The sequence below is a fragment of the Nicotiana tabacum genome, chromosome 17, assembly GCF_000715075.1.
Source record: "Nicotiana tabacum cultivar K326 chromosome 17, ASM71507v2, whole genome shotgun sequence".
In the NCBI taxonomy this organism is placed as follows: Eukaryota; Viridiplantae; Streptophyta; class Magnoliopsida; order Solanales; family Solanaceae; genus Nicotiana; species Nicotiana tabacum.
Genome location: NC_134096.1, coordinates 76,574,998 through 76,646,680, shown reverse-complemented (window position 1 = coordinate 76,646,680; position 71,683 = coordinate 76,574,998). Strand labels below are relative to the sequence as shown.

Sequence of the window (71,683 nt, the reverse complement as noted above, 5' to 3'; positions counted from 1 at the left end):
CTTTTGTCTTGTTTTGCCCTCACTTGCAGGTTTTTGATTGTAGATTACATGGATGTTCACAGGATCTGATTTTTGCAGTACGTGAATGGTCATTTAACCAATTGCTTTCATAGCTTAGAACTTTGTGCAGTAGACATGGATGCTTACAGTGTCTTTTACTCCTTAATTCATTAGGCCGAAAAACAATTACCATGGTACTCTCTCGACATGGATATGGAGCCCTGTGGCCCAAATTGCTGTCATCTGGTATCTGGATCTTCTTTTATATAATTTCTGACATCAATTTTTGGCCTGACGTGAATTTTTTGTTTATGAACAAGTATCATTTCTTAATGTGGTCTGTGCTTGTTTCTGATCCTGATGTGGCAACAGTACCTACTAACCTTGTGAGCTCTTTTATTCATCTCAGGCCATGAAGAAGGAAAGAAAAGCTGGATTTACCTCCTCTCAGCTTGCCAATCATGGAGAAAACCCTGTCCGATCATCTGAAGTTGCTAATATTCATGTGCCAGGTAGAAAGCATCTGTCAAGGAGATCAAAGTTTTGCCAAAGCGAAAGTGCTTCATCGAATGCAAAGAACATCTCTGAAAGCAGTGATTCAGAGATTAAGCCGTTAAGTAACATCTCTTCTGTTCAGCATTCTGCTTCTCCATCTAACAAAAAATCTGATATGAAAGTGGGGAGCAACAAAAGGAACAACAAGAGAATAGCTGAACATGGTGTAGTTGCCATTAAGAAGCGACAGAAGAAAATGATAGCTGCGGAGTCTGGCTCTGTAGCTTCTGGAAGTCTAGCGTCTAAAGACTTGAATCCCAGCTCTAATTCAGGTAAGGATGTCGAAGATGTTAGTTTATCTTCACAAAAAGCACCATCTCATAGTGATAGAAGGTCTAGGAGTAAAGACTCTCCAGTATTGGGTAGTAAAGATTCTTTGCAAGGTGAGGGTTTCAGTTGCCAATATAAAGACGCTACCAGTGAAGAACGTGGGATGAATTGTGACGACACATTGAGGAAAAATGAGTTTGTGGATGAGAATAACTGCAAACAAGAAATAGATGGTGACATATCTTGGAGACCACTTGAAAAGACTCTCTTTGAGAAAGGTGTGGAAATGTTTGGCAGGAGCAGGTCAGTTAACTTCAAGTTACTCTTCGCAATCATGTCTACTCTTGCTCTTGTTAGTTCTTTGGCTTGCATATACTTAGTTTCTCAACATTGTCTCTTGTGTAATATCTTCTTAAATTATTCTCTTGAATACTGCCTAACTTTTGTCTATAAAGATCTTGTGCTAGCTTTTTAATCAAATGCCTTCATGCTAAGCAAACTAGAACCTGCATAATGAAAATATCAAGCGGACTTTTCTCATTTGATCTGGTCGTGTGCTTTCAATTCTTGTTTCACTTGTCAATACTCCTCCTAGTGGAGTGAATATGCTAGACTTTTGTTTGCTTAATGCGATAGATTGGTTCTTCGATGGTTAATACAAAAACCATTTGCACTCTGCGTTCACTGTTCATCATGCAAGTTCACCCGGTCTACTTGATTTCTTGTCAATTCATTATCTTGACCATTTTGTGGGTGCCTAAGTCTAGTTGTTTATTAAGATATTGAATCACTGCAGATAAAGTTATTGCCTTACTATAGTATTTTTCAAGCCTCAAATGAAGAAATGAGTACACATTCTAGAGTTGGATCTGTGCAGGAAAGAAGACGTCTCTGCTAGGATACTATTGAAAAAGTCATTATTCCTGCTCTAACGTCACCTCACTTACAACTAGCATTTTGCTTTTTATCTTGGATTTGTATTCATAATGACCCATAAAGTGGCAACTTCACTAGCTGAAAGTTAACCCTAGTTTAAGCTGATTGGTCTAGTTTTCATGACATGAGTTGAGTCAAATATAAGAGCATTGGGGACTAGGAGAAGCCACTCTAAGTTGTTCATCTAACGCAGCAACCTACTATATGAACCCCTCTTCCTTCTTAGTCTTTTAATTTGTAATGTCTATTGCATATTGAAAGTTCTTTCTCCTTTTTCTCCCTTCACTTTAGTGATTCTTAACATGACTTGAGCATGTTATTTGTCATACAGCTGTATGATTGCTCGAAATATGATGAATGGTTTGAAAACTTGTTGGGAGGTGTTCCAGTACATGAACAATTCCGAGAATAAGCTATCAGGATTAGGTGATGGGATGAATGGAATTCTTGAAGGCTCTTCCAAGGGTGATGGCCATACAATCATGGTCAGTATATTTGACATTGTTCATCAGCATGTTGCTTTGTGTTCTTGTTGAATAGTAGTAATATTATTATCTCCACTTTGGTTGATCCTATTCCGAATTCAACTTCAGGGTAATCAAGCACGGAGAAGATCCAGATTTTTACGTAGAAGAGGTAAAGTTCGTCGCTCAAAATACACGTGGAAGTCAGCTGGATATCATGCAACTAGGAAATGGATCTCTGAGAGGAAAGATAAGCCTTGTCGGCAGTATAATCCATGTAATTGTCAAGCACCGTGTGGAAAGGAGTGCCCCTGCATCGTAAATGGAACCTGCTGTGAAAAATACTGTGGGTAAGCCAGCATTCTTCTCTACAAACTTCAGTGAGAGAATACTTTAGGACCTGGACTATAAATGTCCTTTTACAGTGCACAATGCTTTACCAATTTTATTGCCTTCTGTGGTTTGTCTGCTATTTTCTTTTGCTGTCTCTTAAACATTTTTTTGATCACAGATTTTGTGCCTATTAATTAGTTCTGTTTTGACACTTTGTCAATCTTATGTTCTAGATGCCAAAAGAGTTGCAAGAATAAATTCCGTGGTTGTCATTGTGCCAAAAGTCAGTGTAGAAGCAGGCAATGCCCTTGCTTTGCTGCAGACAGGGAATGTGATCCTGATGTTTGTCGAAATTGTTGGATCAGGTGAGCTCCTGGTAGTGCTATGGAATTATTTTCTGTTTTTCTCTAGTTTTACAGAAGTATTTCTAGTGCCCACTGCCCATGTTATTGTTGTATCTCGTGTTACTGGAAGTTGCAATTTCCACACATGTAGTGTTTTTAAGTTCTCGTATCGTCCCTCCAAATTCTCAATCATCTTTATCCAAAGCCTAATCTTAGTTTTTCAGTTTGCATGTGTCAACTTAAGCACTTAGAGTGTTTTTTTGGTTCACAGACTAGTTATGCAGAGATTATAATATATGGATTATTATGTGGTGAATCATTATGAAGGGCTTGATATGTGGTGCATAATTATGAAGGGACTGTTATGCTGTGAATAGCAATATGGATTATTGTTAGCTTGTTATGCAAGATTATCTATTTTAAGGGTATTTTATCAATAGATATTCTTATTAATGTGCAGTTAATATATGTGGTCTTATTCTAAATTCTTTAGAAGTACAACTATGCCTCTATCCAAGCAGTTGGATTTGGCAATATGAATCCTCGCTTACCATACTGCTCCATTTAAGCTCATCTTAGACTATTGTAAAGTCTATCCTGATATAAAATAATACGTGGATTCTTGGAGAATTTAATACCTTAAACCAGAGGCTGCATTGGTTATGCAGCATTTTATACCAGAAAACAATTTATATTAAATTTCAGAGATTACATTAGTAATCCTACTTTTGTGTTGCAAATCAAACATTGTATTAGTCATGCAAAATTTTATGCCAGGATTATTTTCCATTGTGCGACCAACCAACTGACCCCTAAAAGTTTAAGCTATTACTACAAAATCACTGTGTTATCTTCATTATTCTACCATACTTATAACCTGTTCGGCCAAGTTTTTTTTTGGGCCAAAAGTGCTTTTGGCCAAAAATTGAGGTGTTTGGCCAAGCTTTTAGAAGGAAAAAAAATGCTTTTGAGGAGAAGCAGAAGCAGATTTTGAGAAGCAGAAAAATGTAGCTTCTTTCCAAAAGCACTTTTCTGAGAAGCACTTTTGAGAAAAATACACTTAGAAACAGTTTTCAAAAGTTTGGCCAAATACTAATTACTGCTCAAAAGTGCTTTTCAAATTAATTAGCCAAACACAAACCGATTCTCACCAAAAGTACTTTTTTGAAAAGCACTTCTCAAAATAAGCAGATTTTAGAAGCTTGGCCAAACATGCTATTAACCAAACCGTCTTTGTAACAATTGTGTAGCTTTTTCTCTCCCTAAATTGGACAATGTTTTTTTTTTGACAAGGTAAATGAACAACCTTATTGATAATTATTAATTGCTGAGCAAGTGACAACTGACTAACAGCCCTTCCAGGCTTGAATGAACATCAGCTTCAATTTATCTTTCATAATGAGCTAATTTATTCATTTTAATATCCTTCATCTTCTGTTGCAAAAAAATCATATGCCATGTTATTTGGCTCTTGCAGTTGTGGTGATGGGTCTCTAGGTATTCCTTCACAAAGAGGTGACAATTATGAATGCAAGAACATGAAGCTTCTTCTCAAACAACAACAAAGGGTAATTATCTCTATTTATTTATACATTTAATTATTTGTGAGGATAATTGTTAGTTCTCGTTGAAGTTGGTGGTTGCCACGAAGCCAAGTGATTGTTATTTGTTCCTCCTTTCTCTGTTCTCCAAGTTTAATTAGAGGGAGAAATTTTGAATTTGGCATTACCAATTCTAGATTTTGGGCATTGACCAATCTTTTCAGTAGATACCTTTACTTCATGTCACAGATTATGTTTAACTCTAATGTGTTCTTAAATTATACGAAAATTGTCTCGCTATTTTTTGTTTTCATCATTCTTTTGGTTAGATTGTTGAGTCATGTCTTCTTTGTAGGATACTTACTGTCTCGTTCTTAGTTCATATGCCACTTTTTACTTGTTCTCGTAGTACCTTTCTATAATGTTCAATTCTATTGAAATTTGGTAATTTGCTGAATTCGCCCCCTTGTTTACTATAGTCTATCTTATCCTGCTGATACTTTACAGCTGTCAATGTGATCACAAATTTCATGTAATGTTTAAGAAGATCAGTGAAGAAAATGGACCTTAGAACTAATTCAACCCCAAAAGTTAGTTCATGAACTCACCCAGTGTAAGCCATTGCTTCGTCGCATAAAGTGATAAAGAGATGCGATGCAAGAGGTTAGCGCATCATGGATGGAGCCATGCGTTTCAAAGAAGTGTGTCTTCAAACAATGACATGCTAAGTGATCCCACAAGCATTTGATTCTTTGAATTTCAACTTTGAAGAGCTGGATTGATATCGGCATTATTGTGTATAAGATGTTGAATTAGTTAATTTAATTGCAATTTGATTATTATTGTCATATCCTGGTCTAGACATTTGGAGCATGGACAACATAATATGATAGCCGAACATTAGGTAAACCAAGAATATGGATGAGTTTGGCTCAGATACCATGCGAAGAAAATGAACCTTTGAACCTTACTCAATGTCAAAAGTTAGCTCATGAGGTGAAGATTGTCTAACACCATAAAATGAGACCACCTATACCCTTAATCACTGTAGGACATTTTAGCAAAGAGAAAGATGGAGATATGCTGAGATCACTTTTATGGATCAAACTTAATGTGAAGATTTGCTTATAAGTTTAGTACATTTTTCATGCTTCTGGGCAGTATCTTAATTGTGGATTTCATTGTGAGACATTGTAATGAATAAAGTTGAAAAAGATCTAACTGAGGGTCTTGTGAGGTTTAAAAAAGGTGCTCCATTTTTCTTTTTTCACCCTTTCCGTGCATGTATCTGCTTTAGAACTGCTCTAGTGTAAGAATGAAGGTCGTCAAATTCCAGCTGTTGGCTAATCCTAAAACCTTACATTAATCTGCAGGTTCTTCTTGGAAGATCTGATGTGTCTGGCTGGGGAGCTTTCTTGAAGGTAATGTCTAAGAACAGTGTTATGCTTTTTCTCTGTATATCTGCAGATCCTTGTTATTTTTGTGCTCATGTTTAGCATTAACAGAATAGTGTTGGAAAGCACGAATACCTTGGGGAGTATACTGGTGAAATAATCTCACACCATGAAGCTGATAAGCGTGGAAAGATCTATGATCGTGAAAATTCTTCGTTTCTCTTCAATTTGAATAATCAGGCATGCGAAATGACTTGCCCTCCGTACTCGTTAAGTTATTCCTTAGAGTTAGGGCCTCAACTGTGGTCTTACGTGAATCACTTGTCTTGTTCATATGCAGTTTGTGCTTGATGCTCATCGGAAAGGCGATAAGTTGAAGTTTGCTAACCATTCTCCTGATCCAAATTGCTATGCCAAGGTAATTGCTGAAATTTGCATAGGCATTTCCAGGACAGGTTTGCCTATGGTAAACGCAATAATGCTCAGATAACTCTTTGACAGGTCATTATGGTGGCTGGAGATCACAGAGTTGGTATATTTGCCAAAGAAAGAATGTCTGCAGGAGAGGAACTCTTCTATGATTATCATTATGCGCCTGATAGAGCACCTGCCTGGGCAAGAAAGCCCGAGGCATCTGGTTCTAAGAAAGAGTATGCTGCTCCTTCAAGCGGCCGTGCTAAGAAGCATACATAATGAGTTTTGATTTACTGATTGATTGGTTCATTCTTTTTGCAACATAATATCATCTACATTGACCATCTGATTGACTTGTGATCATTTCGTTGGCGTAGACTGGAGAGACGCATTGCCATCTCCAGGATTATTGATCAGATTCTGTTTTTTTCTTTGGCTAGGCTGCTTTCAGCGCCAAGTGTAATCTTTGAGCGGGAATATAATTACAGTCTTACTGATCTCAACTTAATGGTTTTCATGTAAAATAGCACAAAGTTGTAGACATGTGGAACTCATTTCTGGGAGCAAATAGAGGTCATGACATGAATTTCTTGCTGATATTTCTGCTGCCATAGCATTTTACTCGCATTTCTTGGTTTTGGTCAAACTCATGTAAACTTTGTTGAAGTCGATGCTGGCCTACTAAAATTGTTACATTTGTTATGAAAATAATTATATTGTGGATTTTCATTTATTATTCCGCTATAGATAATCTTTCTGAAGAAGGTTATCCATTTAGTACTCTGTTGAAATTTATCTACAAGCAGCTGATGCAGTCAGGTTGCAAGCAGCTCAATGAAATGATTTGCAACAGCTTTTTATTAAACATGCAGGTTGCAAGCAGCTCATGCAGACATCTTACAAGCAACTAAAGAAAAGCCTTGCAGCTGCTTCCTTTATTCTATAAATAGAGGAGTTTTCAGTTCATTATGTACATAAGTTTGAAGTTTGAATAATATATCAGTTTCTCTCTATACTTGTCTTTACTTTACTGTCTTTATTTTATAACACGTTATCAACACGAGACTCTGCCATCTCGAGAAAATACTTTGAAAGTATCATAGGTACGAACTTTCTTTTTCTAAATAATGTCAAATCTTTCTAAACTTGAGTTTGTAGCCCTGGATATATCGGGCAAAAGCTACATGTCTTGGGTGCTTGATGCTGAAATTCATCTTGATGCTATGGGTCTGGCAGACACCATCAAAGATAAAAATCAGGCATCAAACCAAGACCGTGCCAAAGCAATGATATTCCTACGCCATCACCTTGATGAGGGCCTGAAAATGGAATATCTTACTGTTAAAGATCCAGTTATACTGTGGAATAATTTGAAAGATAGATATGACCACCTGAAAATGGTCGTTCTTCCACAGGCACGTTATGATTGGACTCATCTAAGGTTACAAGATTTTAAATCTATCAGTGAGTATAATTCTGCTATGTTCAGAATTATTTTTCAATTGAAACTATGTGGTGACAATATTACTGATCATGATATGTTGGAGAAAACTTTTACCACTTTTCATGCCTCGAATATGCTCCTGCAGCAGCAATATCGAGAGATGGGATTCAAAAAGTATTCTGAACTTATCTCACATCTTCTTGTAGCCGAGCAACATAATGGGCTATTAATGAAAAACCATGAAAGCCGACCTACTGGTTCTTGTCCATTCCCTGAAGTGAATGAGACGAACTTCCACCAAGCTAAGCGTAGAAGAGGACGTGGCCCCAGTCGTGGTCATGGCCGTTGTCGGGGAGGAAACTCTAATCGTGGTAATAACAATGCACCAAAGAACCCTCATCACCACCAGCAGTGGAAAAGGAAGGAGCAAAAGCATGAAGCGGTGCAAACAACAAAGCTAGAAAATACATGCTATAGATGTGGAGGAAAAGGGCATTGGTCAGGTACATGTCGTACGCCAAAGCACCTGGTTGAGCTGTATCAAGCCTCCCTGAAGAAGACGGAGAAAAATGCTGAAGCAAATTTTATTTCTGAAGATAATTTAGACTTCATGCATTTGGATGTAGCTGATTATTTTACACTCCCGGAAAGAGAAACAAGTCATGTGATCGGTAGTGAATCTGTAGAAATGTAAATATTTTAATTTTTATTGTTTGTAGTAGATAGTATGGTTATGTAATTGTTGTACATAAATAAAAGTTATGCTTTGAAAATAATGTTTACTATCATATTTATTTTGTTTATGTCATTTTGAAGAATATGGATCATCCTCAAATTATGTTTGGATCAAAGACCAATCACGAAGATATTTGTGTAATTGATAGTGGAACAACTCATGCCATATTCAAAGATCAGAAATACTTTTCTTATTTGCATAAGGAAAAAGCAAATATTTCAACAATTTCTGGTAATATAAGTTTGATTGAAGGCTCCGGAAGAGCTACTGTATTTCTGTCTAAGGGAACAAAACCTATTATCGATAATGCATTGTTCTCCTCCAAGTCCCGAAGAAACTTGTTAAGTTTTATAGATATCCGCCGAAATGTGTATCATGCTGAGACAATAGATGAAATGAACGTGGAATATCTTTGTATTACAAAGAATATTTCTAGCCAGAAATGCATTGTAGAAAATTTACCAACTTTATCTTCTGGCTTATACTATTCAAAGATTAGTACAGTTGAAGCACATTCTATCGTAAACCAGAAGTTTACTGATTCAAATACTTTTGTGCTTTGGCATGGCCGTTTGGGCTATCCTGGATCAATAATGATGAGACGAATTACTGAAAATTCGAGTGAGCATCCATTAAAGAACCTGAAGATTCTTACAAATGATGAATTTTCATGTGATACTTGTTATCAAGGCAAAATGATCACTAGACCATCACCAATGAAGGTTGGCATTGAGTCCCCTGCCTTTTTAGAACATATACATGGGGATATATGTGGACCTATTCACCCACCAAGTAGGCTGTTTAGATATTTTATGGTCCTAATAGATGCATCTTCAAGATGGTCTCATGTGTGCCTACTATCATCTCGCAACCTGGCGTTTGCAAAGTTATTAGCCCAAATAATTCGATTAAGGGCACAATTCCCAGATTATCCTATAAAGGCTATTTGCCTCGATAATGCTGGAGAATTCTCATCTCAAGCTTTTGATGATTACTGTCTATCAGTTGGGATAAAAGTTGAATATCCTGTAGCTTATGTTCATACTCAAAATGGCCTTGCAGAGTCATTTATTAAACGATTGCAATTGATAGCAAGACCACTACTTATGAAAATAAAATTGCCCACTACTATTTGGGGTCATGCTATCTTGCACGCAACATCACTTATCCGTCTCAGACCAACACATTATAATAAATATTCTCCGTCACAATTTGTTTTTGGTCATGAACCAAATATTGCCCATCTACGAATTTTTGGATGTGCTGTATTTGTGCCAGTAGCACCACCACAACGTAGTCAGATGGGCCCCCAAAGAAGGTTAGGAATATATATTGGGTTTGAATCACCCTCTATTATTCGCTATCTTGAACCATTGACGGGAGATTTATTTACTACTCGATTTGCAGATTGTCGATTTGATGAAATAAATTTTTCACAATTAGGGGGAGAGAAAAAGGAAATCAAAAGAGAAATTGTGTGAAAAGTTTCATCATTATCTCACTTTGATCCACGTACCCCTATATGTAATCAGGAGGTCCAGAAGATCATCCATTTACAGAATATAGCAAATCAAATGCCAGACGCATTTACTGATTTGAAAAGGATAACTAAGTCGCATATCCCTGCAGAGAATGTGCCTATCCGAATTGATGTCCCAGCAGGACCATCTACCAGCATGAGAGTTAGTGAACCTAAAGCACGCCTAAAGAGTGGTAGACCTTTGGGTTCTAAGGATTGAAATCCTAAAAAAAGAAAATCGATAAATGATCAAAATGATATTATAAAGGGATCTCCTGAAGAGACCCAAGATCTGATTAGTTCTGAGATTCCTGAAGAAATCAATGAACCCGATACTCAAGTGAGTGAGTAACTTTTAATAAGTTCTAATGGTGATGTGATTAATTTAAATCGATCTAAAATAGTGGTGGATAATATTTTTGCATATAATGTTGCACTTAACATTATGCAAGATAGTGAGAATCTTGAACCCCGATCTGTCGAAGAATGTCGACAAAGATCTGATTGGCCAAAATGGCAAGAGTCAATTCAATCGGAATTGAAGTTACTTGCTAAAAGAGAGGTCTTTGGACCAGTAGTCCAAACACCTGCTGGTATAAAACCAGTTGGTCATAAATGGGTTTTTGTGCGAAAAAGGAATGATAAAAATGAAGTTAAAAGATACAAGGCCCGCCTTGTTGCACAAAGATTCTCACAACGACCTGGAGTCGATTATGAAGAAACATATTCACCAGTTATGGATGCCATAACATTTCGATATCTCATCAGTTTAGCCTTACGTGAAAGGCTTGAAATACATCTAATGGATGTGGTTACAGCTTATCTGTACGAGTTACTTGATAATGAAATTTACATGAAAATCCCTGAAGGATTTAAAATTTCTGAAGCATATTCAAAATCTCGGAAAATGTAATGATGTTATTTGTCCATGCATTTTTATAAAGAAAATGGCTTCAGAATTTGTTATACTTGCTGTTTATGTTGATGACATAAATCTTGTTGGAACTTCAGAAGAGCTCCAAAAGGCAATTGAATATCTTAAAAAAGAATTTGAGATGAAAGATCTTGGAAAGACAAAACTTTGTCTTGGTCTGTAAATTGAACATTTAGCAGACGGGATCTTTATCCATCAATCTGCCTATACAGAAAGGGTCTTAAAACGCTTTTACATGGACAAAGCGCACCCATTGAGTACACCAATGGTTGTTCGATCAATTGAAGTGAATAAAGATTTGTTCCGACCTCCAGAAGAGGATGAGGAACTCCTTGGCCCCGAAGTACCCTATCTCAGTGCAATTGGTGCACTAATGTATCTTGCTAATGCTACAAGGCCTGACATAGCATTTTCTGTTAATTTACTAACAAGATATAGTTCTTCTCCTACACAGAGACATTGGAACGAGATTAAGCATATATTGCGATATTTAAAGGGAACTCTTGATATGGGTTTATTTTATGCTAACAAAGATAGTGCAGATCTTGTTGGTTATGCAGATGCAGGTTATTTATCTGATCCACATAAAGCTAGATCTCAAACCGGGTACGTGTTTACATGTGGAGGTACTATCATATCATGACGCTCCATAAAATAATCTATTATTGCTACTTCTTCAAATCATGTTGAAATAATAGCTATTCATGAAGCAAGTAGGGAATGCGTATGGTTGAGATCAATAATTCATTTTATTCGAGAAAAATGTGATTTGGAATGTGAGAAAAGACCCACAATTTTATATGAAGACAATGCTGCATGCATAGCCCAATTGAAGGGAGGATTTATAAAAGGAGATAGAACGAAGCACATTTCACCAAAATTATTCTACACACACGATCTTCAAAAAAATGGTGACATTGATGTGTAACAAATCCGTTCAAGTAATAATCCGACAGATTTATTCACTAAATTTTTACCAACTTTAACTTTTGAGAAGATGGTATACAAGATTGGAATGCGGAGACTCAAATATTTGAAACAATATTTTCATCAGGAGGAGTAAAATAAGCGATGTACTCTTTTTTCCTTACTAAGATTTTTTTCCGCACATGATTTTCCTTATAAGGTTTTTAATGAGCATGCTAGCAATGCATATTACTAAATATGTGTACTTTTTTTCCTTCACTAGGATTTTTTTCCACAGGATTTTTTCCTAGGAAGGTTTTAACGAGGCACAATAACTTTTAATGAACATCCAATGGGGAGTGTTATGAAAATAATTATATTGTGGATGTCCATTTATTACTCCACTATAGATAATCTTCCTGAAGAAGATTATCCATTTAGTACTCTGTTGAAGTTTATCTACAAGCAGCTGATGCAGACAGGTTGCAAGCAGCTCAATCAAATAATTTGGAGCAATTTCTTATTAAACAGACAGGTTGTAAGCAGTTCATGCAGACAACTTACAAGCAGCTAAAGAAAAGCCTCGCAGCTGCTTCCTTTATTCTATAAATAGAGGAGTTTTCAATTAATTATGTATATAAGTTTAAAATTTGAATAATATATTAATTTCTCTCTATACTTATCTTTACTTTACTGTCTTTATTTTATAACAACATTTTCTTTTTAGTAAAAATTATTACACAGGGATAGGGGATATGGACCCTTATTAATAAAGAAAAAGTTTGTATAATCAACCGACTGAACTATTAGGATTCCGCAAAATTATAACATCTTGATGCCGAAAAAATCACCACCCAGTCTCCGGACAGCGAGAAAAAAAAGAAGAAAGATAAAGCAAGAGAACGAAAACTATGAACCGAAGGATTAGAGGTTTTATGCAACAAAATAAGAAATTGGTAATCAGGTCCGCTCATTTTATAACTGCTGATGATAGTTACAACTTGCAACTATTTTCCAAACGTGCGTTATAAGGAAAAAAGAAAAAAGGAAGAAGGAAATTTGCCTTACGCGTAGATTTGACAGATTTTATCAGTTTTTAAATACAGGAATTGTAATTTATAGATTTTGATACTTTTAATTTATATTATAAGTAAAACAATCAATTTTAGCATCCCATAGGCTTTAGCTAATTGCCCTTGCCTCAAGTAAAACAATAACTTACAGTATACTAAAGTTGGGTTTAGCACTCTGCAGACAGTGATAGATAGAGATGCACAAAAATTGGCATCTTCCTTGTCGTCTCTATAATAGACTTTTTTGGCCTTACTCTTCTTTTTCTTCTTCTTCTTTCCCCTTTTCTACATGCGACTGTTTTTTGTTTAATCAAAGACTACTTGCTTCTTTCTCTTCAACAACTCCCATGCTGTCTGAGGAGCACAGTATGTGGAGAAGAAGACACAGCAGAGGCTCCAATGGTTACCTTATTTTGTTACTCTGTCATTTAGCTGTCCACTGTGCCAATTCCCAGGTTTCCCTTCTCTTTCTTGCTTTTATTATTCCTTATCTTACAAGAAAGTATTAAAATGGACATTAACAAACAGCTCTTTTTAGTACTTTTGCGGTTTGTATTGTATGAATTCGTGAACCCCATCCGCAGATCCGTGCATTTTTTTTGTTCAATTTTCTTTTCTGGGTTTCAGCTGAAATTTGATGAATATTACAGCTTCAGAATTCATGTGCTTCGGCTACGGACTGTGGAGCTGGTTTATACTGTGGTAACTGCCCTGAATTGGGAAAGAATCAGCCTTTTTGCATCAGAGGACAAGCTACTGAACCCACTTCTGTTGTAAGCTACTTGCTTGTTCTTACTTTGTTTCTTTCAATGTGCTCTGAAATTTCTGTATTTTGAATGAGAGTGATGTGTTTATGCTTTTGGACTTGGCAATTGGCAGATCAGTGGATTGCCCTTCAACAAATACTCGTGGCTGGTGACCCACAATGCCTTTTCAATTGTAAATGCACCCTTATTAACAGGCCCCCAGAGAATTACATTCTATAATCAAGAAGACACCGTCACTAACCAATTGAGAGTATGTGGTTCCCTATTCTTGTCCAACTATATTTTTCAGCATTTATAGACATGTTCCTTGTATGTTGTTTGTAGTTCTTATGTTTATTTCATGTATCTTTTTAGAATGGAGTGAGGGGATTGATGCTGGATATGTACGATTTCGAGAACGATATATGGCTCTGTCACTCGTTTCGTGGCCAATGTTACAACTTCACTGCCTTTGTAATGCTATACAATTCCCTCTCTTCTTTTGCAGTGAGATCGGCTTTGAGTAGCTCTTCCGATGTTAATACATAAAATGTGCTTTCTTTAGGAACCTGCAATCAACACTTTGAAAGAGGTGGAAGCATTTTTGAGTGCAAATCCTACAGAAATAGTCACCATCATAATTGAGGATTATGTGCATACCCCAAAGGGTTTAACAAGGGTATTTACTGATGCTGGATTGGACAAGTATCGTTTTCCTGTTTCAAAAATGCCCAAAAAGGGTGACGATTGGCCCACCGTGAATGATATGGTTAAAAAGAATCATCGTTTGTTGGTTTTTACTTCTGATTCTTCAAAGGAAGCTGCTGAAGGAATTGCTTATCAGTGGAGATACATGGTCGAAAATGAGCGTAAGTACTAAATCAATGTGCGCTTCTGTGGTAATTCTGGTTTGTGGGTTGGTTCTTTAGTAATCATATATGATAAATGTTTCAGCTGGAGACCCTGGAGTGGTGCCTGGCTCATGCTCCAGCCGCAAGGAATCAAAGCCACTTAATTCCAGAAGTGCCTCTCTGTTTCTAATGAATTACTTTCCCACAGTTGCCGTACAAAACGGGGCCTGCAAGGAGCATTCAACTCAACTAGTTGATACGGTTGGTGCCTGTTTCAAAGCATCAGGCAACCTGATGCCAAATTATGTGGCAGTAAACTTTTACATGGTATTAAAATATTTACTGGTTAATGATGCTAATGCAGATTACTAGTATAAATTTTCAACATTGACTGATGAAAAAAGAATATTCCTGCAGAGAAGTGATGGAGGAGGAGTTTTTGATGTTTTAGATCGAATGAATGGTCAGACACTATGTGGTTGCCCGACGGTCACGGCATGCCAGGTTTATCCATATTTTGTCAAATATTGATATTTGGATTTTAGAACTGTAAACACATGTCTATGTAGCAAAGGCTCACTTTATGAAGAGAGTTAGGGGGAAGAACCATGATTGAACTTCTCTTTATTAGCAGATCCTGAGTTTGAATTATGTGGCCTGTAAGTGATACATATCTTCAATTCGACAGTAGAGAAAGTGATCTACTTCTCTGTCTAAGAAAAACAAAAGTTGAGAGGTCCACAATAAGAAATAGCTTTTGAAGAAAGCTTCAAGACGAGAAATAGCATTACCACTTAAGTGATTAAAATCAGATAACAGGAGCTTGAAACATCAATTGCAACTTCTCTTCTTGTGAATCTAAACAAATTTGGCATATTATTCACTGTATGGGCAAAAGTTACTCAATGGACAAGTAGTTGGTGTAGCCCATGACACTTTGTCATTCCACTTGTATCAACAAATTTCTTTTTTTACAATTAGTAGGATAGTTAAGTAACACCGTTTTAGCTCTATATGGCCAAAAGCTCTTTTTATGGATGTTGTCTTCCTCGTCTCTTTAACCTGTCTCTCAAACTAAAAATTTGCAAGCATTTATGAGAATACAACTCATGACCTTAAACATGAGTTGATTAGTGGTGTGATCAGTTGATACTTATATTGATAAAATTTCAAAAGATTTTATTTGCATGAACCAAGAAAATCTCTAACATTGACCTGGTTACATTGCTTCTAAATAATTATTATGATAAAAGAGCTTTTGCCCTCATGGATATTGCAGACATCCCGAGGGATCTATTAGATATAGATTTAAGCTTATAGAGTTTTGTTGGTTAAATAATTCTTCAAAAGTATAGGGTCATCACTGAGATTCTCGGCAGCAGTAAGGACATATCTCAATATAAAAACCCAACATCTACTTGGCAGTTTCTTCTCAAATGACATATCTGAGAAAGTATCATTACCACGCTGTTGGTTCCAAATGAAATGTCTTTGCTTGGTTTTACTTGTTTTATTAAGAGAAGTTGAAACAGTCACTGTTTATGATTTATTGGAGGCATACATGAGAGCATAGGTTTACTTTTGAACTTATGCTTAAATGGACTTTCTTTTTGCAGGCGGGAGAACGTTTTGGAGTTTGTAGGAATATTACTGCAGCGAATGCAGCTCCAACAGCAACCAACGCTGCGGGAAGTTTTTCTGGGTCTGTGCAATTAACAGGCCATGCTTCAGCAATCCATTTTTCCAGTATCATATACCTATTTTTATGGTCTTCTGTAATGATCTTGTATCTATTTTGAGAAGAAGAAAAGAGTTTCAGGCAGACGTTTCCATCAGTTTTATCCATGGATGCTCGATTTCTACTATATTTTCCTGTGTAGATTTTTGGAGTCGGAATAGGTACAGTATACACTAGAGTCCCACTTCGGCATGTTAGAACAAAGAACATTCAGCTTGAAGTTTGTTCTCCTAGTAAAAAAGAACTTGTAATTTTATGGAGGAGTTTGACGTAGAAGTAGGCAATGGGTTGCAGAAGAATATTCAACATGTACCAGGTAATTTTTATCACTTTCCAGGGCATTTTCTAACTGCCAGTTCTTTTTCTTTGATATGTTTACAATGGTGGTCTTATTTTTCAAGTGGATTTTGGTTAGTTTCCAGTATGAAAATGTGACTTTCTCCAGTCACATTAGTAAGTCACTTTGTGAGTTGTGAATTTCTATGCTTCCGCTCTGAGTTTCTTGAATTAGTCTGATTATTGAAGATGCTTGATTAGGAGGAGGTGATAACTGAAAATTCTTAGGCAATTCAGCTATTTTCATTTGATTTTCAGTTGGGGTGGTTACTGCTTTTAGAAATGCGGCAGTGATCTTGTTACCAGACCAAGCCTGGAGTGGTTCCAACGTTTTTGCCTAGTTTCAATATGTTTTTTTCCTTGGGGAGAATTTCATTTTTTGGGATTGACACTGGCTCTATGGAAAGTTTTTGAAGAGATACGATTTCTAAATTATCATCTAGCTTATGTTTAGATATAAAAGATTGCTGGTATGTAATAGTAGAGGAGGATAGCATGAATCATATAGAATGGTATTTAGTGATGGTTAGCAGAAAATAAAATAAAGGCTAGTTTCTAGTATAAATTCTGTGGAGCAGGAGTGAGAGTAATGCGAGTAAAAAGTGATTTACATACTTAAATGATGTGAGGAGTTTTCCTTATTTGTTCTCAGATCTTTCTTCTTTAAAAAGTATCTTCAACACAGTTTGAGAATGTTCAGACTAACGTATTATTTCGCGATTGATGGTATATTCAAATCACTTTCTGGTTAAGTATCTAACACAAAAGTGGAGCTTACAAATTGCTATGGTGCTTCTTTGGTGGACTAGTTTGTACTTCTCAAGGAGTATCATGTTGCTCATTTTTGCTACCTAAACTGTTAACACACTTGAACTTTTATACTGTCAGTGAATATACGTTAAACTTTTTATTTATGTGTGAACTTTTCTCTGATGCCCTATTTCTTTCCTGTCTTTTCAGGTTATTATTCAGGGCAGTTCAGGTGTAGAAACTAGCGGAATGTATTAGTTGTGTTCAATTAATGATAGTGTCAATCATGCAATCTTTTTCTTTCTCTTCGGAGTTTCTGCCTGCGGTGTAATCACTATCACAATTATGCAGTAGAGCCACTTTCCAGCTTTGAGAATTTAGTCACAATTATGCAGTAGAGCCACTTTCCAGCTTTGAGAATTTAGTCACAATTATGCAGTAGAGCCACTTTCCAGCTTTGAGAATTTAGTCACAATTATGCAGTAGAGCCACTTTCCAGCTTTGAGAATTTAGTCACAATTATGCAGTAGAGCCACTTTCCAGCTTTGAGAATTTAGTCACAATTATGACCACTATAATACTACAATAAGGTTACTCTCATGTGACACTACTAGGTAGTATGTCCCATTAGTGGAATCATTGTTTGTTTAAAGCATTATACAAATCGTAAATGTCACCAACTCACCATTGTTGAAGACGTCAGATGAATTTCCGCGCGTTATACTAATAAGAGAAGCATGCAGATTTGTTGTGTTGGCCTCTCCGGGCCTGCGAGTTAATAAGAGTTTTAAGTTCTATGGACAGACAGTGTAAAAAGTACTCTTGAATGAACACAGTCAGCTAAATTGTAAGTAAATATTAGCTTAAATCTAAATCTCACCCCCTTCCCCAAAATTCCAACAAATGGGTTCTTGGGGAAATTGAGTGTTTTGACTGCCGAGGAATGATTTCTTTCACTTATAAGAACATGGATTTATAATTAGTGAAGAATTAATACTTCGGTGCGGGACTAGAGAACCAGACTTTGAAACGAACACTGCAGAAATTCTAAGTAATTCTAGACTCCAGAATGAATCATCTGACAAGCAGAAATATGGCCTTTAAAATGTTGTTACTAGCAGAAAGGATCTTTTCAGAAGCCTTGCTGCAGGCGATCGTCCAAATTAATACAAAGGAGAAGCACAGAAAACAATCTGTACAAAGCATTATTGTTCATCCAACAATTGGCAAGCTGTACATAAGATATAGTTGCAATCAAATTCTAGGTAGATGGACCGGACCCTTAAAAGAAAGGTCACATAGGAACTTAAAAGGCTCCTCAGAAAACAGCAATATTAGGCAGCATTCCTTTAGGTTGTATCTGTAGAGCTGGGCTAATAGTGAGTAGGCCAATAAAGCAGTCCACAGTAACCCTCATGCCCCATGCATTAATAGACTCGAGTTTGCGGCATTCATTTACCAAAGCTAGAAGTCCATTCTCAGTTACATGACGGCAGCCCCACAGCACAATAGTCTGCAAAAGAGATGCACAAGTATCACTAGTATTCTTAAAAATCTTACAGTGGAAAAGGCAAAAGAAGAGCTAAGAAACTTACCTTCAACTGTGGGCAGCTACCAGCAATAGCAAACAAGGATATGTCTGTTATAAATGTACCGCCAATATTCAGATGCTGTAGAGAAGAAGCTCTGGAGATCTAACCAAACAACCAAAACTAAATGAGACAACTTTTCATAGGCAGCTAATTTCACCAAAAGTATAGGGCAGGAAAAACCTCATTGTTACAAATTGCAATGTATCGTGCTTCATAAAAAATGGGTAATGGCAACAAGACTGAACTTTCAAGTGCAATTTTTAAAAAGATATATGTAATAGAAAGATGTCCATTATATATGAGTTTGGGACTCCAATAAGATCCACAAATGAAGTGCACCCGAGGATAACATACCAGCTGAACAACACCTGTATCTGTGATCCCAGTAGTGCCCCATAAAGATAGTGATGACAGATTGCTAATACATCTAGCAGTGGACAATTGGTACAGTCCACGATCCGTTATTTGACAACCCCAACGGCTCCTTGAGCTGAAGAAAGCAAACAAGTCAGTAACAGTACAACAAAGAAGTCATGTCTTCCCCTATTCATCATGGTAAATTTTCGAATCACTAGCCACATTCATGTCATGTCCAAAGTTGAAACAACCAAAAAGCACCAAATAGGTAGCAGACATTTGTGCACTGACAATTACTCGGCATACTTTACCTTGTCATTTGTTACTACATACTAGTATCTTACATGGATTCCAAAATGCAAAAATACCTCCAAGTTTGAGTAGATGCCCTATGCTTCAGGCTGGTTAATAAAGAACGGGGTTCATATATAGATATGTAAAGACTAATAAAAATAACCATAACTCAATTAGGTCTTTTGCAGAAAATAGGATCTCATACTGAGCTCCAAATATATGATGTCGGGCCGAGATGGCTTTGTCTTTAATACCAGCCACTCAAGCTGCATGATTAAATGGTTTCATCAGCCTAGTGGCTGTTGTATCACTGATCAAAGAGCGAGCAGCTGCAGGTATAATGATTTGGTGGATCTATTAATGCCACATTTAGTCGAGACCTATGTTGCGCGACTCTCCAAAATGATGCCGCACCCGTGTCGGATCCTCCAAAAATACACTATTTTTGGAGGATCCGACATGCACCCGGCAACATTTTCGGCGAGTCTAAGCAGCATATGTCGAGACTAGCCAGATTTTCAAATATTGAAGAGCACGGCTTTATGGTTTTGCTCTATCCTACTTGACATAGATAGAAAGAGAAAATGATTGCTCTGACCGCTGAAGTTGAGAAGAACACAATGATTGGTCTAAGCGTCGATACAGAAAATTCAACTAGCAAGAAAGTGATCACTAGTTCGTCAGACAACTTTTGTCACTAATATAAGCATTCTCATTTCTGATATATCAAAAACCTTTTGAATCAATCATTTAAAGAGAGTGATCATATAAAGACCTCTGACTCCTAATGTAGATGACAGGGCCTGTGTTTTATCATAAATTGACAAATGTATCATAATTGATCAAGGTTTTATCTAAAAGAGTATGATATCATCGGACGAAATAAATTTACTTAGAGTACAAAATTAGAAACTTAAAAAGTCATACATATCGAGTTCCTTGAGTCTGTAAGCAAGAAGAACGAGGCGAGTAGTAGAATCATCATTCACTTTCCAGCCAGAAAAACTCAAACTTTCTCTTCTAGCTAAGGATTCTTTCACCCCCTCTCTCCATTTCCTGCTCACAGCGCTCGTCCTACAAACAAGTAGCAAAAAAAGGACAACAAATAAACACAAGACGAAACAGAAACAAAGGGGTAAATAGAGGGAATTAAGAAAAAAAAAGTAGAGGAAAAAGAATTAGGTAAATTAACTGAGCCAAATCCTTGAAACAAGTAAGAAGAGCAAAAATATGAGCCAAGAGGTCAAAGGGGAGTCTATCAATCGGCGTTTCTTGATCATCTACTTCTTCAACCCCCTTTCGCTTCATGGAACCAAATTAAAAGAAAATCACAGAAATAACAAAGGGCTTCAAAATTCAACACACACACAGAAAATTCAAGAAGAAGAAAGAAGGAGTCGAAGTTATGTAAGCTGTTTAACAGAGAATAATAAAAATCTAACAAGTAGGAGAGAGAAAGAAGAAGATGAAAATAAAGTGTGGTCATCTTTTCGTCATGTCATTCGCCTTTTAACGTTAGTATGCTATGTTCTTTTCCTTCTAGATGCAGTACCTTTTAGAATCTTCATAAATAATTCCTGCTGTAACTGAATCAGATAGTTGAATTTAATAAACTAGCTCGTCATTTTAGCCCAAATATGAGAACATTTTTAACGATAGATCATAGTGAGATTAAAAAATATAAAAGTTTTACCCCACTTACTGTTGGTCCAAGTGAAGTTTTGTTTTGAAAATTGACAAATGAATCTCATGCATGAATCAGATTCATCCCCTGTGTATACAGACATGGACAGATTTGAGCATGAGGAATGCACGTGAAGGAGATAAGCTTAACTTATTATATGTGATATCTCCTGATTGAAAATGTTGCATATTTGATAAGAAGAAGGACTCCTTACTCAAAGAGAACACTATCCAAGATAAAAGAGTAGTTAGAAGTTGAGGATAACTAAAACTCTTCCACCAAGGAAGATTAGCATTAGAACTCTAGTTGTTTCTTATTCTACTAACTCTATATATTGCAGAATGTTCTCATTCTACAGGTACGCGCAAAAATAGAAGTTAAACGTGAGTTGAGAGCAAAATAGCAAGGCATTTTGCAAGCAATTCTTGTGTGATTCAAGTGTGTGAACCTGAAGCTACATGAACCAGATAGAAGAACCAGTTCCAAGTGTCTGTCTTTTATTCTAGTTCAATTGTAGTAGGTGGTTTTCAAGTTGTACCTTTCAGCTTTATCTAGAAGTAATTGTAATAGGTACTCTAGGTATTCAAGTTAGAGTTAACTTGAAGTTGTCGCAACAGTTAGAGACTGGTTGCCACAACGGGATTAGAGGTTTACAAAAAGTCTTTGTAAATGCTGTTTTGGCTCAGTGATTTAGTGAAGTGTTGGGAAAAATTCTACTGAGTAGTAGGTCGTGGTTTTTTCACTTTTTGAGCCGGGTGTTTTTCACGTAAAAATACTTGTGTTCTTTACTTTTCGCATTTACTATTTCAGCAACAGTAGGTTAAGGAACATTTAGAAGAACAAGGTCCTTCTATAATCAGTGCACATGAAAATTGGACATCACACAAATCACCTCTCTCTTGTGTGGCAGTAACATATAAAATATCAATTGATATTAGAGCAGGTTACCCTTGAAGAGGCTAACACCTTAGGAGAAGATCAAGATGAGTGCACCACCTGGAAATTGGGAAGGGCAATCCACTGCTAGGCCACCACTATTCAACAGCCAGTACTACTCCTGGTGGAAAAACATGATGAGAGATCACATCATAGGAGGAGACTATGAGCTATGGAACATTGCCACAGATGGCCCACTAGCTACCATGAAGATAAATGCTGGAGGAGTAGAAGTACCAATGACAAGAGCAGATTGCACAGCTGAGGACTTGAAAAAATAGGAGAAGAATGCCAAAGTCAAGAAGTGGCTTATTTGTGGACTTAGTCCAAATGAGTATAGCAGAATCCAAAGCTGTACCACTGCCAAGGAAACCTGGGACACTCTGTAAGTGGCTCACGAAGGAACACCTCAGGTGAAAAGGTCCAGAGAAACTCTACTGTATTCTCAATATGAGAACTTTACTATGAAGGAAGGAGAAACCATTCAACAAATGTACATAAGGTTCACTACATTGACAAATGAACTAAAGTCTCTTGGAAGAATTATTTCTGAAGAAGATAGAGTCGAGAAAATATTGACAAGGGTTCTGCCTGTTACTTGAGAGAGTAAAATTACTACCATTCAGGAATCAAAGAACATTGCCACCCTCCCACAAGATGAATTAATTGAAAATCTCACTGCTTATGAACTTAGGAGACACACCATGAAAATGGATGGACCAAAGAAGGAAAGAAGCGTGACACTTAGAATCACTGAAGGTTCTGATCTTGAAGATGATGAAAAAACTATGATCACTAAGGATTTCAAGAAATACTTGAGGAGAGGAAATGGTCCTTCAAGAAGTGGAAGGTATAGCAAATCAAAAGTTCCTGAGAAGCAAACCAATGATGGATGCTACAAATGTGAAAAGACTGATCACCACATCAAAAACTGTCTCTAATGGGAAATTGAATGGAAGAAGGAAAGAGCTAAATAAAGAAACATGAATAAGGAATAGGTTCAACCCAAGAAAAGCAAAGTATCAACCAAGGCTATGGTCGCTGCTTGGTGAGAAAGCTCAGATGATGATGATGGGGATGAACAAGCACTTATGGCCATTGGAGAATCTGATGAGGAAACTGAGATAAGTGTAATTCATCTCAAAACCAAGATTAAATTGTTGTCTAAAGAAAGGTTATCTGAGTTACTTCTAGAACTAGTTGATGAATCTAAGGATGTAAACAATGAAAAAGAACAATTGTCTAAAGAAAGGTTATATGAGTTACTTATAGAACTAGTTGATGAATCTGGAGATGTAAATAATGAAAAGGAATAGTTGTCTAAAGAATGTGTGATTTTAAAGGCTAAGTGCAAAAATCTGGAACTTAGGGTTAGTGAAATTGTAAGTAAAAATATTGTTTTGAAGAACCAGGTTCATACACTTGACTCAACTGTTCTAGAGCTTAGATCTGAAAATCTAAAACTGAAATTAGGAACAGGTAAAAAGACAAATGATCACACACAACTCACTCTAGAAGAAAATATAGGAAAAATAAAAGATGAGTTGTATAAAAGGGATGAGTAGGTAAGAATCCTAAAGAAGGATTTAAGCAAGGTCAAGCATGAGCTTAACAAAACTTGTAAATGGAACAGGTCCTCCGATGCACTTTTATGGCTACAGGAACATCATAGTAGCAACAAAAGAGGACTTGGCTTTGGGAACCTGGTACCTAAATGGGATCCTAAAAGCAAGTACCTCACACTTCCTGAGAACAAGATTTGCACACATTGTGGTAAAACAGGTCACTATAAAAGTGAATGCACTGCAAAAGAAAAGGCAAGTCCAAAGAACAAAGAATTTGTTCAAGGGAAAAATAGGCTACCAAGTTGGGCTAAAAAGAATTTAATTCATCCTTTTGCCTATAGAATGGAAATCAAACTAGTTTGGGTTCCTAAGACTAACCCCTAATTTCTTTCTGCAGGTCCAAGTGAAGGAGAGCAGTCAAATATGGTACATGAATAGTGGCTGCTCAAAGCAAATGACAGGAAACAAGAACCAGTTCCTTTCACTTGAGGACCTTAAAAAAGGTAATGTCTCCTTTGGAAATGGGAAGAAAGGTGAGATCATTGGGGTTGGAAAGGTAGGCAAGAATGATTCTCATTCTATTGAGAATGTCTACTTGATAGATGGACTAAAGTACAGTCTAATAAGTGTATCACAATTGTGCGATCGAGGTAACATAGTAGCATTCACATCTTCCAAATGCTTTTTGATTAATCTTACCACTGACAAGATAGTTTTGCAGGGAAAAAGAGTGAATAACATATATGTTGTAGATCTGTCCACACTTTCAGAAAATAAATTCACTTGCTTAAGTGTGTTGGATAATGATCCCCTCATTTGGCATAAGAGACTTGGACATGCCAGTCTAAGTCAACTCAACAAACTTGTCGCCAAGGACTTGGTGATAGGACCGCCTAACATTAAGTTCAAGGAAGATAAGGTTTGTGAGGCATGTGCAAGGGGAAGCAGGTAAGATCCTCTTTTAAAAGCAAGAAAGTGGTAAGCACCACCAGGACGATGGAACTGGTCCAAATGGATCTTTGTGGACCAATGAGAACATTAAGCAGATGTGGTAAGAGATATGCGATGGTGTTTGTTGATGATTACTCTAGGTTTACTTGGACATTGTTTTAACCATCTAAAAATGAAGCATTTGGCATGTTCACTTCGTTTGTTAGAAAACTCAGAAACAACTAGGTAATCAACTTACATCAATTATGTCTGATCATGCTACTGAATTTGAGAATGCTAAATTTGCTGATTTTTGTGATGAACATGGCATAAATCATAACTTTTCTTCTCTTAGGACTCTACAACAAAATGGAGTAGTTGAAAAAAAGAATAGGACACTCGATGATATGGCTAGGACTATGTTTCTTTCTAGTAAACTGCCCCATAGTTTCTGGGCAGAAGCTGTGAACACTGCATGTTACATCATAAATATGTGCATGACTAGACCGCTTGTTGAGAAGACTCCCTATGAGTTACTTAAAGGGAGAAAGCCAAACATATCCCATTTTAGGGCATTTGGATGCAAGTTCTTTGTGCACAATAATAGTAAAAACTCCCTAGGTAAGTTTGATCCCAGAAGTGATGAGGGAGTATTCCTGGAATATTCTTCACATAGTAAAGCTTATAAGATTTATAACAAAAGAACTATGTGTGTAGAAAAAAATGTACATGTAGTTTTTGATGAAACTAACATTCTTTATAAGAGACAGGAACATGAAGATGAAGCAATTGCACTGGTTAGAAACTCAAATAAAACCACAGCCCAGACTGAAGCTGCACCAAAGGAAGGAACATGTGATGGAACAGGTCCTTCTACCCAGGGCAACTGACATGGAGAGCTGAAAAAAGAAGAACCGATCCTCAAACCCTGAGGGAACCTATCCATAAGACTGTTCCTCAACAACAAAACACTGAAGGAACATCTAAGGGAAACCAGCTGGTTGTGAAACCTTATAAATACCAAAGTTCTCATCCCATTGTGAACATAATTACTGATCCAACCTCTGAAATCAAAACCAGATTTTCTTTAAAAATTCTTTGTACTTTTGATGCTTTTCTATCTCTTATTGAACCTAAAAATATTGTTGAGGCTTTATAGGATGTAGATTGGGTGAATGCAATGCAAGATGAACTCAACCAATTTGAGAAAAGTCAAGTTTAGCATCTGGTACCAAGACCCAAGGAAAAATCAGTAATTGGTACTAAATGGGTCTTCAGAAACAAACTTGATGAAGATGGAACAGTTACAAGGAACAAGGCAAGATTGGTGGTTCAAGGATATAGTCAAGAGGAGGGCATAGACTATGATGAGACTTTTGCCCAAGTTACAAGATTGGAAGCAATTAGACTCCTTATAGCCTTTGCTGCTTACATGGAATTCACTCTCCATTAGATGAATGTCAAAAGTACCTTTCTCAATGGCTATCTAAAGGAAGAAGTGTTTGTCAAGCAACCTCCGGGCTTTGAAAGTAAGGAATATCCTGATCATGTGTACAAGCTTGACAAGGCATTTTATGGACTTAAGCAGGCTCCAAGAGCATGGTATGAAAGATTATCAAAATTTTTACTTGAGCATGGCTACAAGAGAGGTAAAATTGACAATACTTTATTCTTAGAAGAAAAAGGTAAAGATCTCTTGGTAGTTCAGATATATATATTAATGATATAATCTTTGGAGCAACCACTGATAAGTTAAGTAAAGAATTTGCTAAACTAATGGAGAGTGAATTTGAAATGAGCATGATGGGTGAGCTTAATTTCTTTTTAGGCTTACAAATTAAACAAAATTCAAATGGAAGTATGATCCATCAGCAGAAGTATGTAAAAGAGTTGCTTAAAAGGTTTAAAATGGAAGATTCCAAAGAAATTGACACTCCTATTGCAACAGATACAAAGTTGGATATAGATGAACCTGGTTCATCTGTTGATCAGAAGTTGTATAGGGGAATGATTGGCTCATTGTTATATCTCACTTCTAGCAGACCTAACATTGTTTTCAGTGTAGGCCTTTGTGCAAGATTTTAAGCGAATCCAAAGGAGTCTCACTTGACTGCTGTCAAGAGGATTTTGAGATACCTAAAAGGCACCACTGACCTTTGTCTATGGTATCCAAAAGGTAGTAATTTCAATCTAGTGGGATATGCTGATGCTGATTATACAGGTTTCCTTGTGGATAGAAAGAGCACTTTAGGTATGGCACACTTTCTTGGCTCATGTCTTGTATCTTGGGCCACCAAAAAGCAAAATTATGTGGCCTTATCTACTGCTGAAGCTAAGTATGTTGCTGTTGCTTCATGTTGTGCTCAATTGTTGTGGATCAAACAATAATTAATGGACTTTGGAATTGATGTTGGTTGTATCACCATCTTTTGTGATAAAAATAGTGCAATTAGTATGACCAAGAACCCGATTCATCACAAGAGAACTAAGTACATAGATGTTTGGCATCACTTTTTGAGGGACAACTATGAAAAAAGGGTTTGATCACTGTAGAATGTTTTACTACTGACAAGCAAATAGCTGACATCTTACAAAATCTCTAAGTAGAGATCACTTTGAAAGGAAAAATTTAGAATTAGGGATGATTAAGATCACCTAAATGGACCAGTTCAAAATTTCACAATCAAAATAAAAAATAAAAAAAATAATTTTTTTTTTTGGTTAGAAAATCTGTAAATTTTGTATATAGTTAGATTAGATTTTGCTCAGTATCATACTTTCAATAGTATACTCCTATGCCATGTTCTAAAATGACTCATTAATCTCTAATGATATTATCTCTATTTTCTTGAAAAATTCAGACTTACACAAGAAATTTCTCAGTGAAGAACCTAGTTCATCAAGATTACTTGGTATGTATTCTACACTCTGCATAATTTATAATAATTATATTTAGATAATGATTAAAAGAAGAGTTCCATCTAATCCCAAATCCTTTTTGGACTTATCCGTTACAAAATGAACCAGTTCCGTTCAAAAGAAGTCCTAACCGCATTAAGTGTCTAGATTCTAGGGATAGTCTTGAACGTCTTTTCAAACTGACTTGCAGCTTGAGTAGACTTCTGCAAAAGCTGCCGTTACTCAAGTGAAATCCTCCACTTTATATTGATTAGGATTCATTTGTTTCTTCACTTCTAAATTTTCAAACCATCCAAATTCTCTCAAACTTCTCTCCTCTTCTACTCTCACACAAACTCGTTTTCTAAAGCTCCCAAACTCAAAAATGGCAAACCCTTATGAAAATCCTCCATCCCCACCCAAGGAAACCACCCCCACACCATCTATCACACCTTCAACCACACATCTATCTAAGAAAGGAAGAACTAAGACATTTGCTCTCAAGACTGGGGCTAGGAGCGCATTATCTAAGAAATTAGATAAGCAATTGAAGGATAGCCAGGTCCAGGAACCTCAGAAATCTGAAGACTCATTTAAGTCTGCTACTGAGGGAGAAGAAACGGTTTCTTCTGAGACTGAACATGTATCATCTGTCCCTAAAGTTACTCCTGAAACTATTTATGAGGTTGCTACAAAGCAAGAAAGGAGGCGCATTAAAACATTCATGGACTTGGTCCTCATGGAGTGTTTGGACAGTGGGAGGAAGATTAATTGGCCTGGGTCTATAATCCAGCTTCTTGATAGGGTTCTAAATGGCACCAAGACTCATGCCATACCCTATGGCTTTATTCTCACAGCTGTACTTGCACACTTCAAGGTACCCATCAAAAAATGGGAGGTTGTTACAAGCAAGGATCATTTTGGGGAAAATACTCTGACTGCTTGTGACTATGAAGTCCAAACCACTCCTAAAGAACATGGTTCATCCAAAAAGGTACCAGTGAATAGCAAAGTGCGAGCCTTGGTTCATCTTAAGGATGCTGAGATTGATAGGCTGAAGAAGAGGTTGGCAGAAGTGGAGACTAAGAGAGATGCTCTCAGAGCTGAGCTGGCAAAAGAAAAGGAGAAGAATGATGACATTCTTCAAGACATGCTGAAACTACTCCAAGCCAAAAATCAAGAACCTGGTCCTTCCCAGCCTTAAGCCTCCTAGCATAGTGTAGATCAACCAGTGACCCAATTCGGGATTTTTTTGTTTCTTTTGCTCATGTTCCAATATTTTTATTTCTTCTTATGCTTTGTGGTAGGATCTTATCAATCAATGAAATTCACTGTCTTTTGCTCTAACTGTTTGTTTGTATTTCTTAGATGGCTAATATCCTTAGATTGATATATGATGATTAATCCATAATTGCATGTGAAGTAGCCCCAGTGGCTATGAGTAAGTTTTATTTAAAATATGGTTATCTAACATTATTATGCAACTTTTCGATGATGCCAAAAGGGGAGAAAAAGTTATGCTTTCACTTTGGACAGTGATGTTTATAACCTAATGAACCTGTTCCTTGATGATAAGTTACTTTAAAAAGGTAAAATGTTCTAACATTGTGTTAATGTTGGGCTGAGTTGAAACATGGCCTAAGCTTATGAAAAGCACAGAGTTTGTCATTATCAAAAAAGGGAAATTTGTTGGCCCAAGTGGAGTTTTGTTTTGAAGATTGACAAAGGAATCTCAGGCATGAACCGAGTCCATCCCCTGTGTACACAGACACAGGCAGATTCGAGCATGAGGGATGCACGTGAAGGAGATAAGCTTAACTTGTTATATCTGATATCTCCTGATTGAAAAATTTGCATATTTGATAAGGAGAATGACTCCTTACTCAAAGAGAACACTATCCAAGATAAGTGAGGAGTTAGAAGTTAAGGATAACTAGAACTCTTCCACCAAGGAAGAGTAGCATTAGAACTCTAGTTGTTTCTTATTCTACTAACTCTATATATTGCAGGATGTTCTCATTCTACAGGTACACAAAAGCAGAAGTTAAACGTGAGTTGAGAGCAAAATATCAAGGCATTTTGCAAGCAATTCTTGTGTGATTCAAGTGTGCGAACCTGAAGCTACATGAACTAGATAGAAGAACCAGTTCCAAGTGTCCGTCTTTTGTTCTAGTTCAATTGTAGTAGGTGGTTTTCAAATTGTACCTTTCAGCTTTATCTGGAAGCAATAATAATAGGTACTCTGAGTATTCAAGTTAGAGTTAACTTGAAGTTGTCGCAACAGTTAGAGGCTGGTTGCCACAACGGGATAAGAGGTTTACAAATAGTCTTTGTAAATGATGTTTTGGCTGAGTGATTTAGTAAAGTGTTGGGGAAAATCTTACTGAGTAGTAGGTCGTGGTTTTTTCACCTTTTGAGCCGGGTATTTTTCACGTAAAAATACTTGTGTTCTTTACTTTCAGCATTTATTATTTCAGCAATAGTAGGTTAAGGAACACTTAAAAGAACCGGGTTCTTCTAGAATCAATGCACGCGAAAATTGGACACCACATAAATCACCCATAATGTATGGCATTGACATATAAAATATCACTTACATAACAGTTTTAACTTTTTAGATAGATACAAAATTGGATATACTCTTTACGTATTTTAGATGTACTAAATAAAGAAGTTGTGAAGTTTGCGTCTTTGCGTAATCATAACTCAGAAGGGTAGCTTTGAATTTGATTATATATATTACTAGTTCGTTGATGACGTTACGCTTAGCTTGCGTGTATTGATTGATTTTGGGCACGACACGTGGGTTTCTCGTTGCTCTTCCTCTTTGCAAGGAGCTCGCCTTTTCCCTTTTTGTTTCTTTTCTGCCTTTTCCCTTCCGATGTTGTCACATAACATTTACTATTAATACTTTTACATCCTTTGTCATAGAATTAACAAAACAAAAGAAGAAGTATAATTCCTGTTATCACAATAAGTGATCAATTTACTATTGATACTTTTATATTCTTTGTCATAGAATTAACAAAATAAAAGAAGAAGTATAATTTCTTCGGTTCACAATAAGTGATCAATTTATCTTTTTATTTTGGTCCAAAATAAGTGTCCATTTATATAATCAAGAAAAAAATTAATTTATTTTTTCAAAATTACCCTTATGTACGTATCCCTAAAAAATCTTTTATTTCTTACATTAACTATGTTGCAACATTTAATTAAAGGTAGTTTAGTCACGCTAATTATTTTTGTCTAAAATTTTATATTTCCTTAATGAGTGCGTCCAAGACAAATTAATCACTTATTGTGGACCGAAGAAAATATATATATATCTTAATCTACCGACCACTAATTAAGGTCAAATACATAAGCGCCCCATAAAATTATCATGAATTTTATTATTGACACATAAATTAAAGATTATTTTTATTAGACACTCCAACTCAATCTCTCTTGAAAATGAATTGTGTGAGTTACAAACACCCTAACATGGAAAGGGCACTAATAAATGGATGACACATGTATTTTACGGAGCCGCTTATGTATTTGGCTATTAACTAAATGGTTAGGGGTAAGAATTATATATGTTATTTATATTTCTTTCTCCTCATAAAAAGGTAGTTCATCAGTTCTCTATTTGAAAAAATGAAAAGGAACATAAGGAAAGATACTGCTTACTTGAGAAGATCTACTGAAAATAACTATTTCGATGCCATATAATTTTCTTGTATGTATGGTGTATCTTTTTTTCAATACGAGCGAGTCTGTCAGATGTAATTGGAATGAAGCAACATAAACTCGTCCAAATTAGTCAAACGGATTTTGTTGTATAGAAAACTTGAGGTTAGAAACATGATAAGGTTAACTCAGAAGCCCAAAATCTCAAGTCTTAGTTCCAATTTCCAACCAAGCGAAGCTCAATACCAGTCCTATTCCTCGCCAGCCTGGCTAATATCAAAATTGTGAATTAGGTTGATTTCATTTTAGGTCATTAGCCCAAAAATAGAACAATAGAATAGTCCCATTTAGACAGTAATATTGATCCTTTTTCTTTTTTGGGGTTAAAAGGACAGTTTATTGATATTACTAAAGCCTTACATATTGATCCATATATGTTTTAGTTTATGGAGGTTTCAATCACCCAATAATCGCGCTACAGTCTGCATCAATTCATCAGTATCAGTATGAGGTATTCTGTATAGTTTGGGTAGAGATGCATTTAACTAGTTAATAGTTCATTTTATTTCTCCTTTTTTCATAATTCATATGAATAGGTCGTAGTCGCCTATCAAAAGTCTTGCCACCTTTTATATTATTCTTTTCCAATCTTAGCCGCTGAATGACGACTTTTTGGGGCCCGTTTGGCCATAGAAAATTTTCAATTTTTTTTGAATTTTTTTCTTTTCGGAATGGTCATGAAAATTTCAAATTTCATTTGAAGTTGAATTCTGAATTTTTTTAAAATTTGAAAAACTTCAAAAAATTATTTTTTCACAATTTTCACTTCAAAACACTCACAAAAATTCAAAAACAATTTCAATTTGTATTCTTGTCCAAACAAAACTCTAATTTTTTCAAATACCATTTTAACTTGAAAAAAAATTACTTTTTCCCCCACAATTCTTGTGTCCAAACGCCCACTACTTATTCAAACCTTTTCTTTTTCCGAAACTCTATTTTGCACCAGTTGCCAGTTGGTCATCTGTATGACGTAACAGATTCGCAACTAGCCCCATTGACCAGATGACATTTTGGACCTTTGATATTTGAACTTGGACTTTTTTGTCATTTACTCCATAAAAATACATCGTTGAAAAATTAAGTAGAGCCGGTAACATCGACAATGCAACCTTTACAAGAAAAGAGAGAATTAAAAATAAAAGGTAAAATAACGAATGATTCGAAACAGGGGAATTCCAAAAATAATAAATCTTCCAATGCAATGGACAATAGTTCTGTTTATTTAACTAATGCGTCGGCAAAGGGTGATGCCATCGCCAACGGGAAGCTGACAGATTTCAATTCTTGAATCAGCAGCCAAAGCCTTGTTGAGTTCCAATACGAAATCCCTATAATACCTAACATATTTCCTAAGGGGTGCATCTGGTGGTGCAACCACTGATCCATTCCATAGGGTGTTGTCATATCCAATTAGTCCCCCAACTTTGACCAAGTCGATTAATCTCTTGTGATAGTTCAAGTAATTGTCTTTGTCAGCGTCCACAAATATGAAGTCATATGATCCATGGTATTTGCCCTGTTACAGAAAATGATAAACAAACATTAATTTTAACTATTATAGACAAGTTTCCAATTTATTCATTTGGTATTTTGGTACTTACGTCTTCAATCATTTGATCAAGAACGGGAAGTGCAGGGCCTTCTTTGAATTCAATTTTGTGAGCTAGTCCAGCCTTTTCAATTACTGGAAGACCAATCTCGTAGTTGTCCCGGTTGATATCCATGGCTAAAATCTGAAGCAATTTATACAAATTAGTATAAGTTTATATGTTGGATTATCATCTACGAGAAGTAGTTGGTAAAAATTAATTACCTTGCCATCATCAGGAAGAGCCATGGCAGTAGCAAGAAGAGAGTAACCAGTAAAAACACCAATCTCCATTGTGTTTTTGGCATTGATGAGTTTAAGAAGCATGCTCAAAAATTGCCCTTCATCAGCAGAGGTGGTCATGATGTTCCTGTTATTATTTAATTGAATGATATTAATACTTAAATCCAGCTAGAAAGTTACCACAATTGAGTATTCAATTTGCATGAACTAAAGTTAAAAGTAAACCAGGAGAAAGTTACCAGGGGTGTTTTGCAGTAATCTCTCTTAGCTCTTTCATGGGTTCAGGCTCTCTTGGATACACGCTTGTTTCAAGAATGTACTGTTGAAGTAAAAAAACAAAAAATCAACTTTTCCATAAAAGTTTTGCACAAAAGGGAATTAATTTCTTGTATGACAATATGGATAAAAAGGGGTATATATGTTGTTTCATTTGCATGTAATTTGGTTACCTGGTAAAGGGCATCACTTTGCAAAAGACTCTTGTGTCCAACTTCTTGATGTCTTCCATTTTCTCCATTGGTTGCCATTGCTGCTTGTTCTTTCGTTGGTGTTGAAGTGGATATATTAGTAACTATCTTTGAAAGTAGATAAGTCTAAGTTAGCAACCTGCTTTTGGAGAAATGAAAATGGCTTAATTTATAGGAGTAGAAAAACAAGCGAGACATGCATGATAAAGAGTGGAGGGGTTGGTTGGCTGAAAATGATTGAAAGTTGTTGAGTGTTTTTTTTTTTTTTTTGGGTAAAAAAAGTTGGTGAGTTTCGTTCTTGCTCACAAGTCATATATGGGACAATACAGACAAACGACCAACTCCAATTTTGACTTCAAATGCATTACCTAATAATTTACCCACCACCGGCTCGTACTTTCCTAGTTTCAAATTTCAGTATATAACTTATGGGCTACTTTCCTTGACGAATTCAGAAAGAAGAGTATTCTTTATTGAAGAGACCACGTCAAGTGGACAACGCATCGCAGAAATTTTCTTTTAAAAGCGTTATTTTACTTTTTTTTTTCCTAATGTTTGTTGACTTAAAACTGGTAATATAGTTAGGTGTTTGTCTTGATTTTTTTATCATAGTTGATTTTTCAATTCTTTGAAGGAATTGATTTTTTTCTCTTCTAGAAGGAGATTATAAATCTCTCATATTTGACTAATCCATTTTTTTGGAGGAAAAAGTTTGGACTTTTATAAATTGAGGATTATTTTTTTTCATTCATCAGCTTCCACAATGTAATCATACGAGGTTTGAGAGTCTTGTTTAAGAGAAGAATTTTTCGAAACAAGTGTTAGTATGTCACTTGTGTTTGCCTTTTTGTGAAGTTGTTCTCTCGATATTTTTGTGCTCTATTTTATATAGTGAATTGCTCATCTCCACCCGTAGATGTAGGTCAATTGAACGAACCACGCTAAATGTTTGTGTCTCTTTTGATATATTTCTCTTTTGTTGTCTGATTTATCGTTGTTTAAGGTTTGCTTTACTAGTTTGCGCATGACACCTGATTATTTGGATATTAACAAATTTTACGTTAACAAATAATATGTCTTACAAATAATGGGCGAGAGGCATATAATTATTTTACTTTTTCTTAAGTTTGTTGGCGTTTGTTTGAGTACTGAAGAATATTTTGTAAAAAACATTTATTAAAGGTTGCTAATAATTTTTTTTTTAAATTTATATTGCTGCTGAGAAATTCAAACTTATATGTCGTATTTCTCTAAATTTCTCAGAACTTAAGTATTATTTTTAGACAACGAAACTCTATGAGTAATCTTATTCTTACACTGGTCAACTTGGCTCTTACAGTGATACAAAACAAATAATTTGAGATAAAGAGTGTAAATGAAATGGTTCAATATTAGAAATCATGAATGCGCAAATAACAAAATGTTACTCCTCTATTTTATTCATACAGTGGTGTTTAATTAGGCATGAGATTTTAAAAACAAAGATTTTTTTTAAACACACCAAAAGTATATTTATAATTTGTGATCTTAAATATATCATATCATTAAAATAAAAATTTTGAAATTGAAGAGTTTTAAATATAAAAATACGGTCATACTTTTTTAAATTGACTGAAAAAGAAAAGTGTCATATCAAATTAATTAGAGAGAGTGGTCTTTAATAGATTAATGGTTTCTGATGGTAATTTTCTGTCACTAAGAGATTGCGTACCTTCATTCTCTTGGACTAAAACTGCACTTACCGTAACTTTCGAGACCGCGAGGTAAACTAGCAACGTTTCCCCCTTCTTTTGATTTTGAAAGCAATGGAGGGCTTGACAAATACTTCTTTAAATCCATCAAAGCTTGCTGGCACTCCAGGGTTCATTCGAAACTTTTTTTTATTTTTGAGCAGTGCGAAGAAATGATGACACTTTTTTGACGACCGGAAAATGAATCTGCTCAAAGCTGCCAATCTCCACGTAAGACTTTGGACTTCCTTCATGTTTGATAGTTTGTCCGGGATATCTTCTATGGCTTTGATCTTATCGGGGTTTACCTCAATCCCCCTTTGGGATGCCAGAAATCTCCGTAGTTTACCAGAGCTGACCCCGAACGCGCATTTCTCGGGATTAAGTTTCATATTATGCTTCTTAGGATATCGAAAGTTTCTTGCAAATGTTTAAGATGACCACCTGCATTTGAAGACTTAACGAGCATATTATCTATATAAACTTCCATAGTTTTTACTATTTAATTTTCAAACATCTTGTTCACGAGTCGCTGATAAGTGGCTCCGGTGTTTTTCAACCCAAAGGGTATCACATTGTAACAATATATACTGATATTTATTATAAATGAAGTTTTTTCCTGATCTTTTGGGTTTATCTTAATTTGGTTGTACTCGAAATAAGCATCGAAGAAACTCATTAATTCGTGCCCGGACGTAGCATCAATCATTTGATTGATGTTTGGTAGTGGGAACGAGTCTTTCGGGCACGCGTTGTTAAGATCTTTATAATATAAACACATGCAAAACTTATTGTTTTTCTTAGGAACTGCTACTACATTAGCTAGCTAGTCCGAATATCTTACCTCTCGGATCGAAACGATATTAAATAAGCGGGTTACCTCTTCTTTGACAAATTTATTCCTAGCTTCAGCGATCGGGCGCTTCTTTTGTCTTACCGGAGGTATGTTAGGATCCAACCTTAACTTGTGTACGACTACCTCTGTCGGGATTCCTGTAATATCTTCATGCGACCATGCAAAACAATCGACGTTAGATTTAAGGAATATAATGAAATCGGACCTGAGTTTTGGATGCAGTCCTGTCCCCAAGTGGAATTTCCTTTCGAGGGATTCTTCGAACAATGCGACTTGCTCCAGTTCTTCCGATGTAGACTTCGTTGCATCGGTCTCTTCTGGAACTTGGAAATATCTCGTCACCTAATAATTTTTCGACGCCTGGATAACTACATCTAGTTCAAGAGTAGGTGCCGATCCCTGTAATTGCTATGCCATGTGTTCCTTTCCTTTGCTACTGGAGACCGAAATTGATGGTACAACTTTCATCTCGTACAACCATGACCTTCCCAGGATGATGTTGTATCTCATATCACTATCTACCACTTCGAAAAAAGTTGTTTTCATTACTCCTTCCGTATTTATGAGTAATAAAATTTCTCCCTGAGTTATCACATTTGCGAGGTTAAATCCGGCGAGGAGCTTTGTGGACGGAATAATGCTTCCGGTGAGTTTAGCTTGCTCCAATACCCTCCATTGTATGATATTAGCCAAACTCCCTAACGATGTCAAAATCAAGTAGTTGGAAAAGATCTGTTGAAGACAACTATCACATTGCCAAATGTAATTTGCTTAATTGCTTTAAATATATGGTGTAATTAGTTTCTCCAACGGGAGTCTGTCAGATGTAATTGGGATGAAGCAACATAAAGTCGTCCAGTTTAGGCATATAGATTTTTGTTGTAGAGAAAACGTGATAAGATTTCCGTACTAGAACGCCAGATTTCATTTGCATGACTCAACTCTGAACTTGAATTCTAATGTTCGGATGGTGGCAAAATTCCGACCTCCGGTGGCGGGAGAATCTGAAGTAGGCTATCCGATCCCTCCCCACCCTGGCCAAAAAATTAGAATCCAATATTTTTCAAAAATTTAATAAGCCGGGTCGGGATATAACTTGCTTAAAGTTATGCCGAGTTATGCCCCGCCAACCTACTCTCGCAATACTTAAACATAGACAAAAGCTAAATAGCAGCGTGATATGATCCTATTTGTGCAAACCTCCCTTGAGAATTTGGTTGATTTTAGTGCATTGGCCCAAAAATAGAACAATAGTCCCCTTTAGAAATTAATTTGATCCAATGTTTTTAGGTTTGGAAGCTGTTTTTTTTCTTTCTTTTTTTGGATGTTCCAATCACCCAAAATCGCCCTAAAATCTGCACGAATGCATCAAATGAGTACGAGGCGTTTTCTATCGCGTGGTGTTTGGTAGCCATCGAGAGATGCATCTAGCTAGTCAATACTAGTAGTCTACTACTAGTATTAGTTTGGGGATGAACGACTTTTACTTGTTGAAACTTTCAAACCTTTTCTTTTTGGTTCGAAACTGCATTTCGCACGTGTTTGGTGATGGGTGTGACATAACAGATTTCTCCACTAGCTCCACTGACCTGTGACATTTTGGACATTCAGTCTTTGAACTTGATTTTTATTTTATTTATAAAAATACATTAGGAAATAAACAAGAGGTAACATAGACAATGCAACCTTCAATAGAAAAGAGAAATAACAAAAAAAGGTTGAATAACGAATGATACAGAACAGGGGAATTCCAAAAATAATAAATCCTCCATTGCCATGAGCTAGCATTCTTGGTTGCCACAAATGGACAATAGTTCTGTTTATTTAACTAATGCGTCGGCAAAGGGTGATGCCATCGCCAACGGGAAGCTGACAGATTTCAATTCTTGAATCAGCAGCCAAAGCCTTGTTGAGTTCCAATACGAAATCCCTATAATACCTAACATATTTCCTAAGGGGTGCATCTGGTGGTGCAACCACTGATCCATTCCATAGGGTGTTGTCATATCCAATTAGTCCCCCAACTTTGACCAAGTCGATTAATCTCTTGTGATAGTTCAAGTAATTGTCTTTGTCAGCGTCCACAAATATGAAGTCATATGATCCATGGTATTTGCCCTGTTACAAAAAATGTTTCACAAAAATTAACATTAACCATCGTACACAAGTTTTCAATTTATTTACGTATGTGATATTGTGCTCATGGGATTATTGGTACTTACGTCCTCAATCATTTGGTCAAGAACAGGAAGTGCAGGTCCTTCTCTGAATACTATTTTGTGAGCTAGTCCAGCCTTTTCAATTATTGGAAGGCCAATCTCATAGTTTTCCCGGTTAATATCCATAGCTAGAATCTGAAGCAATTTCAGCAAATTAGTACAAATTTAAAAGTTCAATTATCATCTGCTAGACTATTAGCATTTAGTAAAAGTTAATTACCTTGCCATCATCGGGAAGAGCCATGGCAGTAGCAAGAAGAGAGTAACCAGTAAAAACACCAATTTCCATTGTGTTCTTGGCATTAATGAGTTTAAGAAGCATGCTCAAGAATTGACCTTCATCGGCAGAGGTGGTCATGAGGTTCCTGTTTTATTCAAATGAATGGTTGTTATACTTCCAACTAGCAAATTACAACAATTAAATATTCAATTTGCATGAACTAAAGTTAAAAGTAAAGTAAGAGAAAGTTACCAAGGATGTTTTGCAGTAATCTCCCTTAGCTCTTTCATGGGTTCAGGCTCTCTTGGGTACACGCTTGTTTCAAGAATGTACTGTTGAAACACAAATCAGACAATTGATTAAAATCTAATATGTTTATAAAAGTTCTGCATAAAGGGAATTAATTTATTGTATGACAATATATGGATGTAAAAAAGTGGTATACCTGATAAAGGGCATCACTTTGCAAGAGACTCTTGTGTCCAACTTCTTGATGTCTTCCATTTTCTCCATTGGTTGCCATTGCTGCTTGTTCTTTCGTTGGTGTTGAAGTGGATATATTAGTAACTATCTTTGAAAGTAGATAAGTCTAAGTTAGCAACCTGCTTTTGGAAAAATGAAAATGGTTTATTTATATAGGAAACGAAAGAGGCATAAAAAAGAGTGGAGGGGTTGGTTGGCTGAAAATGATAGGAAGTTGGTGAAGTGTCGTTCTTCCTCTTACAATTTGTGGGACAATACAGCCAAATGAGCAACTCCCTTTTTGACTTCATAATTAAATGCATTACCTAAAAAAATAATATCCACCACCAGGCCTTTCTTTGACGAATTCAGAATCAAGAGAATTCTTAATTTGTTTGAAGAGGATTAGTCTTAACCGAGTAAACATAATGATAAGTTAGGAGTAATAACTGTAGTTGGTTGCTTATTAGCAAAAGTTAATTATTTTATTTCATAACTTTTTTAACATTTATCACTTCTTCAGCTAATACTTATATTATATTCAATAATTAGCAGTATCAATTTTTTTGTATTCGGTTTTACTAACATTATTATCATTTTAATACGTAGATGCTTTTCCAAAAATGTGTTTCACGCCCAACAACTAAATACCGAAAAAATTTCTTCAGAAAAACAGTTTTCAAAAAATGACTTACCGAAGATGCTTAAGAGTTTGGTGAGTGTACCAACGTTGCCACTCTTGACTCCCGTTCTCATAGTATAGCAACTGAGCAACCGAGGAAACTTCATAAGTGGATAAAGTCACTTTCTCTCTTTTCTTTCATTTTTTTTTTCCTGGTCATCACATTTAAATAAAAAATAAAAAAAGAGCAAAGTGTAGGTGGGTTGTTGGAGTGGAAAAAAGGGTTGGTGGTGTAGGTGGATTCATAGAAAGTATATTTTATGACTCAAGATTGGGAGACAAAATGCAGCTTCATGAATAAAACTGATGGAGTACTTGAAATCATTGAATTTGAAAGAATTTACTTCTAATCTATATCTATATCTATCTATTTATATTTATTATAAAAACATGAATAATTTATACTAAATATTGAACGACAAAAATATCTCCAAATTATTAATCGATTTTTATGACTTTTAATATTTATATAATTTAAGAATATAATTGCAAATCAGTTGAGGCATGATTTCTTTTCCATTTAGACTACACTACACCAAACCTACAAAGTTGCTTTTGGGTCAAATCTCCTCACCGCCTACTTCTTCTTCTTCTTCGTAGCATGCTTATATTATACCACAAATATGTTTAACTTTCTCCCTTTTTGTAGTTTACAAATAATTAATATGGTTATGATATTTCATAAATTAAAGACGACAATCATTGTACTTGTGGAACTGCTTGTTTTCGTAATGTAACAGTAGAGCCTTACAATCAACTGTGGTCAAGATTTCTCTTAATTTCTTGCATTGCATTATTTTTAAAGTATTATCTTTTGTAATAAGTAGAATCGTTTTTTTAGGAATTACTATTAGTTATTATGTAATTAGAAAATAATTTTAGTACTTTCACTTCGTTTTCAAGCTTGGTTCTTTGGAGCGCAGGATTATTGCGATAATGAATTGGCGAAGATCACTAATAATTTTTGTGAAGAGAATTTCATCCAGAGAATTAAATATGCAGGATAAATATTTATACATGATGGCGAAGGAGTGCCAGAGATTCTATTGCCTAAACATATGGCTAATGTTGAGTATATATCCACAAATATTCTATTTGAGTAAACTCTATTTCACTGATTTATTCCCTTGTGTGGTTAATTATGTCACTAAGTTTGTGAGTTTGCAATAAAGGATGATATTGTATTACTTGAAAGGTCAGAGATAAAATATTTCTACAATAAAGCACTTTAATGTTGTGTATAACTATAATATTTAAACTAGCACACAATATCTAGGATGTTCAATCCATCTAAAATATTATAGACGAATACTTTTTTTACTAGTTGAGGAGACGAAATACTCATATATTTTTTTTTGGGAGGAGATACCATAGTTAATAGGACTTATACTAGATGAGGAGACGAGTATAATTTTTTATCTGAAATGTGATCCTGGATTATGTCTTATTAATATAGTATAGCAATTAATTAAAGTAACAAAATTTGTCAAACTTCCCAAAATTATTATTAGTTCTCTACCATCTTTTTAAAGGTTGGCGTACAGCTTCCAACTATATGTTAGGCAGGATGTTTTTCATGTTAATTATTCACATGTTAATATAATTTGTAATAATTACTTTTCTTTTACCGTCATTTATTTTTGTTGATTAAATATAAATAAAATTCAATCGTAATATATCGGATAAAATATGTCATTATGTCATATGAACTCTAACACACTCTCTTATTCCACTATCATCTTCTTTTCTTTTTATAATTAAACTATATGTTTTCCGTTAACTTAATCTCCTTCTATTTCGGAAAAATTACATAATATAGCCGCTGCTAAACATAATAGCCGATAAATGTATAACTTGCCATATTTTTTCTATTCGAACTGTATTTACGATTCATTCATTCAATGCATATAAACTTGAACCACGAATCTATTTAGAAAAAGGAGGAGAAGAAGATAATATTCCATATTCTTCATCATGAATATTTGAAGGGGTATTCGTTTTAAGTTGTTGTGCTGCCGCAAAAGGTAATATTCGGTAAACTTCTCCAAAATTATTATTAGTTCTATATTATTTTCGTCTTCTTTGAAGTTGAAGATTGTTTTTATTTAGGATTATACCTTAGGATCAAAAGTTGAACAGTTTGAGGCTTTAAGCTTTAGTGATAAATTCAAGCCGTCGATAATTTTAATATTTAAGAAGAAGCAAATATATATTTCGTATAAAAATATTTTCTCTGCCATTTGCATTTGTATACACACTTCTGATCCTTATAGAGTTATTCTTGTGTGTGGAACTCTTCGTGTGATTAATGCTTAGAATAAAATATAAAGAGAAGCAAATATTTTGACTGCTACACTTTTGATTCTTATAGAGTTTATGTTATACCTAGAGCTTTTTCTTACTAATGCTTTAAAATTAGACTTTGATAAGAGACTGGTATTGGATGTACGTTAAATTAGTTAAAATGGCACGGGCTAGCCAGTTTTGGACTGGTCATTCAAAAATAGCCGACGTTTGCCAAGTCATTGAAAATAGCCACTATTTTGCTGCAACAGAGACCGATCCAGCATAATATACTGAAGTTCGGTGCACTTGTGTATGAACTTCCAGCATATTATGCTGGACCGGTATACTTTGCTGGCTCCAGTATAATATACTGGAGTTCCAGCAAAGTATACTGGAACTCCAAACTCCAGTATATTATACTGGAGTATTTTCCGGATCTTGAACAATGTTTTCGTTCAAATTTATCTTTACATGAAAAATGACTAAATTTCGATGATTTTTGAAACTGTGACTATTTTTGAATGACCACTGATAAATCTGGCTATTTTTGAATTTCTCCCATTAAATTAAGGTTCTTGATTACTTATAGTGGGTTTGGTGGAAAAGAATAAGGTAAAGATGGATAAGAAAATAGGTCTAAAGTATTACAAGAAAACCCACACATCACATTGTAGGCCCAAGAGTGGCAAATGGGCGGGTTGGACTGAATTTGGGCGAGATAAGATGAGCTGAGTCAATAAATGAGTCATTGTCCAATCCAACCCAAAGTATTCTTGGGCTAAGATGGGTTGGGTCAAGATGGACTAAACAATGGGTCATAACCCAACCCACCTAACTTGACCCATATTTTTACAAATTAGAATCATACTCCATCTTGTATGAAGAAAGCTTTTAACCTTATATACACGTATGTATTTTTCTACTTTCCCAACTTTTTCATAATTTATTCATTCATGAGAAAAATATACGGGTGAGCACTTTTAAAAAGTTATTTAAGAAAATGATATCATTTTTTGTTTATTCCATATATAGCAGATTTTTTTAAAATATTAGCACATTAAAAAAGTTATACATGCAACTGATTGCACAAATCAAGGGATATGATGTTTATCCTTATTTATGTTTCGCCCGCTCTCTTCTCTTAGCAGTTTTAAAAATAAACTAATCCACAAATTAAGGGGTCACACAACTCTTCTTTTATTTACTTAAGGGATAAAAAAGGGAGAAATTTTCACACAGTTCCTTAATTATCCCATAATCGAATCCTCAAAATGTTGGATAATATATTGATAAAGTACGTACTAACTAAACTCGATTAGATAAATAGAATATACCATGTATTTTGAAGACAGAATACATACAATTTTTATACATAGTCAATACAATTAAATAAATATAATATACCATGTATTTTAATTGTATTTAGGTATAATAATAGTATATGCTTTTGTTGTGATGACCCAAAATGTCATCTTTAAATTTAATAATTAATTATATAATTTAAGTACTATTTACCATTACTCGACTTGCGTGTGCAGTCCGTTAAAAAAAAAAAAATATTTCGAAAAGTTTTCAGGTGAAAAATGAATTTAAATGTGAATTAGAGCTTTAAAACTCAACTGAGTTGACTTTGGTCAACATTTTGAGCAAACAGACTCGGATAAGTATTTTGACAATTTTGGTAGGTCTGTATCGTGATTTAGGACTTAGGTGTATGCCCGGAATCAAATTCCGAGGTCCCTAGCCAGAGATATGAAATTTTGATGAAAAATTAAAAGTTTAAGTTCAAATAGTGACCGGATGTCAAATTATGTGCAAACGACCCCGGAATAGAATTTTGATGATTCCAACAACTCTGTATGATGATTTTGGACTTAGGAGCGTGATCGAAATTTTATTTGGAAGTCCGTAGTAGAATTAGGTTTGAAATGCCGAAAGTTGAATTTTTGGGAAGTTTGACCGAGGGGTTGACTTTTTGATATCGGGGTCGAAATCCGATTCTGAAAATTTTTATAACTCAGTTATGTCATTTATGACTTGTGTGCAAAATTTGAGGTCAATCGGAATTGATTTGATATGTTTCGGCGCAAAATATAGAAGTTGGAAGAATCGAAAACTCATAATTCGATTCGATGCGCGATTCGTAATTTCGGCGTTGTTTGGCATGGTTTGAAGCCTCAATTAAGTTCATATTGTATTTTGGGTTATGTTGGTATATTTGGTTAAGGTACCGAGGGCCTCGGGTGAATTTCGGAAGGTTAACGGAATGAATTTCGGACAAAAAGGAGCTGCTGGAATTTTTCTGCTGCAGAAGCTGTTTTTGGACAGCAACCGGTAGAATCGCAGAGTTGATTTTGGAAGCTTATATCTCGAAAACTATAAGGAATCTGAACATTTTCAAAACATGAAAGTTGTAGCTCTTTGATTTTAGTTTCCAGAATGATAAACCATTTATCATTCACACATTTATACAAAATGTTATGATTGATTGACTGAAGCTGCTACTGCAGATTTTGTTACAGCAGTGTGCATCGCCAGAAATTTCTGTTGCACAGGGCTGACTTTGGGAGCTTATATCTCGCAATCTATAAGGAGGTGGGCGATGAGCAAAACATGAAAGTTATAGTACTTTGTATCTAGTTTGCAGAACTTTAAACTGTTTGGCAGTTGGAGTTGAGTACAAGAAGTTATGATTGATACACTACAGGCTGTCGAGGAAGAGTTTGATGTTTTCAACATAAGCATGTAATGATCCAAAAGTTCATTTTTAGTTCTACAAATCGAAATTCAATTTCGAGACTTTCAACATTTTGATAATGAATTATAGGAGTGATCTGAAAAGTTTGGTCTAATTTCATCAAGTCGCGATTGAGTTTTAAGCGCGAAATATGAGTTAATTATTTAACGAGCGAAATTGGTATCACATTAAACAAATGAGCTCCGAATTGAATTTTGATTGAACGAATGGGTTCGTAGTTTTATTTGTGACTCATAGGAACAAGAATCGTCGAATTCCGAGTTCGTATGATGGAGTTAGAGCTTTTTTAGTGAAATAAAACTGTTGGTGTAAATAGTCCTGGTGTGCACCTTTAGCGACCAGATGTGACACTTTTAGCGACGGGATTGGACTTTTAGCGACCGGAATAGTGTTTTTGGGGCAGAAACTTAAGGACAAAAAATGGTCATTTCCTTCATTTCGTTTTGGAGTTTTGAAGCACGGTTCTTGGGCGATTTTGAGGATTTCTTCAAGACTTCAACTTGGGTAAGTGTCCTATATCCAAATATGATTATATTTCATAAATCCATGGTCATATTCATCATTTATTTCGGATTTAAATGGAAGAAATCAAGATTTTTGCAAAATCTTCCAAAAACGAAAATTTAAGATTTGGAGGTCGAGTTGTTATCGGATTTTGGTAAAATTGGTATGGGTGGACTTGTAATTGAATGGGTTGTCGGATTTTGTAAGTTTCGCCGGATTCCGAGATGTGGTCCCCACGGGCAAATTTTGAGCTAATTTCGAATTTTAATGAAAATGTAATATTTTCTTATGAAAGTGATTACTATAATTTTTGTTGACTGTATAGAATTAATTATGACTAGATACGAGTCGATCGGAGTCGAAAATTCGAGAAAAAAGCATAATACTTGGTTAAATTGAAACAAGTCGAGGTAAGTGACTTGTCTAACCTTGTGTGGGGGAAATTTTTTCTAGGATTGGTATTGATGTAATTATTGAAATGAGTTGAAAGTCGTGTGGTGACGAGTGTGTACACGGGCTAAATTGCGAAAGATTATATTTTTAAATTGTGTAGATCACTGTTGCGCATTTATTAAATTATTTTATCTTGTTTTATTTTTCATCATTGATCTGAGATATATACTTCAAATTTGTTTGATCTTTTCTTACTAATTGTTTTACCTGTTTAGTTGAAACTTGGTTTCTTTTATTCTGTGCATTATTTGAAGGTTGATTTTCTTTAAATTAAATATTATTAATATGAAGTATTTGATATTTTAAAACTTGATATTGAAGCAACGTAGTAAAGATTTTGAAATATTATTTTCCTAAATTATTTACTCCTGAATATTTTTATACTCATTGTGAGGGAGCCGTGAGCTCTTTATTGTGGAAAACTATTATTGATGATTTATTTTGGCATGAGCCGTGAGCTCTTTATTGTGGAAAAATATTGTTGTTGAATTATTTTGGCAAGTTAAATTATTTGAGCACTTGAGGTGCAAATTGTGATATATTGTGATATTGATACGCATGCGGTGGTATAAGGTCTGGGTGTTGAAACGCATGCGGTGAGATAAGGGTGGCTTGATACGCGTGGCTAGTAGGGGAACTACTAGAAGTCATGCGGTGTGATAAGGGTGGCTAAAACGCGGGATGCTATTTCGGGAAAAATATTTTCTTTAAATAAATTGTGAAGGCTCCCGCGGTGATATAAGGAAATGAGATATTGTGAATTTATTTATGATTTGGGACTACGAGGCGGTACCTCGGGAGTGCCCTTGTTGATGTTGATTTATGGCCGTAGTTGCCTTTGATTATTATTGTGATTTTCATAAAGTTGAAGAAAATTCTGTTTTGATTTCCACGAGATATTATTTGCAATTATTTGGTGTCATTAAATGTGACATACTATTTGATTCATTTTCAATGTCATTTTATTTTACTACATTGATAAATATTTTACCATGCCATTATTATATTCCAGTAGGGCCTCACCTGACCTCGTCACTACTCTACCGAGGTTAGGCTTGGCACTTACTGGGTACTGCTGTGGTGTACTCATACTACGCTTCTGCACATCTTTTTGTGCAGATCCAGGTACATTTTACCAGCCTAGACATCTTTGAGTTACTTGCGCACGGAGACTTCGAGGTATATCTGCCAGCGTCTGCAGACTCCGGAGTCCCCTTCTATCATTTTATGTTGCTTCCTTATATTTTATCTAGACCTTGACATATAGAGACATTGAGAATAAATTCTTAGAAGCTTGTGACTTATTTTTACCGGGTTTTGGGAGTTGAATTTGTTTGAATTGTAGTTTATTTATTTAAGATATTTATTATTATTTCGTATTGATAGGCTTACCTAGTCTTAGAGACTAGGTGCCATCACGACATCATACGGAGGGAATTTGGGGTCGTGACAAGTTGGTATCAGAGCACTAGGTTCATTGGTGTTATGAGTCACAAGCAAGTTTAGTAGAGTCTTGCGGATCGGTACGGAGATGTCTGTACTTATCTTCGAGAGGCTATGGAACTGTTACGAATTATTCACTTCTTTGATTCCTTATCCTGCGCCTTTGTTGATTTCAAAGTTCTTAACAATTGTCTTTCTATTCTCTCACAGATGGTGAGGACACGCACAACTAGATCTGATGATCAGACACCCGCGCCCCCTGTTGGAGCCGCAAGAGGCCAGGGTCGGGGCAGAGGCCGAGGAAGACCACGTGGTGCAGCCAGAGCATCTGCACGAACTGCTGCACCAGAGCCACCAGTAGCTCCAGTTGGAGAGCAGGCACCTGAGACGCCCGTTACTACTCCTGCACTTCAGGAGACTCTTGCCCAGTTTTTGAGCATGTTTGGTACTTTAGCTCAGGCAGGATTAATTCCACTTGCTCCTGCCACATCTCAGGCTGGGGAAGGAGCGCAGACTCCTGCCGCCCATACTCCAGAGCCACGTGCCCAAGTTGACCATGCTCTAGAGGTTATACCAGTGCAGCCAGTTGTCCCAGTTCGGCCTGAGATTAGGACAGCAGTTTCAGAGGGAGAGCAGCTCAGGCTCGAGAGGTATAAGAAGTACCACCCTCCCACTTTCAGCGGTCTAGCTTCAGAGGATGCTCAGGGTTTCCTGGAGGAATGTCACCGTATCCTTCGTACTATGGGTATTGTGGATTCCAGTGGAGTTTCTTTCACGACATTCCAGTTTAGAGGAGCAGCCTACCAGTGATGGCGGGCATATGAGTTGGATAGTCCGGCTGAGGCAGCTTCACTTACTTGGACTCAATTTTCAGATATGTTCTTGAGGGAGTATGTTCCTCAGAGTCTTAGGGATGCTTGGCGCGCAGAGTTTGAGCAGCTGCGCCAGGGTTCTATGACCGTGTCAGAATATACGGTCCGATTCAGTGATTTGGCTAGGCATGCACCAGCCTTAGTTGCTACTGTTCGAGAGCGGGTTCATAGGTTTATTGAGGGTCTTCACCCTAGTATCAGATACAGTATGTCCCGAGAGCTAGAGATGGACATCACATACCAACATGTGGTGTCAATTGCTAGAAGATTGGAAGGTATGCGGACTCGGGAGAGGGAAAAGAGGGAAGCTAAGAGACCCTGAGATTCTGGCACATATAATAATTCTCGTGCCCCAGTTGCAGCCCGACATGGTAGAGGTTATGTGGGCCGTCCTATTCATTCAGCACTTCCTTAGAGATTCCAGAATGGAAATGGGAGCGGATCACTATAGATTTCGTTGTTGGGCTCCCACGGACTCAGCAGAAGTTGGACGCAGTTTGGGTGATTGTGGATAGGCTGACCAAATCAGCTCATTTAATTCCTGTGATTACTACTTACTCCTCAGAGCAGCTGGCTCAAGTATATATTCGCGAGATTATCAGAGTTCACGGTGTACCAGTATCTATTATCTCTGACCGGGGTTCACAGTTTACCTCACGGTTTTGGAGGGCAGTTCAACGTGAGTTGGGTACTCGGGTAGAGTTGAGTATAACATTTCACCCTCAGACGGACGGGCAGTCCGAACGCACTATTCAGATACTGGAGGATATGCTTCGTGCGTGTGTGATAGATTTTGGGGGGGTGCTTGGGATCAGTTCTTACCACTTGCGGAGTTTGCTTACAACAACAGTTACCAGTCAAGCATCCAGATGGCTCCGTATGAGGCCTTGTATGGTAGGCGGTGCCGGTCTCCAGTGGGTTAGTTCGAACCAGGCGAGGCTAGACTTTTGGGTACAGACTTGGTTCAGGATGCCTTGGAAAAGGTTAAGTTGATTCAGGATCGACTTCGTACAGCCCAATCTAGACAGAAGAGTTATGCGGATCGGAAGGTTTGTGATGTTGCATTCATGGTTGGTGAGCGGGTATTGCTACGGGTTTCGCCTATGAAGGGTGTGATGAGGTTCGGGAAGAAGGGCAAGTTGAGCCCTAGGTATATTGGGCCTTTTGAGATTCTTAAGAGAGTTGGAGAGGTGGCTTACAGACTTGCACTACCACCTAGTCTTTCTGCGGTTCATCCGGTATTCCATGTTTCTATGCTTCGAAAATATCATGGCGATCCGTCTCATGTGTTAGACTTCAGTTCGGTTCAGTTGGACAAGGATCTATCTTATGTTGAGGAACCAGTGGCTATTTTAAATAGGCAGGTTCGAAAGCTGAGGTCAAAGAACATTGCTTCCGTAAAGGTTCAGTGGAGGGGTCATCCAGTCGAGAAGGTGACTTGGGAGGTCGAGAATGATTTACGCAGCTGTTATCCACACTTATTCACCAGCTCAGGTACTTTTTCTAACTCCGTTCGAGGACGAACGTTTGTTTTAGAGGTGGAGAATGTGATGACCCAAAATGTCATCTTTAAATTTAATAATTAATTATGTGATTTAAGCACTATTTACCATTACTCGACTTGCGTGTGCAGTCCATAAAAAAAAAAAAAAATTCGGAAAGTTTTCAGGTGAAAAATGAATTTAAATGTGAATTAGAGCTTTAAAACTCAACTGAGTTGACTTTGGTCAACATTTTGAGCAAACAGACTCGGATCAGTGTTTTAACAATTTTAGTAGGTCTGTATCGTGATTTGGGACTTAGGCGTATGCCCGGAATCAAATTCCGAGGTCCCTAGCCAGAGATATGGAATTTTGATGAAAAATTAAAAGTTTAAGTTCAAATAGTGACTGGATGTCAAATTATGTGCAAACGACCCCGGAATAGAATTTTGATGATTCCAACAGTTCCGTATGGTGATTTTGGACTTAGGAGCGTGATCGGAATTTTATTTGGAAGTCCATAGTAGAATTAGGCTTGAAATGCCGAAAGTTGAATTTTTGGGAAGTTTGACCGAGGGGTTGACTTTTTGATATCGGGGTCGAAATCCGATTCTGAAAATTTTTATAACTCAATTATGTCATTTATGACTTGTTGCAAAATTTGAGGTCAATCGGAATTGATTTGATATGTTTCGGCGCAAAATATAGAAGTTGGAAGAATTGAAAACTCATAATTCGATTCGATGCGCGTTTCATAATTTCGGCATTGTTTGGCATGGTTTGAAGCCTCAACTAAGTTCATATTGTATTTTGGGACATGTTGGTATATTTGTTTAAGGTACCGAGGGCCTCAGGTGGATTTCGAAAGGTTAACGGAATGAATTTCGGACAAAAAGGAGCTGCTGGAATTTTGATGCTGCAGAAGCTATTTTTGGACAGCAACCGGTGCAATCGCAGAGCTGACTTTGGAAGCTTATATCTCAAAAACTATAAGGAATCTGAACATTTTCAAAACATGAAAGTTGTAGCCATTTGATTCTAGTTTCCAGAATGATAAATCATTTGTCATTCAGACATTTATACGAAATGTTATGATCGATTGACTGAAGCTGCTACTGCAGGTTTTTGCTACAGCAGTGTGCATCGCCAGAAATTTCTGCTGCACAGGGCTGTCTTTGGGAGCTTATATCTCGCAATCTATAAGGAGTTGGGCGATGAGCAAAACATGAAAGTTGTAGTACTTTGTATCTAGTTTGTAGAACTTTAAACTGTTTGGCAGTTGGAGTTGAGTACAAGATGTTATGATTGATATACTACAGGATGTCGAGGAAGAGTTTGATGTTTTCAACATAAGCATGTAATGATCCAAAAGTCCATTTTTAGTTCTAGAGATCGAAATTCGATTTCGAGACTTTTGACATTTTGATAATGAATTATAGGAGTGATCTGAAAAGTTTGGTCTAATTTCATCAAGTCGCGATTGAGTTTTAAGCGCGAAATATGAGTTAATTGTTTAACGAGCGAAATTGGTATCACATTGAGCAAATGAGCTCCGAATTGAGTTTCGATTGAACGAATGGGTTAAGAATCCTCGAATTCCGAGTTCGTATGATGGAGTTAGAGCTTTTTTAGTGAAATAAAACTGTTGGTGTAAATAGTCCTGGTGTGCACCTTTAGCGACTAGATGTGTCACTTTTAGCGACCGGAATAGTGTTTTTGGGGCAGAAACTTAAGGACCAAAAATGGTCATTTCCTTCATTTCGTTTTGGAGTTTTGGAGCACGGTTCTTGGGCGATTTTGAGGATTTCTTCAAGACTTCAACTTGGGTAAGTGTCCTATATCCAAATGTGATTATATTTCATAAATCCATGGTCATATTCATCATTTATTTCGGATTTAAATGGAATAAATCAAGATTTTTGCAAAATCTTCCAAAAACAAAAATTTAAGATTTGGAGGTCGAGTTGTTATCAGATTTTGGTAAAATTGGTATGGGTGGATTCGTAATTGAATGGGTTGTCGGATTTTATAATTTCGCCGGATTCCGAGATGTGGGCCCCACGGGCAAATTTTGAGCTAATTTCGGATTTTAATGAAAATGTAATATTTTCTTATGAAAGTGATTACTATAATTTTTGTTGACTGTATCGAATTAATTATGACTAGATACGAGTCGATCGGAGTCGAAAATTCGAGGAAAAAGCATAATACTTGGTTAAATTGAAACAAGTCGAGGTAAGTGACTTGTCTAACCTTGTGTGGGGGAAATTTCCCCTAGGATTGGTATTGATGTAATTATTGAAATGAGTTGAAAGTCGTGTGGTGACGAGTATGTACACGGGCTAAATTGCGAAAGATTATATTTTTAAATTGTGTAGATCACTGTTGCGCATTTATTAAATTATTTTATCTTGTTATATTCTTCATCATTGATCTGAGATATATACTTCAAATTTGTTTGATCTTTTCTTACTAATTGTTTTACCTGTTTAGTTAAAACTTGGTTTCTTTTATTCTGTGCATTATTTGAAGGTTGGTTTTCTTTAAATTAAATATTATTAATATGAAGTATTTGACATTTTTAAACTTGATATTGAAGCAACGTAGTAAAGATTTTGAAATATTATTTTCCTAAATTATTTACTCCTGAATATTTTTATACTCATTGTGAGGGAGCCGTGAGCTCTTTATTGTGGAAAACTATTATTGATGATTTATTCTGGCATGAGCCGTGAGCTCTTTATTGTGGAAAAATATTGTTGTTGAATTATTTTGGCAAGTTAAATTATTTGAGCACTTGAGGTGCAAATTATGATATATTGTGATATTGATACGCATGCGGTGGTATAAGGTCTGGATGTTGAAATGCATGCGGTGAGATAAGGGTGACTTGATACGCGTGGCTAGTAGGGGAACTACTAGAAGTCATGCGGTGTGATAAGGGTGGCTAAAACGCGGGATGCTATTTCGGGAAAAATATTTTCTTTAAATAAATTGTGAAGGCTCCCGCGGTGATATAAGAAAATGAGATATTGTGAATTTATTTATGATTTGGGACTACGAGGCGGTACCTCGGGAGTGCCCTTGTTGATATTGATTTATGGCCGTAGTTGCCTTTGATTATTATTGTGATTTTCATAAAGTTGAAGAAAATTCTGTTTTGATTTCCACGAGATATTATTTGCAATTATTTGGTGTCATTAAATGTGACATAATATTTGATTCATTTTCAATTTCATTTTATTTTACTACATTGATAAATATTTTACCATGCCATTATTATATTCTAGTAGGGCCTCACCTGACCTCGTCACTACTCTACCGAGGTTAGGCTTGGCACTTACTGGGTACTGCTGTGGTGTACTCATACTACGCTTCTGCACATCTTTTTGTGCAGATCCAGGTACATTTTACCAGCCTAGACGTCATTGAGTTACCTGTGCACGGAGACTTCGAGGTATATCTGCCAGCGGCCGCAGACTCCGGAGTCCCCTTCTATCATTTTATGTTGCTTCCTTATATTTTATCTAGACCTTGACATATAGAGACATTGAGAATAAATACTTAAAAGCTTGTGACTTATTTCTACCGGGTTTTGGGAGTTGAAATTATTTGAATTATAGGAGGAGCTATTGAGGTCTTAATTATTTGGATGGATATTTAGGAACTGAAATGTTTGGAATATTTTTAACATGATTCACGGTCTAGATTTATAGGTTTTATTAAGGAATGTAATTAATTAGCTGTTAAATTTGTTAATCACGTATTGCTGCTAGGATTTTATAAAATTTTCTTAAATATTGGCTATTTGTGTTTTTGTCCCTTTATTCATTCCATGCACCGGCGATGAATTATTTTATATCTAATTTTAAATTTTTAGCTAACAAACACCTATGGATTAATCTTATACTCAACTATTTATGCGCTTTTATAACTTTCTAAAACTAAATAAATATTAAAAGTGTATAAGAAAGAAGAAGAAAAAAGTAAAGAAAAAAGCAGTTGAAAAGAAAGGCAATGTTTTAGAAAATCTCTTGAAGAAATTTTTTATTCAAGATAAATGTTTGGTTAGTTGATTTTTTTTTGTTCCCATAAACAATTGTTCCAAGAACAATTCATTTAGAAAAGATCCTTCCGGTTGTAACGATTCGGCCAATCGTTTCGAGTATTATAGCCCTGTTTTCCCATTTACTGCTTATCCTGTGTTCAATTATAATTATGTGACTTGTCGGGGAGTATTATAGCACCGTTCCCCTGGGCTGGATTGGCCTTATACAGTATTGAGTGACTGACTGTCAGTGATATATATTTGGGGATGGATCTTCCTTGGGCTGGATTGGCCATATACAGTACTGAGTGATTGAGTATTATGAGAGTGTGAGTACACGAGGTTTTCATTGTGGTACATCACATACAACATGTATTTTGGCACGTAGATATGTCATATTCCTCATATCATGCAGAATTTATCTATTTTACTTGTATTGGGCTTATTTGTTGAACTTGAGAATATGCCTATATTTTTGTACTGTTATTTCTATATTGGACTGTACTTGTTGAGCTCGTCACTACTTTCAGCCCAAAGGTTAGTCTTGTTACTTATTGAGTACATGGGGTCGGTTCTACTCATATTACACTCTGCACTTCGTGTGCAGATCCAGGTATTTCCGGATACGGCGGCTGCTAGATTTCAGAGTTTTATCTGTTGGAGACTATCGAGGTAGCTTCTTGGCGACCGCAGACCTTGACTCGTTTTCCTTTCAGTTATTTGTACTATTCTATATTTTCAAACAGAATTTTATCAGTTAAACTATGTTATCATTTAGATGCTCATATACTCAGTGACACCGAGTTTTGGGAGTGTATTTATATCAGTATTTGTGAGATTTTCTATTAAATTTAAATATTATATTTTTAAATTTAAAAGATTATAGTGTTTTATTGAGGTTGTTGGCTTGCCTAGAATTAAGATAGGCGCCATCACGACATGCGAATTTTGGGTCGTGACACCGGCCACACGAAAATTTCAGAAAACTTTGTTGATAAAGTCTTTTAGAGAAAAATAACCTAGACAACTTTCTATACAAATATTTATTTATATCTATTTATGTATCTATGCCCCTGGATAACATGGGTGTAAGACGATAGGTCTCCCACTAGTACTTGCCTCAGGTCCTGCACAAAAAGTGCAGCAAGTATAGTATGAGTACGTAAGCAACGTGTACCCAGTAAGTATCAAGCCTAATCTCGAATTGGTAGAGACGAGATGGCCGACTTTGACACTCACTATGGGTCAATAATAATAATTGAAATACAACTAGAATATCTAAATCAGCATGATTCACAGAATTTACAATAATTTATTTAACCAGCATAAATAATCAAATTCCTTCAAATGCAATAATTCTCAATATATTAATTAAATTATTTCAATTCAAATAATTTCTAATTTATCAATTAATCTCATTTACAGGACTTCAATTCAAATAAATTTCTAATTTATCAATTAATCTCATTTACAGGAATAACAATTAATTCCTTAACAAGAAGGCATAATAATTCATTAAATTCCAAGGATTCTCTAATTTATCAATTAGCTTCGCAAGCTGAAATAAGCTATTAAGGTATTGTGTGATTATTATTATTAAGCACGATTTCTGCTGAGGACGTACGGCCCGATCCAGAGTATCGTGTACATTGCCGAGGGACGTGCGGCACGATCCATAGATGCATCTATCCTGCCGAGGTGTTCGGCCCGCTCCACAAGAAAGGAGGACATTTTCTTATGTACCTTCGGAATGAGAGTATATTTATTATAAGACAAATTCAGGAGGAAGAACAATTTCTCTTAACAATTAATTAACTTAAATAGAAAATCAAGTATATGAGATTTTCATCCTTTATTATTTTTATCTAACAATTCACAATGTGTGTGTGTGTGTGTGTGTGTGTGTGTGTGTGTGTGTATATACACACCAACTAATATTAATTAAATAAAGAATACAATTTACACAAGTAATTCATGCTTCGAGTCCTAAACTACCCGGACTTTAGCATTAATAGTAGTTACGCATGGACTCTCGTCATCTCGTGCGTACGTAGCCCCCACAATTACCAACAATTATTTAATTTTTAATCCCCTATGAGGAAATTTCTCCCTCATAAGATTAGACAAGAGACTTACCTCGTGTTGCTCCAATTTAATCCACTAGAAGGCCTTTTCCACGATTATCCAACTCTGTCTAGCCTGAATCTAGCCAAAATAATTCGATACAATCACTAAAAATTATTGGAATCAATTCTATAAGAAAATAGTACATTTTCAATAAAAATTTTGAAATTAATTAAAAATTTATCCGTGGGGCCCACGTCTCAGAATCCAGCGAAAGTTACGAAATATGAACGCCCGCTCTACCACGAGTCTATCCATACCAAAATCACTAAATTCTGATAACAATTCGGCCCTCAAATCCTCAAATCTATCCAAGAGAGTTTTCAAACTTTTCCAACTCAATTCACCAATTAAATGATAAAAATAATGATGGATTCGGGTAATTTAACCAATATTGAGTTAAGAACACTTACCCCATTGTTTTCTCTGAAAATCTCCCAAAAATCGCCTAAATCCGATCTCCAAATCGTTAAAAATGAATAATGGGACGAAGTCCCATTTCAGAATTTAAACTCTCTGCCTAGTGATTTCTTCTACGCAATCGCGAACTTTCTCACGCGATCGCGTAATACAAATTTTCCTGCCCAAACATTAACCCTACACGATCGCATCAAGTCCCACGTGATCGCGCTGCACCAAGTTCCGACTCTACACGATCGTATGCCTCTTCACGCGATCGCGTAGCACAACGCGTGTCCCAGCTTCCTCTCAAATTTCCCCTACGCGATCGCAAACAATGACACACGATCGCGATACACACACTGGCCAATCGTACGCGATCGCGGACGTATCCATGCGATCGCAATGAACAAATTCCCAGCTGCCCAAATTAACCCTACGCGATCGCAACCCCATTTACGCGATCGCGTAGAACAAATCCATCTCTACCTAAATTACTCTACGCGATCGCGTATAAGGATATCAGAAGAAAATACGAGCAGTTATCAGCAGTGTTCCAAAAGCTAAAAGTAATCTGTTAGTCGTCCGAAACTCACCCGATCCCCTCGAGACCTCGACCAATTATACCAACAAGTCCCAAAACATCAAACGAACTTAGCTGGACCCTCAAATCACACCAAACAACGCTAAAACCACGAATTATCCCCCAATTCAAGCTTAATGAAACTTAAGATTTCTAACTTCTACATTATGTACCGAAACCTATCAATTCAAGTCCGATTGACCTCAAATTTTGCATACAAGTCATAAATGACATAACAGAGCTATGTAAATTTTCGGAACTGGATTCCGAGCCCGATATCAAAAAGTCAACTCCCCGGTCAAACTTTCAAACTTAAATTCTTGTTTTTAGCCATTTCAAGCATAATTTAACTACGGAAGTCCAAATAAAATTCCTAACAGTCCAAAATCACCATACGGAGCTGTTGGAATCGTCAAAATTCTATTCATGGGTCATTTTCTAAAAGATGTTGACCGAAGTCAAACTTGGCCTCTTAAAACCAACTTAAGGAACTAAGTGTTCCGATATCAACCCAAATACTTCCAAATTCCGAACCGACCATCCCCTTAAAAGCATATACATGAAGTTTTATTTTGGGAAACGGGGTTTTAAAAGTTCAAATGACCGGTTGGGTCATTACAAATTGTAACTTAGAGATTGATTGATTTACCCAGGGCATACGCGCTTTGACTGAGCTCCAACGTTGATATGATCCTTCATACTTTTATACCTTCTCATGTAAATATTGTAAGTTCTGAATTACCTACATACAAACCCAACTATCACCAAGAGATTTAAACTTTCAAGATAAATGAACAAATAAAGCAAAAGGTAAACTTTTTTCCCAACTAATATGATGTACCTCCAACAAGAATGAAACATTATATCCCTTTTGATCGGTACGGTGTCACGACCCCAATTTTCCTTCGTAGGATGTCGTGATGGTACCTAGTCTTTAAGACTAGGTAAGCCTAACATTTACTGAATAAATGACAAAATTCAACCAACAACTACTAAATATGAAACAGAAATTTCTATACAAAGCCAACAATCCCAAAATCGGTAGTACGAGTCATAAACTCTACTGAGTTCGCTAGAAAATCTCTAAGTACAACTATTCCAGAATAGAAATAAATTGTACACAAATAACTACCGAAGGTGACTCCGAGGCCTGCGAATGCGACGACAGGTATACCTTGAAGTCTCGACAGAAATATCTGATCCATTATCTAACAATCCACATACTCCGAAGTACCTAGATCTGCACAAAAATATGCAGAAGTGTAGTATGAGTACACCACGATCGGTACCTAGTAAATATCAAGACTAACCTCGGTGGAGTAGTGATGAGGTACAAGTCAAGACACTCACTAGACAAAGTAACATGTGCAGTACAGAAGTATAAAACTAATAATGGAAAGAAGAAATCAGTAAATGACAACAAAATCAACATGTAATATTAACAGTAAAGCAACAAGAACACCGAGAAGTATCGATAAGGAATATAGAGGACAATTAATTAATCAAGCCGTGCTAACACAAGATTCACAATGAAATTACCCTGTGATACCTCATCTCATAGTCACAAGTCATGGGTCTTAACACACCATCATGTACTCACGACACCTCATTCCCACATCTCGAATCACAACCGCACGGACAACTTACGTGCCAATATCTCAATCTGCCCGGTATGATCACAGACTCACATTCACAATCCACCCGGCATAGTTACAGGCTCACAATCACAATCTGTCCGGCATGATCACAGGTTCACAATCACAATCCGTCCGGCATGGTCACAGGCTCACAATCACAATCCGCCAGCATGGTCGTAGGCTCAATATCAATATGGAAACAAATAATATAAAAACACATGGGCATGATCATTAAATGTCAAGTTTCATACTCCTGAGCTAGTATAAGTGGCATGCTATGGTGTATGCTTGTGCGAGTGTACTACTACAGCCCAAGTCAATAAGTAATATCAAAGACATCGAGTAGCTTATCGAAAAAAACAAAGCAAGTCACGTAAGGTGTATGGCGCCACTCGTATCACTTTGTGTAATAGATACCCCTATCACTCCGCCCTGACAATAACATTTGCCACCCTTATCTCTTTGATGGCCACCCGTATCACTCTGTCTAATAACCACCCTTATCACTCTGCCCGAACAATAACACAAGTCACCCTTATCACTTTGTACATTCAACAACGGTGAAATGCCACCCTTATGCTCCGCATAACAACAACAGTAAAATATCACCCTTATACTCCGTATAACAACAACGGTGAAATACCACCCTTATACTCCTCATAACAACAATGGTGAAATGCCATAATTATACTCCACATAACAACAACCAAAACCATACAACAATTCACAAATGCTAACATCACAACAACGCGGCGTATCAACTCGTAACACAAGTGCCCATAGGCCACAACCTTTTCAAAGATCCAACAATATCAATATTTCCACAATAAATAGCCCACGGCTAAAACACAATGTGTATAAAATTTCAATAATAACAACAAGAATGGGAAAGTAACTCAACAAGGAACGACACCCCCTTTTTTCACAACTTCAATTAAAATCGATTAATGACTTTCGATAACCTCAATTCCAATTAATTGTTTAAGGATAAACTCAATAGTGAAAGTATTTTCATAAAATGGCAAACTTTGGCTCCAGGTGTATGAATTAGGATAACAATGAAAAAGATGGCACAAACTAGTACTATGTCTAAATACATGAGAATAACCCGACAACAAAAGGGATATCATGTACAACAACTTCAACTAAGAATAACTCCACAATAAATGAAATCACATAATGATAAAAGTGATAACAACTTTATATAAAGCATATAAGATTAAACTCGACAAGTAAAGAATGTGACATGTAACGATAACTTCAAATAAAGCATGTGACAATAGACATGACGAATAAAAGATACAACATGTGCTAACAATTCCAAATGAATACATGAAAGAAGCCTAAGAGTCTTAACTGGTTAATTTCTACATATAAGCCCGAGTACATACTCGTCACCTCGCGTACACGGCTTTCACATGACACAAATAGCATAAAACTACTCGAATCCTAAGGGGTAGCTCCCCCCACAAAGTTAGGTGCTTACCTCAAAGAACCTAAACCGATACTCTAAAATGACCTTCTCATGTCAAACAATCTCCGAACGGCTCATATCTAGCCAAAATAACTTAATATCATAAATAAAAATCATAGAAAATAATTCCGTATAATAAAGTTTCGATCTTTATTGAAATCTAAAAGTCAACCCAAAAAGTCAACCCTAGGCCCGCACCTTAGAACCCAAAAAAATTTATAAAAATTCAAACACGAATTCAATTACGAGTCCAACCATACTAATTTCATCCAATTCTGACTCTGAATAGATGTTCAAAACCCAATTATTCTCTTTAGAAAAATTTTTGATACCCCCCCCCCCCAATTCTCCAATCGAAATATTGATTAATTTACAAATGAACTACTAGAATCATGTTAAAATACAAATATTAAGATTATATACTGACCCCCATGAAAATACGAGAAGAACGCCGCGAAAATAACCTCAATCAGAGCTCTAGAACTCAAGATATGCTCAAAATACCAAAAGAACGCAATCTGATTTTTTTATACACATGCATTTCCGCTTTTGCGCCCAAAGGGCCGCACTTGCGCATTTTCAGCTGTCATTTCCGCTTTTGCGAACCATTTTTCGTACCTGCAGGGTCGCAGATGCGTATCCAACTTCGCATCTGTGAAGCACCAGCACCATCTCTCTTCTCCGATACTAAAATGAGCATAACTTCCTCATACGATGTCCAATTTCAGTGATTCTTTTTGCTACGGTTTCGTAATTACGATACAGATCTAATGATTCATTTAAAACAAAAATTAGAGCTCATTTAATTAATATAGTATCATTTATGCTTGTAGAAACGACGTCGAAACATAAAAAACGAGCGCAACACAACCCAAACCTATCCGAAACTCACTCGAGGCCCTCGGGACCCCGTCCGAACATACCAATAAGTCCCAAAACATAATACGGACCTGTTCGAGGCCTCAAATCACATAAAACAACATCAAAACTATGAATCACGCCTCAAATCGAACTTAATGAACTTTTAACTTCTACAACTCGCGCCGAATCATATTAAATCAACTCGGAATGAAGTCAAATTTTGCATGTAAGTTTCAAATGACACAACAGAGCTATACCAACTTCCAGAATCGAAATTCGAACCCGATATTAATAAAGTCAACTCCTAGTCAAACCTCTCAACCTTCCAAATCTTTGATTTTCCAACTTTCGCCAAAATGCATCAAATCAACCTACGAACCTCCAAGTCCAAATCCGGACATATGTCTAAGTCCAAAATCACTATACGAAGCTATTGGAATCATCAGAATATCATTCAGGGGTCGTCTACATAAAAGTCAAACTCCGGTCAATCTTGCAACTTAAGCTTCTAAAACAAGAATCATTCTTCCAAATCAATCCTGAATCATCAGAAAATCAAACCCGACCATACACGCAAGTCATGATTGTGATGACCCAAAAGGTCATCTTATGTTTTAGAACTCGAATCTGTACTCTTAAGCCTTAAAAATTTCATTTTTACCCTTTTCGATTTGCGTGCGCAGTCCAGGCGTATTTCCGAAAAACTTTTATGTTTAAAATTGATGAAAATAAGAATTTTTGCCTTAAAAATTGATTTTAGTTGACTTCGATCAACATTTTTGGTAAACGGGCCTGGATCAGTATTTTGACATCCCAGTGGGTCCGTATCGAATTATGGGACTTGAGCATATGCTCGGAATCGAATTCGGAGGTCCCTAGCTCGGGTTATGAATTTTTGATAAAAATTAAAAGTCTGAAAATTAATTATTTTTAAGAATTGATTGATGTTTGGCCTTGCTGATACCGGATCCGTATTTTAGTTTCAGAGTCCAGTATAGGTCCAATATAATATTTATGACTTATCTATGAAATTTGGTGAGAAACAAAGTTGGTTTGATGTGATTCGGACGTCCAGTGGTGAAGATATAAATTTTAAAGTGTCCTTGAGAATTTCATTTGATTTGGTGCTAAATTCGTAGTTCTAGGTGTTATTTTGGCGATTTGATCGCGCGAGCAAGTTCGTATGATATTTTAAAACTTGTTTGCATGTTTGATTTGGAGCCCCGAGGGCTCGGGTGAGTTTCGAATAGGCCACGGGATATTTTGGACCTGGGAAAATCTGGTATTTTGCTGCAGCAGGAGTTCTGGCATGTCCTTCTTCGCGTTCACGAAGGTACTCTCGCGAACGCGAAGAGTAAACTGGTCAGGCTGAGATTTCTTCTTCGCGAACGCGAAGGCCAGGTCGCGAACATGAAGTGATGGGGGATTTACCCTTCGCGAACGCGAGAGGCTCACCGCGAACGCGAAGCACTTGGGGACTTGGGGGAGGGTTGGTCTTTCCTTCATCGCGAACGCTTTCAATGTCTCGCGAACGCGAAGGCCAGGGGGGGATTAACCTTCATGAACGCGAGCAAGGTCTCGCGAATGTGAAGGCTTGGCGGCTCTGCTCTTCGCGAACGCGACAGTGGCCTCGCGAACGCGATGCGCACTGTCGCCTAGTGCATAAAAGAGAATCAAAATGAGACTTAAGCCATTTCTTCAACATTTTCAAGAACCAAACAATTAGAGGCGATTTTCAAGAGTTATTTTCTTTCCCAAAGTGTTGGTAAGTGATTCCAAACCATTTTCATTCAATTACCCATTTCATTTCATAAAGTTTCAACTTAAAATCTAGAGTTGTCATGGTAGAATTAGGGGTTTGGATAGAAACTAGGGATTTCAGAAATTTGGGCATTTAGACCTCAATTTGAGGTCAGATTCCAAAAACAATTATATATCCGGGCTCGGGGGTGAATGAGTAAATGGATTTTAATCAGAACCTCGGGTTTTGACCAAGTGGGCCCGGGGTCAATTTTTGACTTTTTGGAGGAAAATTTGGAAAATCTAAATTTATGCAATGTAATTGATTCCTTTAGTAATATTTGATATTATTGAGTCATTTTTGAATATATACGAGTGGTTTGGAGGTGATATCTAGAGGAAAAGCTGTGATTGAGTATTGAGTGGCCTTCGGAACGAGGTAAGTATCGTGGTTAACCCTGACTTGAGGGAATTAGGAACCTCAGATTATTTGCTATGTGAAATTCATGTGAGCGGCGTATATGTGAGGTGACGAGTAATTATGCGCTGCCAATTTACCTGTTTTCCCTGTTTCTCCCGTTTTTCTTATATTGTCTCTTTCGCATGCCTAATTGCTACAGGTTTAGTCTAATGTCATTAAATTAATCGTTCTTATCATGCTTACAGATCTTCTGGTGATAATTGAGTATTTATTTCAAAGTTGAGATTGATATTGTGGAATCAAATGTTGAAGTAAAGGTTGTACTTGTTATTCTATCTCCCTATTGTTATTTATTCATTGCATTATGGTAAGGGGGAGTGTTAATGCACGAAGGGTGATGCCGTGCCATATTTTGAGTATTAATGCACGAAGGGTGATGCCGTGCTATATTGTGAGTGCTAATGCACGAAGGGTGATGCCGTGCCATATTGTGAGTGTTAATACACGAAGGGTGATGTCGTGCCATGATATGAGAGTTAATACACGAAGGGTGATGTCGTGCATTTTTCCTTTACTGTATTCGTTATTTCTGTTGATTCATAGTATATTGGTTGTTCCAGTTATCATTCTGCTGTAGTTCCTTATCTCGTATTTCCCCTAGCATGTTTCCCTCTCCCGATATTTCCTGTCTAGCTCTTCATTACTTTTATTTGTATATACAATTTAAATTGTACAGGTTGATTTGTAGGTGCCTTGCCTTAGCCTCGTCACTACTTCGTCGAGGTTAGGCTCGACACTTACCAGTACATGGGGTCGGTTGTACTGATACTTCACTCTGCACTTTCTGTGCAAATTTTAGTACCGGCTCGGGTTGATCGAGATTTTTGCTATTGGACCGCTATCCGGAGACTCAAGGTAGATCTGCCGGTGTCTACAAACCTTGAAGTCCCCGTCTATCTTTTCTGTTCTATTATTTCTTTCATTCAGACAGTTGTATTTCTTTCAGACTATTATTTGTAGTTAATTCTAGAATGCTTGTGAATTGTGACTCCATATTCGGGTGGTAGTAGTTAGTACAATCTTGATGTTATTCCGCACTCACTATATTTCATTTTAGCTAAATTTTCTATTAATTACTGAATGGTATAAGGATTGATTTAATGATTCTCTAACGTTGGCTTGCCTAGCAAGTGAAATGTTAGGCGCCATCACGGTCCCGACGGTGGGAATTCTGGGTCGTGACAAGTTAGTATCAGAGCACTAGGTTGCCTAGGTCTTAAGATTCACGAGCAAGCTTAGTAGTGTCTGGAGGATCGGTACAGAGACGTATGTGCTTATCTTCCAGAGGCTATGAAGTTTTGGAACAAATTTCACTTATATTCTCCTCTGTCGTGCTATGTTGTTTTCTCAATACTGATTGAACTCTTCTACTCTTATTCACTCGCAGATGGCGAGAACACGTACCGCTTCCTCATTTGAGCAGCAGCCAGAGCCTCTAGTGGCAGCTCCTACGCGAGGCAGAGGTCGAGGCCGTGCCGGAGGCCGAGGCAGGGGCAGGGCTCAGCCCAGAGCCTGAGCAGTAGCCCCAGCAGTGGAGCCTCAGATAGAGTTGGGCGAGGAGGTTCTAGCCCAGACTTTTCCTTCCGGACCAGCTCAGGTTCCGGAGGGGTTCATTGCCACCCCAGTACTTCAGGATGCTTTGGTCTGTTTGGTGGGCCTTATGGAGAGTGTGGCCCAGACTGGCGCATTTCCCATGGCACCATCCGTCTCTCAGGATGGAGGAGGAGTCCAGACTCCCACTACTCCCGCTCTGGAGCAGATAGCTCCCCAGTATCAGTTTCCAACAGCTCATCCAGTCGGAGTAGTTCAGCCGGTTGTTGTGCCACAGACCCGTGATGGGTCAGCTATGTCTTCTAAGGCTTTATAGAGGTTGGACAAGTTTACCAAGCTCTTTCCAATTCACTTCAGTGGTGCTCCTTCAGAGGATCCCCAGGAGTATCTCGACAACTGTCACGAGGTTCTACGGAACATGGGTATAGTAGAGACCAATGGGGTCAATTTTGCTGCATTCCAGATGACTTGTTCCGCCAAGAAATGGTAGAGAGATTATTTGTTAACCAGACCAGCTGGATCACCTGCTCTTAATTAGGACCAGTTCTCTAAGCTATTCCTAGAGAAGTTTCTGCCTGTCACGTTGAGAGAGGAGCGTCGCCGTCAGTTTGAGCGTCTCCAGCAGTGCAGTATGACTGTTACTCAGTATGAGACCCGTTTTGTGGATTTGGCCCGTCATGCTATTCTTCTGCTTCCCACCGAGAGAGAGAGAGAGAGAGAGAGAGAGAGAGAGAGAGAGAGAGAGAGAGAGAGAGAGAGAGAGAGAGAGAGAGAGAGAGAGAGAGAGAGAGAGAGTAGATGGCTAAGGAGACTGGGAGTGAGATTTCTTTTCAGGCGGCTGCCAATGTCGCCAGACGAGTCGAGATGGTTCTTGCTCAGGGGAGTGGTCAGGGGTCTGACAAGAGGCCTCGTCACTCCGATGGGTTCAATGGAGCCTCATCTAGAGGACTGGGTACTTATGGCAGAGGCCATCCTCCCAGGCCGTTTCATTCAGCACTCCAGGCATCCCACGGTGCCTCAGATGGTCGTGGTCCTCGTATGCCTTATTCCGACCAGCTAGCCCACAGTGCACCACCAGCTCTTATTAGTGCACCTCCACTCCAGAATTATCAGGGTGGTTACTCAGGTCGACAGGGTCAGTTTCACAGCAGCCGAGATCATGTTATACTTGTGGTGATCCGAGGCACATTTCCAGATTTTGCCCTTGGGCAACGGTGTTACATCCCACATTTTTGTATGTTGAAATTTTGTCGTAAGTTAATCAACGTAAGCTCGGGAATGAGATTATTTTTGAGGTTATAAGTATTATGCTATTTCAAATGAGTTCGTGAAGGTGAGAGGGTAAGCAAATCAAAGAAAATGAATTTCGTCGAAGTTTGTCATTTGAGATAAAATATGGTCCAAGCTATAATACCCCGTATTTATGGACTAGTGCCATACAAGGTATCACATGACCATGATAGTAAGGTGTATAAGGTATGTTAAAAGTGAGTAGTATTTCAAGTAATTTGAGATAATTCTTAATTATGAGGGTAATTGATTAATTATTGAATTAGTGGGGGATTAATAAATTAATTAAGGAGAAGGGGTGAAAATTTGGATAAGTTGAAAGTGTAGTAATGTGGCAGCTAAAGAATCAAGGAATTATGACTCAAAAGTAACTAAGTTATGTGGAAATTCTTAAAGAAAGTGATTCATTTCCATTTAATAATGGATAGACACATAAAACGTGAGTCATGTCCAATATTAAAAGACACAAGTCACAATTCCATTATGATAGGCATTCAAAACAGAAATGTTGGTATGTTACAAAACCTAAGTTTCAAATGCAAGTCATATAGCAAATGCTAAGTACGGATCTTCAACTGTTCATACAAGATTTCACAGCATCTCCAAGGAATCAAACAAGAATTCTTAGTATTTTAAGCAACAGATTTTTCCCTACTCCGATCTTGCCGTCACGTGTTTTGTCGAAGTTAACGTGTGTTAGAGGGATTGTCAAGAGAATCGATCTAGGTATATTAAGGCTATCCCTTATTTCTTTTTGGCATGATCTATACGACACGAACGAAACGAGCAAATGCACAACTTCCATAAATGACTCTATTCATAGAAATACTAGAGATGCTTATGTTCTTGATTCCCCATGTGTCATATTATTTTATCATCTGTTCATGGGTCTCAAAAATACATAAGTTGGTAAAGTTTATTTCATGATATTAATCAGAGGTATAATGGTCTTATGACGTACCGAGAAATTTTATTAACGTATTTCATATGCATTTCATGCATTTATATATGCACATTGACCCATGACCAGATGGAGTTATATACGCGTATATATATGTATATATATGTATATGGGATATGGAAAAGGTTATGGCATTATATACGCATCACCACCTGATCGGCTGGTATACGTTGATGATTTGCCCACAGTGGCCGAAATAATATGATGGGATGCCCTCAGAGGCTTGATGATGTTATGAACACATATACCTATTCATGGTATGACATTTATACGCATATTTATGGCATTATTAAAATGAAATGATTCACAGAGCTATGCAAACATACATGTCAAGTCTTTTACTCCATATTTCTCTCATGTCTATTATTTACTGATTTTCATTCCTTACATACTCGGTACATTATTTGTACTGACGTCCCTTTTGCCTGGGGACACTGCATTTCATGCCCGCAGGTCCCGATAGACAGGCCGAGAGCCCTCCAAGTAGGCTTTTAGCTCAGCGGAAGATGTTGGTGCGCTCCATTTGCTTCAGAGTTGCTTGTTTGGTTAGTATGATTTAGACGGGTATCGTTTGGTATGGCAGGACTCTATCCCGACCTTTATGAAAATTATGTATCCTTAGAGGCTTGTAGACAGATGTCATGTACGTCAAAGATTGTATGGCCTTTTCGGCCTATGTTCAGTGTACGAGTGGTTATTTTGGTCTTATAGGCCCGTATGTCTTATGTATAAGTTGGTATTACATGTTGTATTCTACTTATCTCATGGCAGCTTTCCGGCTTGGTTATCTATGATAATATGACATAAAAAGATATGTTATGTTGGTACTTGGTTGAGTAAGGTACCGGGTGCCCGTCGCGGCCCATCGATTTGAGTCGTGACAAAAGTGGTTTCAGAGAAGTTCTGTCCTAGGGAGTCTACAAGCCGTGTCTAGTAGAGTCTTGTTTATGGGTGTGTTATGCACCACACTTATAAGCAGGAGGCTACATGACATTTAGGACTGTCACTCTTTCTTCTTACTCTAGATCATGTGGTAGAGCTCAGTTGTACGATTTCAAATTCCTAACTTCTATTTTATTTGCAATAAGATGATACCTACATCCAGAAAGACAGTTGGTAAGAGATTGAATGTGATATGGAAGAGTTGAGTTAGAGGTACTTGATTTTTCAAGATACTAATGATAAGTAAATATAAGGTCTTCAGTAGATCATGTGTGTACTAAGATGTGTAAGCCTCTTGATAAGGAGCCTTGAGGCAAGAATACCTATCCACCTTTATGGTGAAAGACAATGGGAGATTCAGAAGATAAATATAAATTTCAACAAGCAAAAGAAGCAAGATGAAGAAGGGTACGAGGCGCCCAGTTAATGAAGGTTAACAGTATTTGCAATTCAGCAGAGGAATATAAGCTTTTTGAGTTACATTCAACAGTAACAGAGGTATGTACAATTGGCTACATCGATCTTAGTTATGCCCTATGGGAGCTAACAGATATGGTTCAAGAGAAGGACGGGATATCAGGATCCGGCTGGGGTTAGAGTGACCCAAAATGGTGGATGAATTGTTTGCGTTAGTTTACCTTTCCGAAGGATATTACAAATGTGCTAATAGATTTCCTTGTGAGACACCCAAATGGCGCACTCTAAAATAGTACAGCTAGATATGAGTATCACAAAGATGGGCACTGGAAGCCTGGAAGGGATAAATATTATCTTAGTACGGCTCCCGTCCTTAGTAGAGAGATAATGCTAGACAACCCGAAGAGCCAGTGGATGGAGCAAAAGGGAGCTAAAAGCAAAAGAATATTTTGTTGAAGTTTTCAGATAAGGTAATAGACAGAAATGTTAGCAGGAAATAAGAAGAGAGCTAATGAAGCATTAAGAGTAAGATGTGATACATGGATGACAGCGGTAGAGCAAAACAATGATAGTATTACAGAGTCTATAGTCAAGTGAAGGGAAAAACGAGAGGTGACAGGCCTTGAGACAACAAAAGAGTATAGGCCATAAAGTCATATCCTCACTTTGAAAAATAAGTTCGTGACTTCAACGCAACTACCAGAAGGAAAAGTTAGACCCCAGAATAATAGAAATAAGTATGGGTTGGTGATCAAGATAAACTAAACATGAATTAGGGACTGAGTGACTTGATAATAGTCAGCATCATGAGAATTTCAGATTTGCGTTCCGGCGATAATAGAATGGACAACAGAAGATGATTCATGAGAAATTCGAAGAATGGTCATTCAGGAAGACGCTTCCCTAAAGCAAGCAATATGAGCAGAGTTAAGCTTAAGGGATTGTATGTGCCAGTTGCACTAAGTGTCATCATTGCGAGTAAGGGAATTTGTTATCCTTGGTATAAAAGGATTGCCGCAAGGTGTGTAAGGGTCATTGATGTTGTGAAACGATGCCAAAGATGAAGAGGTAAAACATCTATTGGTAGATTCTCGTGGCTTCAACTCTTAGTACTCCCCTAAAGGGGGGAATATGGAGTGATGTGGCATTAAGTCGGAATTAAGTGGTTATAGTGACTATGGAATGGTAAAGGAAGAATGCGATAAAAATGAAAAAGGAATGAGATAGCACTTATCCAAATCCTACAGATATGCTACGATTCCAGAACATTGTGCAAACACGACGTCAAGGAGAGGAAGAAAGGGTTCTTGCCCGAGATGTTATTGATAGATAATGAGCCAGTGCGGGACGTAAGTTAAGACAAAGGAAATGACCCAAGAAAGATTACGCGAAATATTGATATGAGAATGGGCCAACGAGTAGTTAGTAGTTGATTCAGGAAGGGCCTAGTTATGGCTAGACAAAAGGATACAGACAAATCGACAGATCATGCAAGATAAACATAGTAAAACCTAATATAGTGATTCAGCCTCACAATTATGACATTGTGATCCTTGAGAAATACTCAGATAGGAGTTGGGGTAGTTAAAGGTACCGTATGAGTATTACAGAAATAAAAGAGAATGCCGCTGGGAAGACAGTCAAAATATCAAGTTCAAAAGCAACCCTACAAGCACAAGGACGTGGAGGTAAGTAACTACGGATAATTATAGGCTAGGAAGGACATCAAAAATTCCATCGGGTAAACAAGGTAATAAGCTCGTAGCCTTGCAAGAATCGGGTGGTCCTCCCTAAGTACTACAATGGAAGACTAGCTAAGGAAATAAGGAAGAAGGCTTCAACCTAAACATAGTGACCTAAAGAGGAAATGGTCATGTAACAACAGTCCCACTACAAAATTGTATGCCCTACAAAAGAAAGTGGCACCTACCATGGCTAATGAGTGGGGAGTAAAACCAAAAGTAATATTCGAGACCATATGAGTTGCACAAAAATTTCGGCAGGTGTGAGAACCCAGATAAGCTAGGTATGCATGCAACAAGGGGGCAAAAAAACCAGGAAAAGCAATTTCTTACATTTGAAGAAAGTTGAAATGGAACGAAAGGAATTATTTGATTAACTCCGGTATGAGTTAAAAGAAGGAATTGGGTCCAGGTCATAGACAAAGGATTGAATCATTACAAGATTGTATTATGGTTTTCATAGCATCCATGAAAGGCTAAAGTAATACCATGATCCGCATATCGGAAGATATCTTAAGCATAAAGGCTGATCAGAAGGAGGAGAAAATTAAAGAGTTACATCAACGAAGTAAATCATGAATCTAATTATTGGACCCAGAAAATTATAGACCTCGTGATTGAAAATATTGCAGGATTACTCTTAGATATCAGAGGTACGAGAGAGATAGTACAATAGCCATATTCTATAACGGCTTTACGATAAAGCCAGTTAGAAGAGTACCCGTCTCATAAGAAGTCAGCATGAAGCTCCCACTGGATTGTGTATGCACTAGAGGTGCTAGTATTATAATAGAGCTTCAAGTCGTGGTTATGAATCATACCTATGTGGAAGAGAGGTTATGAAAGAGATCGAAGATATGATGTGAGACTTTAAGATAAGTAAGGTAAAGGTGGACAACGTACGAGATACTCAAATGCAGAAGATTGTGAATAGTCCTTACTTCAGATAAAAGTGCGGGGGTTCAATATCCAGGAATGATAACAACGTCGTCAATGGCATGTCTTCCAGCCTATGGTTTTTAGGTATCGAGAAGCCTGGTTAAGAGAGTAAAGAAGAGTTAGAGATGATGTGATACTCGCTTGATATTCCAGAATAACGTAAGGAAATCTATGGTGCAAGCAAGTTGAAAGTAGGTTGCGAGTAGTATAAATGGATATGTGTAAGTGGAAAACTAAAGTATGGTAAAGTGATAAGGTTTTAGGAAGTCAGGAATAAGGATAAGAAAGGGCGAGTGAGAAGGTGACGAGAATGGATAGGTCCTCACGATTAAGCCCATGAAAACAAGAAGAGCTGATGGTTTCTCTAAGTTATACAAAGCTCAGTATAGCCTAGATGAACTCAAAAGAGTCTAAGACTAATAGCATTTAGAAGAGATGGAATACTATCCTGGTAGTACAATGAGAGTATAATTGTGATAGATAAAGGATGACATTTGGGCCTTCGATTGAGTTATGATTTAAAGAAAAAAAAGGAGAGGGGAATTTCATGAGTTGTACTGGATTAGAATAACCCCAATAGGATGAATCACATTGGGATGCTATGAAATACGGCTATGGAAGCATGATATCGCCCCCAGGTGGATCAGTCTAATCACTTCAAATATTCCCCGATGAGACGTAAGCCCTAGCGGCAGTGTTACATAAGAGGTCAAGTTATCAAGTGGTAGATTATGGATCAACGTTAAGGTGAATCGACAATAGATGGATAAAGTTCCAATGTATGAGAGGAGATAAGGATTCCATCCTTTAGATGAACAGTAATAAGGAAGCATTAAAGGACTTATATTTATACATGTATGATAAGCAGCGAGAGAGTAACCTGGAGTTCGGTAGCAGACCTCAGTAACGATAAATTGAAATAAGAGTTATGGTATAATAAGACCTACCTAGA

The 71,683-nt window shown here is 36.9% G+C and overlaps 5 protein-coding genes across 6 annotated transcripts in view; 2 read left to right on the top strand and 3 right to left on the bottom strand.

Annotated features, from left to right (window-relative positions):
* The window catches only part of LOC107797215 (histone-lysine N-methyltransferase CLF-like), an 11,554-nt gene extending 4,676 nt beyond the window's left edge, over nt 1-6,878 (top strand). For both annotated transcript variants that reach the window (XM_016620088.2, XM_075234512.1), the window contains exons 7-17: nt 30-77; nt 175-246; nt 410-1,128; nt 2,093-2,246; nt 2,355-2,575; nt 2,792-2,923; nt 4,380-4,470; nt 5,817-5,864; nt 5,949-6,077; nt 6,178-6,255; nt 6,339-6,878. In XM_016620088.2, the coding sequence (XP_016475574.2) occupies nt 30-77; nt 175-246; nt 410-1,128; nt 2,093-2,246; nt 2,355-2,575; nt 2,792-2,923; nt 4,380-4,470; nt 5,817-5,864; nt 5,949-6,077; nt 6,178-6,255; nt 6,339-6,530 (1,884 nt within the window). In that variant the 3' untranslated portion in view covers nt 6,531-6,878. The remainder of the gene's footprint in view (nt 1-29; nt 78-174; nt 247-409; nt 1,129-2,092; nt 2,247-2,354; nt 2,576-2,791; nt 2,924-4,379; nt 4,471-5,816; nt 5,865-5,948; nt 6,078-6,177; nt 6,256-6,338) is intronic.
* A 6,116-nt stretch (nt 6,879-12,994) lies between these two features.
* LOC107789326 (PI-PLC X domain-containing protein At5g67130-like) lies at nt 12,995-17,680 on the top strand. Its single transcript, XM_016611111.2, has 9 exons — nt 12,995-13,318; nt 13,514-13,636; nt 13,743-13,880; nt 13,985-14,083; nt 14,175-14,478; nt 14,564-14,787; nt 14,878-14,964; nt 16,077-16,514; nt 17,495-17,680. The coding sequence occupies exons 1-8, from the start codon at nt 13,061-13,063 to the stop codon at nt 16,257-16,259; spliced, it is 1,416 nt and encodes a 471-aa protein (XP_016466597.1). The 5' UTR covers nt 12,995-13,060; the 3' UTR covers nt 16,260-16,514; nt 17,495-17,680.
* A 698-nt stretch (nt 17,681-18,378) lies between these two features.
* Nucleotides 18,379-21,012, bottom strand: LOC107789327 (F-box protein At5g67140). Its single transcript, XM_016611112.2, has 5 exons — nt 20,720-21,012; nt 20,455-20,601; nt 19,231-19,366; nt 18,880-18,978; nt 18,379-18,797 (listed from the first exon to the last, which is right to left on the bottom strand). Exons 1-5 carry the CDS (start codon nt 20,833-20,835, stop codon nt 18,603-18,605), a joined length of 693 nt encoding a protein of 230 aa, XP_016466598.1. The 5' UTR covers nt 20,836-21,012; the 3' UTR covers nt 18,379-18,602.
* Nucleotides 21,013-32,300: 11,288 nt separating this feature from the next.
* On the bottom strand, nt 32,301-33,697 carry LOC107789328 (caffeoyl-CoA O-methyltransferase 3). Its single transcript, NM_001325467.1, is given in 5 exon segments — nt 32,301-32,794; nt 32,880-33,011; nt 33,092-33,236; nt 33,349-33,428; nt 33,559-33,697. Coding segments are annotated over 5 exon segments (729 nt in total). The 5' UTR covers nt 33,637-33,697; the 3' UTR covers nt 32,301-32,500.
* A 4,076-nt stretch (nt 33,698-37,773) lies between these two features.
* On the bottom strand, nt 37,774-39,208 carry LOC107789329 (caffeoyl-CoA O-methyltransferase 2). Its single transcript, NM_001425874.1, has 5 exons — nt 39,047-39,208; nt 38,854-38,933; nt 38,602-38,746; nt 38,385-38,516; nt 37,774-38,280 (listed from the first exon to the last, which is right to left on the bottom strand). Exons 1-5 carry the CDS (start codon nt 39,122-39,124, stop codon nt 37,987-37,989), a joined length of 729 nt encoding a protein of 242 aa, NP_001412803.1. The 5' UTR covers nt 39,125-39,208; the 3' UTR covers nt 37,774-37,986.
* Between the last annotated feature and the right edge of the window lie 32,475 nt (nt 39,209-71,683).

Excerpts from the sequence above, each read along its gene's own strand:
- LOC107789327 (XM_016611112.2), bottom strand. The coding sequence starts at position 20,835 with ATGAAGCGAAAGGGGGTTGAAGAAGTAGATGATCAAGAAACGCCGATT. Across the intron at positions 20,602-20,719 it reads TGTTTCAAGGATTTGGCTCA|GACGAGCGCTGTGAGCAGGA; the intron begins GTTAATTTACCT and ends ACTTGTTTGTAG. Across the intron at positions 18,979-19,230 it reads ATACAGGTGTTGTTCAGCTG|ATCTCCAGAGCTTCTTCTCT; the intron begins GTATGTTATCCT and ends TTGTTTGGTTAG.
- LOC107789326 (XM_016611111.2), top strand. The coding sequence starts at position 13,061 with ATGCACAAAAATTGGCATCTTCCTTGTCGTCTCTATAATAGACTTTTT. Across the intron at positions 13,319-13,513 it reads TCCACTGTGCCAATTCCCAG|CTTCAGAATTCATGTGCTTC; the intron begins GTTTCCCTTCTC and ends TGAATATTACAG. Across the intron at positions 14,084-14,174 it reads GTTACAACTTCACTGCCTTT|GAACCTGCAATCAACACTTT; the intron begins GTAATGCTATAC and ends TGCTTTCTTTAG.
- LOC107789329 (NM_001425874.1), bottom strand. The coding sequence starts at position 39,124 with ATGGCAACCAATGGAGAAAATGGAAGACATCAAGAAGTTGGACACAAG. Across the intron at positions 38,934-39,046 it reads AAAGTGATGCCCTTTATCAG|TACATTCTTGAAACAAGCGT; the intron begins GTATACCACTTT and ends GTGTTTCAACAG. Across the intron at positions 38,747-38,853 it reads ATTACTGCAAAACATCCTTG|GAACCTCATGACCACCTCTG; the intron begins GTAACTTTCTCT and ends TGAATAAAACAG.